The sequence below is a fragment of the Mobula birostris genome, chromosome 13 (genome assembly GCF_030028105.1).
Source record: "Mobula birostris isolate sMobBir1 chromosome 13, sMobBir1.hap1, whole genome shotgun sequence".
NCBI lineage: Eukaryota > Metazoa > Chordata > Chondrichthyes > Myliobatiformes > Myliobatidae > Mobula > Mobula birostris.
Genome location: NC_092382.1, coordinates 69,952,318 through 70,024,406, shown reverse-complemented (window position 1 = coordinate 70,024,406; position 72,089 = coordinate 69,952,318). Strand labels below are relative to the sequence as shown.

At 45.0% G+C, this 72,089-nt stretch overlaps 2 long non-coding RNA genes across 2 annotated transcripts; both read left to right on the top strand.

Annotated features, from left to right (window-relative positions):
• The first annotated feature begins 14,462 nt into the window (after positions 1 to 14,462).
• LOC140206949 (uncharacterized) lies at positions 14,463 to 26,292 on the top strand. Its single transcript, XR_011888437.1, has 3 exons — positions 14,463 to 14,511; positions 19,514 to 19,631; positions 26,176 to 26,292. It is a non-coding gene; the product is annotated as an uncharacterized lncRNA (long non-coding RNA).
• A 23,277-nt stretch (positions 26,293 to 49,569) lies between these two features.
• On the top strand, positions 49,570 to 59,718 carry LOC140206950 (uncharacterized). The gene is made up of 3 exons (XR_011888438.1): positions 49,570 to 49,595; positions 51,980 to 52,012; positions 59,311 to 59,718. It is a non-coding gene; the product is annotated as an uncharacterized lncRNA (long non-coding RNA).
• The last annotated feature ends 12,371 nt before the right edge of the window (positions 59,719 to 72,089 follow it).

Here is a 72,089-nt window from a genome sequence, read left to right as displayed (position 1 = left end):
TTGGAAAATTAATATCTCCCACAATCACAACCTTGTGTTTATTCCAAATATCTACTATCTCCTTACAAATCTGCTAGGATAAAAGCAGGTTGGAATTTTCCACTGAGTTTGGATGCACTAACAATCAGAGTCATGTGTTAATGGTGGAAGGTTTAAGGGCAACATGAAGCAGTTTGCAGTTGGAAGGCGGGGCTGAAGGGCCTGTTTCCATATTATACTGTTCTACAACTTGCTGACTCATTCATCATTGATTGATAACGCAGATATCTGGATTAATGTCCAAATAAATATCATAAGTTAAATTCTTCACAGCTGAATTCTCCCAAAATACTTTAACAGCGTGCTTATGTTGTGAAGTCCACTCAAACTGCCCACCTGTTGATCCCACACACTCCCTCTCGCCGATCATCCATAGCTATTGTAATACACAAAATGATGGAGGAACTCAGCAGGTCAGGCAAAGTCTATGGAATTGAATAAAAATTCGACTTTTCGAGCCGAGACGCTTCGGAGAAATTAGAAATGAAGAAGCAACATTGACTGATTAGCAAGGTTTTGGTTATTGTTCTGTGAGATACGCAGCTCAGTGTCTCTGTGCAGTCAGCTGCCTGGACACGCAAATTTCGTTCTGCTGAAATCAAATCCACCGTCACCCTTGTTCAGTTGTGAATACTGTGTCTTTAATACATTAAACCATTTCTACTAAAGTGAAGACCGATAGAACCTTTAACAGTCTAAAGAAGGTGACCAGGGGCCAGAAGCTGCATAGTTATTTTTAACCCTAATCCAATCATCCGCAGTTGTTTTAAAACATATTTTTTTTGCCACTTGAACAAATCAGACCGTATCATCCTTAACCTTTGCCACCTTTTAACTGATGTTCATGTGCGGCTGAGAGTGCGATGGGGAGTGTGGGTGAGGGGAAGGAAGAGGCAGAAGGAGATTGCATGGGTGAGCATGGAGAGGGGATGGGGCACGGTGTGTGTGAAAGGTGCAGATAGGGAAGCTGAAGCTGGATGAATATGTGGGCAAGAAGAGGGATCGAGAGTGTGCAGAGTGGAGAAAGAGAGGAGAGGGGTGAGATAAAGAGATATAGACAGTACAGACAGAGCGAAATTGTGAGACGGGGGAATAGGAGGTAGAGTGCACGGGCAGGTGGGAGGTATAGAGCGTGGGATGTTGGAAAGGCTCACAAATCAACCAGAGAATTATAGGCCACACTAATATTTTGAAGCAACGACTTATATTTCGTCTTCGAAACAAAAGAGTGCAAAAAGATTTACAAATAAATGACTCCGAATTGCTTTTACATATACGAAAAACAAAATGGGCCAATGACTCGGAATGTAAACCCGGCCCAATGTGATGACAAAAAAATAAAGCGTGAACGTTTCTCCTTTTCCGCCGTGTCAGCTGTGACATCAATCCACAAATAAGAACAAAAGCCCAGGGCGAATACTGTACCATCATGTTTCACTGTTATCTTAATCATTCGTTGTTAAATATCTCCTCTGAAATGTTTATCAGGTATAAGCAAGTCCCCATAACGTTATGTTGAAAGGAAATCCGGTCCACATCCCTTCAGACATACCCCCCTGTGCAGAGCGCTTTAAATATCATTGATAACAGCACATTTGTGATAGTGATTCTGCAGTACGTCAGTTGTGACGGTTTTATTCGCTACAAATGGTGAGCACTAAGAAGTAAACATATGGCCAATATTTTCTGACAAACAGTGACAGTGTGGTGGGTTATGACTGGGCACTATCACTGGCAGTGTGATGTGCTGACGAGCATTTTTATAAAGATGTGTGTCACGCCCTGGAAGAAGTCTTTATTGCTATTGTAGTGGTCTATATGGAGAAGCCGTGTTTATAGAAGATAGAACATAGAATAGTACAGACAGTACAGGCCATTCAGCCCGCAATGTTGTGCCGACCCTTAAACCCTGCTTCCTATATAACCCCACACCCCACCTTAAATTTCTCCATGTACCTGTCCAGTAGTCTCTTAAATTTCCCGAGAGTACCTGCCTCCAGCACTGACTCAGGCAGTGCATTCCGCGCACCAACCCTCTCTGAGTGAGAAATCTTCCTCTAATATCCCCCTTGAACTTCCAACCCCTTACTAGAAAGCCATGTCCTCTTGTATTGAGCAGTATTGCCCTAGGGAAGAGGTGCTGTCTGCCCACTCTATTTGCTCCCCTTAATATCTTGTACACCTCTATCATGTCTCCTCTCATCCTGTTTCTCTCCAAAGTGTAAAGCCCCAGCTCCCTTAATCTATGATCATAATCCATACTTTCTAAACCAGGCAGCATCCTGGTAAATCTCCTCTGTACCTTTCCCAGTTCTTCCACATCCTTCCTATAGTTAGACGACCAGAACTGGACACAGTACTCCAAGTGTGGCCTAATCAGAGTTTTACAGAGCTGCATCATTACCTCGGGACTCTCAAATGCTATCTCTCGACTTATGAAAGTTAATACCGCATAAGCTTTGTTAACTTCCCTATCTAACTGTAAGGCAACATTCATTTAGTTTATAGCTGGAGATTTCCGATGCGTCGGAATGTGAGCCGTCCAATGAGCGGGGTGTGCTTTTCTGTTGTGTACTGACGCCGTTGTGAGCCGGGGCCTTTTGTTCGGCGGCAGACGAAGAGAGAAGACGCAGGGGAGAACCAGTGTCCGGTGGGAGACCATTTGTTCGAAATGGATTGCGAGCGACGATCGTAAGGTGGTGAGAGCTTCCACGCAGACCGAAGACCAGCGCGTGAGTGACAGAAAAGTTCAAGATGCACTCCAACGTGTTCACATTTGACTGGTTAATTATAATACGCCCTTTTTCTTTCTTTATTTCATTTCTTTAATGACCCTTTAGTTAAGTAACATTAAGTAAATATGATTCCTTTAATCACATGCAGTGTGTTGACTGTTATTTGTTGGTACTGATATACAGCAGCGTAGCAAATTACACCGCACCCACACAAACCAGGGTTTGGGGTGTCAGAGCCTTCTCACGGGATTGACGGGAGCAGAGTGTGTATTTCGTAGACTTAAACAGACAAAGAAACAGGCTCGGTCAGCGATATTGTTATCGTTTTATGGGTCACGGTTTTATATGTAGTTTAAACTTTGTCCATCGTGAGACTCGAGTAGCAATGGAATTACCAGTATACTGAGAGAATGTTCAGAATAAGAAGTGGTATTCTCTGTGCGAGAGACCGGGTGACCGAATAAGCTGTAATAATTACATTGCAGTATTGATGGAACTGGACAAGCAATGACATTTTCTATGTTGTCGGTCGCATGTCAGAGAAAGCACTGATAACACCAGCGAGGTCTATGATGGCCCTGTAGGACAGTGACAGATTTTCTCATTGCTGTAATGGACCCATTGGAAGGAGGAAAATACGGCACTCATCTCCTCACGTCGCACAGAAATCATAAAAGCATCTGTCTCATATCTCTTGTGTTTCTCAATCTATGGTGAAGTATCATTATGCTCTTTGGAAACTTCCTTCTCATTTGAACAATATATTTGTATGAATTATTGTTATTTTAAACGAACATGAACCGCCATAACAGAAAAAGAACAGATATTTTTGCGAGTACTCGACAGACATCTCACCGCCACTACTACTCCACTGCCCCTCAGTGATCAGATTGGTTATTGTACCAGAGAAAGTGTCAGACCTGGTGTGAAAACACTCAGGGGATGCGCAATTCAAAAAAAAAACATTAATAACTCTTTAACGTTTACCTTTGACGCGTGAGGAGATGTGCAGAAGAATGGGAAAATATTGAATTTGGGGAGGGAAGGGACTATGCTATTGCGTAAGATCGTGAGATCATAAATTGGGAAGAGATGTACGGCGAAATGCACTAAATTAATATAGAGATTGTTAATGGAGAACTTGTATTGGGCTATGGGAGCAGACAGCTGAATGGCTCGGCCGAAGAGCATGGTTTTGTTCTGTCCTTTTAGACAATGCAGACAGCCTATTGGAGCCTGCTGCTGGATCTGGGCTGACTGACTGAAAACAGCAGTTGGAATCTAATGCAGGCAAGTGCAAGGTGTTGACCGTCGCTGGCCTAAGCAAGGTGGGTCTCACACAGGAAGAGGTAGGGAACTGAGGTGTGCGGGAAAACAAAGGGATGAGGGATTACATGTCCCTAATTCGTTGAAAGTAGCGTCACAGGTAGATATAGTCGTAACGAAAGTGTCTGCACACTGGCCTTCATAAGTCAAAGTATTGAGTGCAGGACTTGGGATGTTATGGTGAAGTCGTATAAGACACCAGTAAGGTCTAATATGGAATATTGTATGCAGTTTCGTTTGCCTACCTACAGGTAACGTGGAATTGTTGTTTAAAGATTACAGCCAAAATTTAAAACGGGCGATTGGAGTACATGGGCAAACAGGTCAGGTTCAATAGGCTTGGACTTCGTTACTGGAGATTTGCAGATTGCTTGTAGATTTGATGCAGGTATTCAAATGTGTGAGGGAATAGACAGGGTAAAATGGGTGGAGGGATGTGTGAGAGCGGGTTTAATGGGAGCGAGAGAGGGAATTGGGGAGAAGGGAGAGGAGGGAGTGAGTGGAGAAAGGTTGTGCAGAGGGGGGGTACGTATATATTCCCAAACCAAAAGCCGTGGATGAACCAAGAGGTACAACGTCTACTGAAGGCCAGATCTGTGGCGTTCATGTCCGGCCACCCAGGTCCGCACCGAAAAAGCACGTATGACTTTCAGAGGTAATTTAAAGGGCACAGAGGTACTTTCGAAATGGCTTCAGGCAACATCGGATGTACAGCAACTCTGGAAGGGTTTGTACGTCATTACTTCCTATAAAGCGAAACCCAACAGCATGAATGGCAGCGATGCTTCACTATCGGATGAACCCAACACCTCCTGTGCCGGCTTTGAAAGGATTAATGTAACTGCAGCTGTTAATATCCCCGATGGCACTGTGACCTCGGTCTCGGAGGTCCGTATTAGGCTGTATTTAAAGAGGGCAAAGCTTCGCAAGGAGGGAGACCCAACGGAATACCTGGAAATGTTAAGAAAACGTGTGCCAACTAACTGGCGAGAGCATTAAAGGATATTGTCCAACTTTCACTGCTGCGGGGTGGGGGATTTCCCACTTGCTCCGAAGGGGCAACAATTATACCAGTGCCTAAGAAGGGTAGTATGAACTGCTTTGATGTGTATCGCACAGAAGCACTCACATCTACAGTGAGGAAATAGCTTAAGAGTTTGTTTTTGACTGGACTGAACTCTTGCATGGGCAAGAACCTGAAGCCATTGCAATTTGCCTATCGTCACAATCGGTCAACAGCAGGTGGAATCTCAATGGCTCTTCACAAGGCCTTCTACTTGGACAATACAAACAATTATGACAGGAAGCTGTTCATCGACTACTGCTCAGCATTTAACACCATCATTCCCACAATCCTGACTGCTAACTTACAAAATCTGAGCGTCTGTACCTCCCGCTGAAATTGAATCCTCAACTTCCTAACTGGAAGACCACAATCTGTACGGATTGGTGATAATATCTCCTCCTCGTTAATGATCAACACTGGAGTACCTCAGGGGGCTGTGTGTGTTAACCCACTGCTGTACTCTCTCTGTACCCATGACTGTGTGTCTAGGCATAGTTCAAATAGACCTATCAATTTGCTGAGGATACAACCATGGTTGGTAGAATCTCTGATGGAGGTGAGTGTGCATACAGGAGCGAGATATACCAACTGGTGGCGTGCTGACGCGGCAACAACCTTGCACTCAGCATTAGGAGACCGAAAGTTCTGATTGCGGACATCCGGAATGGAAACACGAAGGAATGAAGACCAATCCTCATAGAGGGGTCAGAAGTAGACAGAATGAGTAGTTTCAAGTTCCTGGGTGTCAAGACGGCTCGGGACCTAAGCCGGCCCAGTACATCGATGTAGCTTAAACAAGGCAAGACAGCGACTTCGTCAGGTGGGTGACAGATTTGGTATATTAACCTTTGTATACTGTTCGGGTCAAATTTGACCGGTTTTGACATTAGACAGCAGTAAAAACACCCTAATTGACATTTTTAGCCGAAATTCGATGACTTTTCTTAAAGTGACCCAACATGCGCAAAAATGAAAATAATTTTTAAAAAATTAAACACGGGGAAATCTGCAGATGCTGGAAATTCAAGCAACACAAACAAAATGCTGGTGGAATGCAGCAGGCCAGGCAGCATCTCTAGGAAGAGGTACAGTCAACGTTTCGAGCCGAGACCTTCGTCAGGACTAACTGAAAGAAGAGATGGTAAGAAATTTGAAAGAGAGAGGGAAAGGGGGAGATCTTAAATGATAGGAGAAGACAGGAGGGGAGGGATAAAACTAGAAGCTGGAAAGTTGATTGGCAAAAGGCATACAAGGCTGGAGAAGGGAGAGGATCATGGGACCGGAGGCCTAGGGAAAAAGAAAGGGAGAGGGGAGCACAAGAAGAAGATGGAGAAAGGTCAAGGAGTTATTGTGAGGGGGACTGAGAGAGGAGGGGGAAGGGAGGAAAATAAGCAAATAAAGAGGCAAAGAAACAAATAAATAAATAAGGGATGTGGTAAGAGGAGGAGAAGGGGCATTAGCGGAAGTTAGAGAAGCCAATGTTCATGCCATCGGGTTGGAGGCTACCCAGACGGAATTTAAGGTGCTGTTCCTCCAACCTCTGTGTGATTTCAACTTGACAGTAGAGGAGGCCGTGGATAGACGTATCAGAATGGGAATGGGACCTGTAATTAAAATCTGTGGCCAGTGGGAAATCCTGCTTTCTCTGGCGGACAGAGCGCAGGTGTTTAGCGAAACAGTCTCCCAGTCTCTTCGGGACTCACTAATATATAGAAGACAGCACCGTGAGCACCGGACGCAGTATATCACCGTAACCGACTCACAGGTGAAGTGTCGACTTACAGGCGAATGACTGTCTGGGGCCCTGAATGGTCACCCGCAACGGGATCTCACGACCAAGCAGATCTTTCTCTCTTCCCCCTCCCTTTTCTGCTTTCTGCAGGGATTGCTCCCTACGCGACTCCCTTGCCCATTCTCCCCCCTCCATCCCTTCCTACCAATCTCCCTCCCTGCACTTATCCTTGTAAGCGGAACAAATGCAACACATGCCCTTACACCATCCTCCCGCACCATTCAGGGTCCCAGACGTGTATACCTATATTGACAAATACGGAGATATGTGTCTCAGGGATAGACAGAAAGGGAGAAAGAGACGAAAAAGAAAGAGAGATAGGGAGAGAGAGGGGAGTGGATACAGAGGGAGAGAGAACATAGATGATATAGTGAGAGCCTGGAGGAAGAGTGGGAGAGAGAAGACAGGTAACCTTGAGAGCGGAAGTCTGTGCATTAGGCAGAAAAAGCAAAGCGTGAAACGGAGAAAGAGAAGGGGAAATAACAAGCAACACACATCAAAGTTGCTGGTGAACGCAGCAGGCCAGGCGGCATCTCTACGATCCTCCCCCTCCTGTCTTCTCCTATCATTTTGAATCTCCCCCTCCCCCTCCAACTTTCAAATCTCTTACTCACTCTTCCTTCCGTTAGTTCTGACGAAGCGTCTCGGCCTGAAACGTCGACTGTACCTCTTCCTAGAGATGCTGCCTGGCCTGCTGCGTTCACCAGCAACTTTGATGTGTGTTGCTTGAATTTCCAGCATCTGCAGAATTCCTGTTGTTAGGGGAAATAGCAATATGTGGAGTGTAATCACTCTCTTATGTAGAGACTAGTGTTTTACTACAGAGACGGTGAGTGGTCCACATTGTCTCTGTGTTGACTTGCTGTATTAAGTGTGCGCTTGTCCGGAGCCTGTACATAACGAGAGATGACACGAGATATTGACATCCACAAGAGCCAATGCTTGAGAAGAAAAACAACTCATGAGTTTAAGGACTCCAATCGGAAATGTTACATCCTCTAGTGTAGCTACCTTGTGCAAACAGAAGCTCATTAATTCATCTGGACACACTGCATCAAGAACAACATCAAGAATGAGTCTAGAGAGCATCTGAAGCTGCCACCTACTTTGCCTACTGGGTAGTTAGTTGATGAAGCCCCTCGCTATTCTCCGCAAAGTTTCCAACTCAACATGAATCACACATGCAAATATAGGAAGCCATCTGCTAGCTCGGTGCTTTGATCACCCCCGCATTTATAAAGTTAGACGGAGCTGCATCTGGCTTGTTAGCAACCAAATGACCCTCAGTGTGTGTTCCAATAAGACTATAAGGCCCTAAGACATGGAAGCAGAATTCGTCCATTCGCCTGTCAACTCTGCTCCGTCAATCTATCATGCCTGATGCAAGATCCCACTCAGCTGCATAAATCTGCCTTCTCGCCATAACATTTCATGCCCTGACTAATGAGGAAACTATCAATGTTTCCTTTAAATATATCCACGGACTTGGCCTGCACATTTGTTTTTGGCAGAGCATTGCACAGATTCACAGCTCTCTGGCTAAGCAACATCATTCTTCCTTTTGCTCTAAAATGATTCCCTCAAACTTCAGGCTGTGTCCTCTTTTTCTGGAGACTCCTACCATGTGAAACATCGTTTCCACATCCACCTAAACTAGTACTTTCAACATTATGTACGTTTCCATGCGATCAATCTGCATTCTTCTAAATTCCGCTGATTACAGGCACAAAGGTGCAACACCCTCACATGTTCACCCTTCCTTCCCGGAATAATCCTCGTGATCCTCCTCTGTACTCTCCCCAATGAGAACACATCCCTTCTGGGATATGGGTGGCAGCGCTCCAAGTGCGGACTGACCTGTGTCTCACACGTCGTCAGCAATATCTCCTGTTTTTTTTTTTTTTTTTAATATTCTATTCCCCTTGAAATAAATAGAAGCATTACAATTGTTTTCTTTACCATAAACTCAATCAGTAACTTGACCTTCTCGGAGATTCGCAAGGGTTTCTTAAATCCCTTTGCACCTCTCATGTTTGAATTTTCTCTGAATTTAGATAACAGTCTGCACTTTTCTTCCTTAACCATTCGATACTTTTCGATCTCTCTCTCTCTCTATCCCTGTATCTATCTGTCCATCTATCTATATGCTGCCACAAAGCCAGTAGTTTTAACTCATATTGAATAACAGTGATAATAAACCGTATTCTGATTCTGATTGTTAATGTTTACTCCAATGGACAGAAGACTGTTCCTCCACAGGAAGTCTTCCTGCACTCTCTGAGACCAAAGCTACCCACAATACACCGGGTACATCAGCAAAAACAACACGTGAAATTGGAAAGGACATGCCCGGAAAAATAGAGCAGTGGCCTATAGACCTTAATCTACAGATTAAGTCAGCAATTGTTCCCCACTTGCATGGTGGTACAACTGCTCAATCTGGAATTAATCTCTCTTCATTTAATAATGACAGTTGTCTGCACCGCAGTGGACGTATTATATTTAACATTACGATATTCCATCTACACTTTCTCACCCAGTCTTTCAAGTGATCCATCACCCCTTATGGCCTCCCAAGACCTGCTTGGCACTCACAGCTACACACTGATGAGTATGGGCAGAAACCACGGGAATTGGGCATGTGCCCCTCCCCCGTTAAAGGACTTTCATTGTTGGGACCTGAGCACCACTGCCGTGATTTCCCACTGTTCACAGCTTGCCAGCGTGGCAATGATTACATCAATCCCACTCTACATTGTATGGATATTAACCGAGACTCCGCCTTTAATCTCAACAACATCTCCAACACGGTGTTATGTCTGATACTGAGTTCCTTTGGATGGGATGAAGACGAAGTGCGAGGCAAAGCGAAGGATGGGTCTCTATATACCAGACCAATATCGAGGGGTATGTGTAAGAGATTAGATTAGATTATGAGAACATAAAGTCCTCTTTAATTGTTATTTCGTCATGCATGCATTAAGAAATGATACAATGTTCCTCCAGAATGATATCACAGAAACACAAATCAAGACTGAAAAACTGACAAAAACCATGTAATTATAACATATTGTTACAACAGTGCAAAGCAATATCGTAACTGTATAAAGAACAGACCACGGGCACGGTAAAAAAAAAAGTCTCAAAGTCCCTCGAATGTCCCATCATCTCAGGCAGACGGTAGAAGGAAGAAAATAAAAACTCTCCCTCCAGCGCCGCAAACTTGCCGATGCAGCACCCTGGAAGCACCGGACCACAGCCGACTCTTGAGTCCGTCCGAAAACTTCGAGCCTCCGACCAGCCCTCCGACACAGAGCACCGAGCGCCATCTCTGCCGAGTGCTTCGAACTCAGCCCCGGCAACAGGCAATAGGCAAAGCCGAGGATCTGGGGCATTCCCCTCCGGAGATTCTCGATCGCACACTAGCAGCGGCAGCGAAGCAGGCATTTCAGAAGTTTCTCCGTGATTCTCACGTCTTTCTGATAGACAGAAGAGAGAGAGAGAGAGAGAGAGAGAGAGAGAGAGAGAGAGAGAGATACAGAAAGAGAGAGAGGGGCAGAGAGAGATACAGAAAGAGCGATTAGGTGACAGAAAGACAGAGAGAACAAGAGTGCATAGCTGAAATACTAAGAGTTTAAGAGGCTGCAGGAAGAATGAGCAAGGGAACAGATTATTGAGAGCGAGATTGGATTGTGTGCCTTAGACAGATACAGCAAAGCGTGAAACCGAGAGAGAAAGGGAAAGAACAGTAGATGCAGTATAGTCTCTTGACTCTCATACCTAGAGACCGCAGTTTCACTGCAGAGACAATGAGTAGTCCGCATTACATCTGTGTTGCAATGATGCACTAGGTGTGTGCTTGTCCGGAGCCTCTGTTTACTGAGAGATGACACTGGATATTGACATCCACAACAGCAAATCAGCAAGTACATGACAAGGAAATCAACTCCTGCATTGGCTGTTCTGGATAGCAACAGCCCGCATCATCTTGCCGTATATAGAGGCTCCGGACAGGTTCACACCCAGTACAGCAAGTCAGCAAGTTAACAAACGAGGTAAGTCTGTCTACTTATCGTTTTTGCAGCAGAACTTTAGTTTCTGGATATTAGGGACAGGGGATTATACTGCAAATATCGTTCTCTCTCTCTTTCTCTCTCTCTCTCTCCCTCTCTCTCTGTCCCTCTTTTTCTCTCTCTCTCTCCACTCTCCTCTCTCTCTCTCGCTTTCTCTCTCTCTCTCCCTCTCTCTCTCTCTCTCTCTCTCTCTCTCTCTCTCTCTCTCTCTCTCTGCTTGTCTCTCCCTGTCGATCTCACTCCCTTTTGTTTGACTGTATTTATCTCCTTCCCAGCCTCCTTAACGCACACACTCCCCACCTCTCTGTCTGCCTTACGGACCCTTTCCTGCTCTTCCTCCACCCCCTCCACCCCATACTGTTCCTCTTCGTTCAGTCTCTATCTCACTAATTCAGCTCTGCTCTCTCTCTCTCTCTTTTCCAATCTCTCCCTCTAGCCTTGTCTCTGTTTCTCACCCCCATCCCTCGGCCTCTGGAGAATTCTTACCCACCTCCCACCCTACCTGCCGGACCGTCTTCATTCCACTAAAATAAACTCGGTATTGGGCGGACAACAGTGTTAGAGATTTGGGTGGGATTAAAGGCCAAGACTCGGTGAATGATTACACAACAAACAATGGGATTAAATTCATCTCTGGCGGGTTGGCAGACTGGGAGTCTCGGGAAATGACGTTCAGTGGTGCTCTGATCGCAAAGACCAGGCCATTAACTGAGGCTCGTGAGGTGTGGTCACTGGTCCTATTTCCGTGATGTCTGACCACACTCTCCAAGGTGTAGCTATGAGTCAGTGGGTGACGATAGCAGATACATAAACATAAGCCCATCTGGCTTGGTGCCGAAAACTGAGTCATTACTAAATGAGCAGAGACCTGTTGACAGTGATGTCCAGAGTGTGTAGCTGTGCCAGCACGTCACAGACCATCCTGGAGTAACAAATCCCGAACTCACTGCTGGTCTTTATACCTAGGCAGCCTGATTACTGAAGTGAGCAAAGTTCATTCCAGTTGAACGCGCCATTGTTGCAGATACACCAGAGTACTGTTGACAGTTTTGGTCTTCCAAAGTGCAGGGACAATCCCCTGTGGAAGGATGCTGGTCTGTCCTTTTAAGGAGGAATTAACAATCAGAATCAGAATCAGGTTTATATTCTCTGAGATACTGCGTGATTGTGAAATTTGTGTTTTTGTGGCAGCAGCACAGTGCAAAGGCAGAAAGAATGGCAAAAAAATAAATAAAAATGGTTGGATAGATTTACATATAGATAGATAGACAGATAGACCGATATATAAACAGATAGATCGATTCATTCATTCATTCGTAGATTGAGATAAATGGACAGATAGATAGATAGATAGTCAGACAGTTAGTTATAGAGATTGAAGCGTATCCAATTGACAAGCACTCAGCAGGTTGGAGACAGGGAGCATATTTTCCTTGCTTCAAGTGTTTTGGATCAGGGTTCCAAACACACTCCGAATGATGTAAAATATCACGGACATATGGGCGATATGTTTTGCTTGTTGCAACAGTGCAACATGAAGACAGAAAGGTTGTAAATTAGAATAAATAAATATTTCGCTCGGGCACCAGCTGTAGGAAGAGGAAGTGGTGACAGTTTAGTTCCAGTGAGCTTCACTAGAACTGAGGAGAGAGAGGAAAGCAGTGAGCTTGGGCAATGGAGAATGTGGATCAGCTTTGTAGGAACAAAATAAATGTCTCATTTCCGCTGAGATTGGATCATCTCATGCGGCAGAGAAATTATTTTATCTCAAATACGGAGATTCAGGGAAAAAAAAAAACTTGCTATGAAGCCCATATAAAAGGGTATCTCCGTCCCGCAGTTTCTTTCCCAATAGCCCACCTCTTCCAGCACCCATCCTTTTCCGCCTCTCTCCGCCCCTTCTCTCGCCCTTCTTCATCCCCTTCCCCACAGTGCTGTGTGCCCTTATTTTTCTAGTGTGGAGGAGATTAACTAAGACGTTCGACCCGATGGGAATTATATCCCGTGTATCAGATATTTCAATAGAGCACAATATAGATCCAAGATGCGGGTGAGCGGTTCGGCAGGATTGTGTAGAGACCAGTTTTTAACTATATATATTTGCTGGGGGTTCTGGAACCTGGAATACGCTGCAGAGTGTGTTAGGTGGAACGGTGCGTGGATGTTGAGACCATCGTACTCCCTAGCATCAGGACCAACACACTGAAGTTGTGGCTTTGTAGCCTGGTATTAAGTACTAAAATGGTTTCAGTGTGTTAAAGGGTTGCTTGCTATACAACCAAGTGAACGGTCTTAATGCATTGGCAAATTCTGGGCAGTGACTGATTCTATTTCCCACAGTGTGATCATGCTGTCTCTATTTCTGCTGGTTGCCGCACTTGTCATCGAGGAGGGGTTGGGTGACAGGTAAGGTCTAAGCCAAGTTCCATTCCGTCCGCAACCCTACATCTGTCGGTCTGCCCGATTCCGTGTCCAGCTCCGCACCCTCCTCAGCCACGTCGCCGTCCCTGTCCCGGCTCTGTCCGTGTCCTGGTTGCCTCGCCTTCTTCCCCAATCCCACGTCCCTGCACCAGCTCCGCCTCTCCAAACCGCCCCGCGTAAATCCCTTTCTCTCTGCTACGTATCCCGGGACAAGAACGACAACAGGGTATAAGGATTGAACATTTGCGCCCAGTCACGTCAGTAACAGGAGACGCTTTGTAACATGCACTACAAGAGCTCCTAACGGAGCTCCTTTGATTAAAAAAAAAAGAAAATAAAACAATCGCAGTCAAAAGCCGAAAAAGGAGAATTACTCTCGCACGTCCGACGACCAACCAATTCAACACGTCATCGAGGGGCTGCATACGCCTTTGCCACATGATCGCAATCGACCTGATATAGTCCCACCACTCCTCAGCCGCGTTTCCCTCGGCGCGACCTCGTGTTTTCAGTCCCAATCTCTCCCAGCCGCATTCACTTTCTCAACTCAACACCTCTGTCCAGCTTCACTTGCTGTGTAGACTCTCTGGCATTCCATACGTCCACACTCACTAATCCTCTGTCCTAGCCCACCTTCCGCGCATCTCCCCTGAGGACTCCTTCTGCCCCATGCTGTCTACAGAGTCCCCTGTGGCATTCAAGCTCTGCCTACCTTACTGATAACCGCAGCATTTTCTATCGCTGCTGTACCCAGCGCCGCATCATACCTTTGCCCTGCTTTGCTCTCCAGCACAGCATACCTCACCAACCCAAACTCCTTCCCAACAACCCGCCTCCCACTTGTCCAGTGCACCCCTCTCTCAGTGTCGCTTCCTCTTACACTGGTGGTTTTTGGTCTGTGAGACTCCGTTGGCTCACTTCTGATGATCCATTGCCCTGTGAACTGTGTGGGATGACTGATTCCTGTGCTGCAACTGAGCTGTTTAATTCTCTCAATGTGTTTCTGCTTCCAGTCATTGTCTGGATTCGGATGTCCTGTGCACCACTGCGGATTATCAGGTAACGTGTTCGCGAACATCACTGTTCCCTCCCTCCTTCAGACCGAGCCACCGTCTCTCCTTCAGCCGGATCTGTTCATTTATCGGATAACCCATCTCATCTCCAGGCAGCCACCTAGTCGCCTATCATAGCTCAGCATCTTCATCTGTGTATCCAATTAGCAGCCGGCGACTTGCATAAACCACACTCTTCAGGAACAGCCATGAGCATGCTCCTTCTCGTCACGTTGCATCAGGACCTGGGGTGAATCACATACGATCTTTCGTCACTGGTTCGGAACCCTGGAAATCCTTACCCCTCATACAGTGGTATCTGTAGCAACAGAAGGACAACAGACAATTAACCCCCACTTTGGCCTGGGAGGGAATGTGTGAAGGGTAAAGCAACAATTATAGGAAGGTTGCGCATTCTTTGAAGCGGGTATAGAAGCGCTCTACTAGATTACTCTACCTGGTTAGAGGGGAATGAAAGCATACGGACAGTGAGAAGGGAAGGGATATTATTTCACTTAGCCATTTGATTACGAATTTAATAGACTAGACGCAATACGGTGATCCGAGGGACCTGTTCCTGTGCTCTGGTGTTCTATGTTCTATGTTCTATGCTATATAGAACCATAGAACTATAGAACACTACAGCACAGAAAAAAAGGTCATTCGTCCCTTTTAGTGGTGTGGCTTTGCTAGTCAGGAAAATGTCACAGCAGTGCTCAGGCAGGACAGATTAGAGGGCTTGTCTACCGAGGCCATATGGGTGGAACTGAGAAACAGGAAAGGTATGACCACGTTGATGGGATTGTATTCTAGACCACCCAATAGTCAGCGAGAGTTGGAGGAGCAAATCTGCACAGAGATAGCAGACAACGGCAGGAAACATAAAGTTGTGATAGTAGAGGATTTAAACTTTACACATATTGCTTGGGACTCCAACACTGGTAAAGGTCTAGACGGGTTCGAGTTTGTAAAATGTGTTCAGGATTTTTTTTTTTTCTAGTCAATATATAGAGGCAACAACTAGAGAGAATACAATATTAGATTTCCTATTAGGAAACGAGTTAGGACAGGTGACAGAAGTGTGTGTAGGGGAATACTTTGGTTCCAGTGATCATAACACAATTAGTTTCAACTTGATCATGGATAAAGGTAGATCTGGTCCTCGCGTTGAGGTTCTAAACTGGAAAAAGGCAAAATTTGAAGAAATGGGAAAGGATCTAAAAGGCGTGGATTGGGACAGGTTGTTCTCTGCCAAGGATGTGATTGGTAAGTGAGAGGCCTTCAAAGGTGAAATTTTGAGAGTGCAGAGTTTGTGTGCTCCTGTCTGGATTAAAGGCAAAGTGAATAAGTGTAAGGAACCTTGGTTCTCAAAGGATATCGGAACTCTGATAAAGATGAAGATGGAGATGTATGACATGTACAGGAAACAAGGAGGAAGTAAGGTGCTTGAGGAGTATAAAAAGTGCAAAAATAAACTTAAGAAATCAGGAGAGCTAAAAGAAGACATGAGATTGCCTTGGCAGTCAAAGTGAAGGATAATCCGAAGAGCTTTTACAGGTATACTAAGAATAAAAGGATAGTAAGGGATAAAATTGGTCCTCTTGAAGATCAGAGTGGTCGGCTATGTATGGAACCAAAAGAAATGGGGGAGATCTTAAGTCGGTTTTTGCGTCTGTATTTACTACGAACACTGGCATGAAGTCTATGGAATTGAGAGAATCAAGTAGTGAGATCATGGAATCTATTCAGATTGAAGAGGGGGAGATGCTTGATATCTTGAGTCAAATCAGAGTAGATAAATCCCCAGGACCTGACAGAGTATTCCCTCGGACCTTGAAGGAGACTAGTGTTGAAATTACAGGGGCCCTGGCAGATATATTTAAAATATTGGTATCTACCAGTGAGGTGCCGAAGGATTTGAGGATAGTTCATGTGGTTCCTCTGTTTAAAAAATGCTGTAAAGATAATCCGGGAAATTATAGGCCGGTAGTAGGTAAATTATTGGAAGGAGTACTAAGAGAAAGGATCTACAGGTATTTGGGTAGACAGGGACTTATCAGGGAGCGTCAACGTGGCTTTGTGCGTGGTAGGTCATGTTTAACAAATCTGTTGGAATTTTTCGAGGAGGTTACCAGGAAAGTGTATGTTGTCTACATGACCTTTGACGAGGTCCCGCATGGGAGGTTAGTTAGGAAGATACATTCGCTAGGTATACATGGAAATGTAGTAAATTGGATTAGACATTGACTCAATGGAAGAAGTCAGAGAGTGGTAGTGGAGGATTGCTTCTCTGAGTGGAGGCCTGTGACTAGTAGTGTGACTCAGGGATCAGTGCTGGGTCTATTGTTATTTATTATCTATATCAATGACCTGGATGATAATGGGGTAAATTGGGTCAGCAAATTCGCTGATGATACAAAGATTGGTGGTGTAGTGCACAGTGAGGAAGGTTTTCAAAACGTCCAGAGGGATTTAGGACAGCTGGAAAAATGGGCTGAAAAAATGGCAGATGGAGTTTAATACAGACAAGTGTGAGGTATTGCGCTTTGGAAGGACAAACCAATGTAGAACATACAAGGTAAGTGTTAGGGCAATGAGGAGTGCAGTAGAACAGAGGGATCTGGGAACACAGATACAAAATTCCCTAAAAGTGGCGTCATGGGTAGATAGGGTCGTAAAGAGAGCTTTTGGTACATTGGCCTTTATAAATCAAAGTATTGAGTATCAGAGTTGGAATGTTATAGTGAAGTTGCACAAGGCATTGGTGAGGCCGAATTTTGAGTATTGTGTGCACTTTTGGTTACCAAATTACAGGAAGGATATAAATAAGATTGAAAGAGTGCAGTGAAGGTTTACAAGGACGTTGCCAGGACTTGAGAAACAGAGTTACAGAGAAAGGTTGAATAGATAGAGGTATATAAAATTATGATGGGTATAGATAGAGTGAAGGCAAGCAGGTTTTTTTTCCACTGAGGCTAGGGGAGAATAAAAAAAAACACAGGACATGGGTTAAGGATGAAAGGGGAGAAGTTTAAAGAGAACATTAAGAGAGGCTTCTTCGCACAGAGAGTGGTGGGAGTGTGGAATGAGCTGCTAGATGAAGTGGTAAATGCGGACTCACTTTGAACATTTAAGAAAAACTTGGACAGGTGCATGGATGAGAGGTGCATGGAGGGATATGGTCCAGGTGCAGGTTAGTGGACCTAGGCAGAAAAAAATGGTTCGGCACAGCCAAGAAAGGCCAAAAGTCCTGTTTCTGTACTGTAATGTTTTATGGTTCTATGGTTCTAGTCTGTGCCGAAACTTCATTGCGCTGCTGCCATTGACCTGCATCCAATCCATAACCCTCCAGAGCTCTTCGATCCATGTATCTGTCCAAATTATTCTTCAAACTTAAGAGTGAGCCCGCATTTACCACGTCAGCTGGCAGCTCGTTCCACACTCCCACCACTCCCTGAGTGAAGACGTTCCCCCTAATGTTCTCTTAAAACCTTTCCCCTTTCACCCTAATGCCATGTCCTCTCGTATTTATCTCTCCTAATATAACTGGAAAGACCCTAATCGCATTTACTCTGTCTATACCCCTCATAATTTTGTAAACCTCTATTAAATCTCCCCTCATTCTTCTGCTCTCCAAGCAGTAAAGTCCTAACCTGTTCAATCTTTCCCTCTAACTCAACTCCTGAAGACCCGGCATATCCTAGTAAACCTGTTCTGCACTCTTTCAATCTTACTGATATCCTTCCTATTGTTAGGTGACCATAAATGCACAGAACACTCCAAACTTGGCCTCACCAATGTCTTATACAACCTCACCAAAACATCCTAACTCCTATATTCAATACTTTGACTTATGAATGACAGGATGCCAAAAGCCTTCTTTACTACCCTGTCAACCTGTGACGCCACTTTAAGGGAATCATGTACCTGAACTCCCAGATCGCTTTGTTCCTCCGCACTCCTCAGTGCCCTATCATTTACTGTGTATGTCCTACCTTGATTTGTGCTTCCAAAATGCAACACCTCACACTTGTCTGCATTAAATTCCATCTGCCATTTTCTGGCCCATTTTTGCTGTTGGTCCAGATCCCTCTGCAAGTTTGAAAGCCTTCCTCGCTGTCCACAACGCCTCGAATCTTAGAGTCACCAGCAAACTTGCTGATTCATTATAATCTAGATCACTGATATAGAAAACAAATAACAATGGTCTCAGCACAGATCCCTAAGGCACACCACTAGTTACAGGTCTCCAGTCTGCGAAGCGATCATCCACTTCCACTCTCTGTCTTCTCCCACACAGCCAATTTCGAATCCAAATTAAATATTGAAACATACAGTAAATCCGGCGTTTGCATCGGCGCCCAATATATTCTAATGTTGAGTGGCGGGCAGTTTGCAAGGATCGGCACACTTCTGCTGCCGCTTTCGGAGCTCCACAAATTTCTAAGCCTGACACGTACGTCCACGGAATGTACAAGGCCCACCGGAGCACCCGAACTAACCCACGCGATTACAGAGAGAACACCGATACTCTTTACAGCCGGGAGTGCAGTGATGGTCGTGTGCATAGAGCTATAAATCTCTACGCTAGTCGCTACATTACGCTACCGCCCTGCCGGAAGTCCCAGAAGAGACTGATGCAACACACACAAAATGGTGGTGGAACTCAGCAGGCCAGGCAGTATCTATCATAGATGCTGCCTGGCCTGCTGCGTTCCACCAGTATTTTGTGTGTGCTGCTTGAATTTCCAGCATATGCAGATTTTCTAGTGTTTGCGTTTTTAAAGGGCTGATGTCACAGGTGCGGAGTACCTGTTGTACCTGCTCAGAGTTACTTGTGGCACGTTGAGCCCTTCGCCTCGTCAGTGCCGTGTGGCTGTACTATTTACCTTGAGGTTATGGTGCCACTTCACTGTCTGCTAATCTTGCTTCCCACCCCTCTCCAAGCCCCACACCACAGTCCCAGACTTCCAACTCCGCACACTAACAATAGCATCGTATATCGACAGATCCGGCGTTACAAGGAATCGGTCTGGGTTGGAACACACGTGGATGCTAGCATCAGTCGCGTAGTTGACACTTTCATGCACATCCTAATCGACTATACAGTGCGGGGCAATTCCGCAGGTAGGTTGGGAGTGTGGGTGGGTTGGGATGTCAGGAAAGAAGTGGTGACTGTCACAACCCAGCTGTTTCGCAGCTGTCCGCTCTGCATCTTCACCATTGCAGGGCGACCCAGTCTATGTGGCAGCGAGCAGCTGCATACCGCTCCCCCTCGCGATGTGCCTGCACAGTCATGTGGAAGTCTTTATCAAGTAATCGATCAGTTGAAAACAGCGGCATTTTTTTTTCCAGAAGGTTAAGAGTGTTTGCAGTCCAAAGGCCTGAGCCATAATCCATGATGAATTCAGCTTTACTGGTAGCACCATATTCCAACAGAGTGTTTGTGAATGTGGAACGGTTATGGTAGATCAGCAAATCGGAGAGGATTGAAATCACAGCCGTGAATAAATTTCAGTTTAATAAAGAGAAAATTACAGTATCACCGAACATAAGAGTACAACGTGGCACAGACTCTCCGGGGCACGATGATGTCCTGACACTTTATCCAGCGTGAGATCAATTTAACCCTCTGTCCTGCGTAGCCTCCCTTTTAATTTCTCATCCGTGTGCCCATTTTGGAGTTTCTTCAATTCTCCGAAAGTATCTGTCTCATTCTACGCCCTTGGCCGCGCGTTCCACACACCCACCATTCTCCACGTACAGGAACCTGCATCATATTTCACATATATACCCCTCCAATAACCCTCCCATCTGCTCCCTAGTGCTAGTCCTTATTATGCTCGGCAAAAGTCCAAGTCGTTTTCGTCGTCGTTGTCGTCGTCTTCTTTTCTTCTTCTTCTCCTACTTCTTCTTCTTCATCTTCCTCTTCCTTCTCTTTCTTCTTCTTCTCTTCTTCTTCTTCTTCTTCCTCTTCCTTCTCTTACTTCTCTTCCTTCTCCTCCTCCTCCTTCTTCTTCTTCTCCTCCTCCTCTTCCTCTTCTTCTTCTTCTTCTCCTCCTCTTCCTCTTCTTCTTCTTCTCCTCTTCCTCTTCTTCTTCTTCTTCTCCTCCTCTTCCTCTTCTTCTTCTTCCTCTTCCTTCTCCTCCTACTTCTCCTTCTTCTTCTTCTTCTCCTCCTCTTCCTCTTCTTCTTCCTCTTCTTCTTCTTCTTCCTCTTCTTTTTCTTCTTTTTCTTCTCCTTCTTCTTCCTCTTCCTTCTTCTTCTTCTCCTCCTTCTTCTTCTTTTTCTTCTCCTTCTTCTTCCTCTTCCTTCTTCTTCTTCTCCTTCTTCTTCTTCTTCTCTTCTTCCTCTTCTTCTTCTTCTTCTCCTCTTCCTCTTCCTTCTCCTCCTTCTCCTCCTCCTTCTTCTTCTTCTTCTTCTCCTCCTCCTCTTCCTCTTCTTCTTCTCCTCCTCTTCCTCTTCTTCTTCTTCTTCCTCTTCCTTCTCTTCCTTCTCCTCCTTCTCCTCCTGCTTCTTCTTCTTCTCCTCCTCCTGTTCTTCTTCTTCTTCTCCTCCTCTTCTTCTTCTTCTTCTTCCTCTTCCTTCTCCTTCTTCTCCTTCCTTCTCCTTCTTCCCCTTCCTCTTCCTTCTTCTCCTTCTTCTTCTTCTCTTCTTCTTCTTCTCCTTCTTCTCCTTCTTCTCCTTCTCCTCTTCTTCTTCTTCTTCTCCTCCTCTTCCTCTTCTTCTTCTTCTTCTGCTTCTTCCTAGTTGCCCAAACAGGTTCACAGGTCACTGACAGGAGCACGGAGAAACCTTTATCCTGGGTTTTTACAACTACCTTTCAGCCATGATTCAGTGATGGCCACAACATCATAACTGACAATTAGCAACTATGGAACAATATCATCTACCTTGTTTCTTGTACTCCGTGAACTGAGATATAGCACTTTGAGTGCCGTATTTGTTATCGCTTTTGATTGTGCATTCCTAATGCACTGATGTTCACCCTGCTGACTGCAATTTTGGCTTTTCATCTGCTGCTCTTCCTAAGAGTCTGACAGCACGCTTAAATAAAAAACATCCGTCCTACCGTGAGTCCATTCATCAAGGTCCCACACGCTGTCAAATTAGATTAAATCCTCCCGAACAGTTCCATCAAATGGGACAACGAGAATATTGCCCCTCCCTGCGACATGTGCAACTTTTCACTTTTCTACAGGTCATTAATTCCCCAGATGAAATCCCAAATGTAAAAAATAGCGAGCCCAATAGACTCCCAATTGGAACACAACTGGGTGCCTGCATTCAACAAGAAACGGCTTACTTTAGTCCCACTCTTTGCGTCCGACCAAGTAGCTACTGTTCTATCCATGCTAGAATGTTTCCTGTAATACCACAGGCTCGTAGTTTGTTCACCAGCCTCATAAGTGGCATCTTGTCAAAGGGCTTCAGAAAATCTATGTACACTGCATCATCGAATTCTCCTTTGACTACTCTGCTTATTATTTTTCAATTATTTATGCAAATTGGCATAGGAACAAAAAGATCTGATCGCAGTTCAAGGATTAGTGTGGGAGCAGTGGGTTTGAATTCATGGGAAATTGACACCAGTATTGGGGAAGAATGGAGATGTGCCTATGGGACGGGCTCCAGCTGAAACGTGATGTGACCTGGATACATAATTAGGGCTGTGGACATGGCTTTAAACTAAATTGCAAGAGGGTGTGTTCAACAATTTGGATAAGTATGCATAAAGTAATAAAAAGAAAAGTGTCGATAAAATAAGTAAATGCAAAAGATAAAAAAGGGAAAAGTATGGAGTATCGAACAGTCAAGCACAAAAGAGCAAATGATTAAAATATCAGTGTCAGGGCAATTCATTGGAATTCCCGCAGTATTCGAAATAAGGTCAATGAACTTGCGGCACAGAACCAAGGGGTACTATTTAGTGTCTGTCACAGAGACTTGGTTGCAAGGTGATGAGGATAGGGTATTAAATATCCAAGTATATAAGGTAATACGGATGGATAGACAGAAAAGTACGGGAGGTGGGATAGCGCTCCTATTCAAAGATGAGTTCAGGGCTATAGTGAGAGGCGATGCAAGATTTGAGGAGCAGAATATTGAATCCATCTGGGAAGTGATTAAGAAAGGGAAAACATCACTCGTGGGAGTTGTCTGTCGGTCACCGAATAATAACATTACAGTGGCAGAGCAATAAACAGAGAAATATCTGAGGCATGTAAGAACGGACAGCAGTTATCATGGGGGTATTTTACTTGCACGTAGATTGAGCAAATGATTGGGCGAGGCAGTCCTGAGGAAGATTTCACAGAGTGCAACCTTAATGGTTTTCTTGCACAATACCACACAATGAAAAAAAAAAGAACAGAAAGAGTGTTACTCTTACTAACTCATCTTTCAATTAGTCCTGACGAAGGGTCTCTGCCTGAAACGTCGATTGTATCTCTTTCAATAGATGCTGCCTGGCCCGCTGCGTTCACCAGAATTTTTTTTATGCTTTGCTTGAAATTCTAGCATCTGTAGATTTCCTCGTGTTTGCAATAGAAAAAATGTTGTTTTTTTTTGATAATTTTATAAATCGGAAAAGGTTAGCTAAAGTGAATGGATGTCCCCTGGATATTGGGAAGGGGGAATTGATGTCGGGTAATCAGGAAATACCCGAGGCTTGGAATGAACATTCTGTGCCTGTCTTCACCGTTGAGCACACATCTAATATACCAAAGAGAGCTGTTATGGATGAGATAGGAGGTAAGGACCTCGATATAACCGATAGCAAGAAAGAGGTGGTGCTGAACAAACTTGATCAGGGTCCCTCGGAACTGAAAAAAATAGTAGAAGTTATAGTAGATGCTTACCAAAATGTACTGGACTCTGAGCAGCTCCCCGTAAAACGGAAGACGGCAAATGTCACGTCACCATTAAAAAAAAAGGATATAGGCAAAAGACATGTAACTATAGGCCAGTTAGATTAACATCCGTAGCTGTGAAAATGTTTGAAGCCATCATTAGCAAAGAAATAGCGAAACATCTGGAAACAGATGGATCCATCAGGCAGACACGGCATGGATTCAGGGAAGGTAGGCTTCGCTTGAGAAACTTACTGGAGTTATTTCATAATTTAACGAGCCCAGTGGATAGAGGGGGACAGATGGACGTTATTTACTAGGAGTTCCGGAAGGCGTTTAATAAGGTAAAACATGAAAGACATACATGGGATAAGGATGCATAGAGTTGGGGTGCTGTATTAGCATGGGTAGAGGATTGATTAACTCAGAGGAAAAGAGAGAGTCGGTATACGTAGATATTACTCTGTTTGGCAATCAGTTGTTTGCATTTTGCCGCAGGGGTCGGTGCTGGGTCTGCAACTGTTCAGGATGTACATTAGCGATCTGGAAGAGGGGAACGAGTGCAGTGTGTCTACGTATGTTGATAATACTACACTGAGAGGAAAATACAATTGTGCAGAAGATACGGAGAGTCTGCAGAGAGATATAGATAGCTTATGTGAGTCGGCAAGGGTCTGGCTGGCGGACTACAATTTTGCTAAATGCGAGGTCATCCAATTTGCAAGGGAAAATGGAAGAGCAGATTATTATTTAAATGTAAAAAAAAATGCAGCAAGCTGCTGTGCAGAGGGACTTAGGAGTGATCGGGCATGAATCAGAGAAGGTTGGAGTGCAGGTGAAACAGGCTATCAAGAAGGCAAAAGGAATGCTGGTCTTCATTGCAAGAGGGATTCAATTTAAGAGCTAGGAGGCCATTCTGCAACTGTACAGGGTATGATCAGCTTCACCTGCAGTACTGTGTGCAGGTTTAGTCTCCTTATTTGAGGAGGAATATACTGGAGTTGAGCGCCCTGCAGAGGAGATTCCACAGATTGAATCCAGAGATGAGAGGGGTGAGACGATGAGGCGAGATTGAGTTGCCTGGGACTCTACTAGCTGGAATTATGAAAGCGGCTAAATTAATCCTCTATAAGATAAACAACAGGAATTCTGCAGATGCTGGAAATTCAAGCAACACACATAAAAGTTGCTGGTGAACGCAGCAACTTTTATGTGTGTTGCTCTATAAGATAAAGGCGGGATGGTTGTTTGCACTGATAAGCGAGAGTACAACGAAGGGATATAGCCTCAAATTCGTCGGAATAATTTAGAACAGGATGAAGAGGAAATGTTTTTTCCCAGAAAGTGGAGAATCTGTGGAATTCTCAGCACAATGGAGGCGCGGAGTCTACCTCAGTAAATATTCTTTAAAACAAGTTTGGATAGATTTTTATATAGTAGGGGAATTAATTGTTATTGCAGAAAGACAGGTAGGTGGAGATGAGTCCATGAACTCATTGAATGGCGGAGCAGGCTCGACCATCAGAGGCCGACACCTGCTGCTATTTCTTATCTCTTTATGTTCAAAGAATCCAACAGATTTTTAGGCAAGATTTTCCATTGAGAAAACTATTTTCTGACTAAGGCGTTTTTTTTTTCATGTGCCTTAAAGTACCCAGAGACCTTATCCTTATTAATCGACTCCAACGTCTTGTCAAGCCCTGAGGTAAAAGTAATCACCTACAGATTCCTTTCTTAAGCCTCTCTCTCCCTTTTTGAAGAGTGGTTACGATTTGCCATTTTACAGTCTTCCGCAACCATTGCAAACTTTACTTATTCTAGTACTATATCATTACTAATTCCTCCACAATCTCTTCAGCCACCTTTTTCAGAACCCTAAAGTATGCACCATCTGGTCTAGACGATTTATCTACCTTCAGCATTTTCAGCTTCACCAAACCCTATTCTCTGTCAATGGCAACTTCACGCACCTCATGACGCCTGAGAAATGGAGCATCTAGCAAAGTGCTACTGTCTTCCACAGTGACAGTAGAGACTTTGTACATCTCCCATCAGCTATTTTTCACCATTGCAGTTCCTGAGTTCTATCCACAATGATTCAACACCTTCCGACCATATGTTACTCCTTTCAATTCTACTTGCATATATTCGCTGCCCCCTCTGCGTTTCTGTCTCTCCTCTGGATACAATCTGTAACTTGGACATTTAGTTCACAGTTGTCAACTTCTTCCAATCATGATTCATTATGTCCATAACATAAGACCAGAGGACCATAAAGCATCGGAGCAGAATTAGGCTATGTGGCCCATCGAATCTGCTCGGCTATTCAAGAATGGGTGATCCTTTCATTTGTCTCCTCCTCTACACCAGTTCCCGGCCTTCTCCCCATAACCTTTGACGTCATGTCCAGTCAAGAACTTATTAATCTCTTCCTTAAATACACCCCGTCAGCTGAGCTCCACAGTCTGCTGGTAACAAATTTCGCAGATCCGCCACCCTATAGTTAAAGAAATCTCTCCGACTCTCTGCTTTGAAAGCGCTCCCATCTAATGAGGTTGTGCCCTGTAATTCTAGACTCTCCCAACATGGGAAATATCTTTACAACGTCATTAGGACCAATCATCGTAAGTCTTACACAGTGAGCAGTACCACACTGAGGAACAAAGTCATCTGGCAACACGGTTCTTAATTTATTGAAGCTGGTGTCACAAGTTGATAGGGTGGAGTGCCTGAACTGTGCTACCGCTTTCTATTGAAATTCCTGTTTGAGATTCTAGTGAAAGGAATACATATTTACAACTTTCTTTATCACCCCCCAGGATATCTGATGCATGGCAATGGACTATTTCTCCTTTCACTCACCAGAGATGGAAATATTACAATGTACTTGATGCTTCCCGAAGAACATTGGGAAAATCCTCCAACACCAACGAACCCACAAGTGAGGACCATCTGCTAGCTGATCAGACGTTATATTGTGTCCGGCCCGCAGGCCGAGGGCGGAATGTGGTCGGGAACTAGATGAGGATGCTTTCACTGTAGGATGATGGTTAATTGATTGCATGTGTTTCCGCTACTGAAGTTAGGGACAAGATTGCGGTTCGAGGAAAGCTAGCGGCGGCCCAAGTGTGGGATAATCAATGTTTTCCAGTCCGGTGAGGAATTCTGCACCACATAACGCTTTTGCTATTCATTATTAAGGGAAAGGATTTTGGTTCAATGAAAGGCAAACGATAAAGGACGCCGAATTCAGCACCGTTACCTTATGGGGAAATTACACCTGACAAATCAGTTGGAATTCTTTAAACAGACAGGTTTAACAAAGGCGAGTCAGTGGCCAGACTAGGGTCAGTGGCTGTAGTGAACCAGAATGGTGGGGGCGTTGGGGGGTTCGGTCTCATCTGGAATATCCCGGGATGCCGAAGAGGCGAAAAGGAAACGTGTCGCCGTTCAGTAGAGTGGGATGTATGTGAAAGAAACCGGAGGGGATCTCTGATATAACCTTACATCTGACTGAATGGCAGTGCAGCGTCGATAGACGGGTGTGTATCGGAATTTTTCTGTTGCAATTTCTACGATGTTTTTATCTTGCAGGCATTTATAACTCGTTTACCGACAATGGACGTTTTTGTCAAAAAGATTCGTCGGGATTTCCTGAATCGGGCAAATTACTTCAATCGTACACTCACTGAGCAGAAAGCCAATTTCAACAACTCCTTCTTCTTCGTAGCTTTCTGCAACAGGTAGGTCACACACCGAGGCGTATAGTTGAGTATGTTGTGCAGCTAATGCATAACGGGGCACAGAACATTCTCTCCTCGCCGTTTGGCAGAAGGGAGGGTGAGCTTCTCAAATTTTCCTGGCAGAGTTCTGAACAATTGTGCTGACTTCAATTTTTGTGATTCGGTAATTCAAAGTACTTCCAAATGTCATCCTCAATAAACTCTTGTCAGTGACTAAGATAGGCGAAATGACATCTAATCTGTCGTCGATAACCAGAAGATATGGGAGCTTTTGTGTCATTCAGCGCTTCGGTTCTGTCCACCGATAATGACTGATCTATTATCTTTCTATCCTATTCCACTACCTTCTTCCTGTAAACTTTGATATCTTTGCTGAACAAGAGCCTATCAACCTTGACTTTATACTCGGCCTTTTCTCCTTGGAGCGACGGAGGATCAGAGGTGACCTGATAGAAGTGTGTAAGATGATGAGAGGCATTGATCGTGTGGATAGTCAGAGGCTTTTTCCCAGAGCTGAAATGGCTGCCACAAGAGGGGACAGGTTTACGGTGCTTGGGAGTAGGTACAGAGGAGACTTCAGGGGATAAGTTTTTTTTTTAACGCAGAGCGCAGTGAGTGCATGAAATGGGTTGGCGGCAACAGTGGTGGAGGTGGATACGAATCGGATGTTTTAAGAGACTTTTGGATAGGTACATGGAGCTTAGAAAAATAGAGGGCTACTGTTAACCCTGGTAACTTCTAAGGTAGGGACACGTTCTCCACAACTTTGTGGGCCGAAGGGCCTGTATTGCACTATAGGTTTTCTATGTTTCTATGTTAAATGTCCACGAGTACATGTACTCCATGTCCACCTATGGCAATGAATTCCTTGGATTTAACACCCTCTGGTTGAAGAAATGCTTCATCATATCTCGTCTAATTGGACACTCCTCTATTCTTAGGTTTTGCAATCTGGTCCACAATATCTCGGCCATTTAATACTCCGTGAGATCCCAGCTCATATTTCTAACCTCCTGTGAGTACAGGACTTGACCATCCAACACTTCTCTGAAGATATCACTTGCATTCCGACAGCATTCTAATGATCCTCCTCCTCACCCTCACCAGCTTCAGCTCACCCTGTTCTCTATATGGGGTCCACCCCTCAAAGCAATACGCTTAATGTGGTATGGCCAATGATTTATAAATCTTCAGCATTGCATCCTTGTTTTTACTTTCTAATCCTCTCTACATGAATGCTAACCCAGTATTTTCCATCCTTACTATCAACCGAATCTGCATGCTAACCTTTAGAGAATCCTACACGATAACACCAACATCTCTTTGCACATCTTATGAATGGATTTTGGCACCGTTAAGGAAGTGATTTGCGCCTTTAGTAATTCTACCAAAGTGCATCACCATCAATTTCCTGACACTAAATTCCATCTGACAAATCCTTGCCCAATTTCCCAATCTGTTTTCATACTTGTGAATTCTTCTGGCTTCCTCAAACGAGGCTCCCCCTCCACTAATGTTGGTATCGTATGCAAATGTGGAAGCAAAGCCAGCTATTCACTCATCCAAATCATTTACATATTACGTGTAACGACGCGATCCCAACACCACTTCCTGAGGAGCAGCACTATTAACCGCCAGCTAACCAGATAAGTCCCAGTTACTTTCTTTGTCTGCGGTCTCACGTAGGAGACAATATTCACCTTCAAGGATGGACCTTCTGATATTTCATTCTCCCGACCTTCCTCCAGTCCAGTCAGCCTCGGAATCTACATTCAGGCCTTTCAGATTCCCGATCTAACTTAAGTCCATTCAGCTTCCAACCTATGTTCGGCTTCCATATCAAACTTCAAACCCTTTCACCTCCCAATCTATCTTCAGTCATTTTGACCTCTCAATTTAACTTCAAACATTTCAGCTTCCCGATCTACCTTGAGGCCTGTCACAGATCAATCTACATATGCAGACTTTTCTGTCTCTCCATTTAACTTCAGATCTCTAAACTTCCGGATCGAACTTCGGACGTTTCAGGTTCTCTGAAGACCATAAGACGTACTAGCAGAACCGGGTTAATTGGCCCATCGAGTCTTCTTCACTATATCATCATGGAAAATCTTATATTCCTCACAGCCCCAATCTTCTGCCTTCTCCCCAGATTACTTCAGACCTTGATCAAAGAAGAAAGAATCCTTTGCAATCGATTCCGGCATCTTCCCATTCAATGAGGTCAGCTTAACTGGCATATAATTTCCTTTCTTCCTCTTGAGGAGTGGAGTGACATTTCCAATTCTGCAGTGCTCTGGACCCATTTGAGAATCTATTGTTTCTTGAAAGGTCACTGATAATGCGACAAACAATCTCTTTAGTGATGTCTTTCAGAACCTTGGCGTCAGATCCTGGTGCCTTGTCTACGCTCAGACCTTCTAAGTTTCCCAAGAACTTTCCCTCTGTTAATGGTAACTTCATACACTTCATGACTGCTGACATTTGGAACATCCAACGAAGACGGGTGAAAAATACAGTTTTCCCGCTATTTCCTTATCCCCAATAACTACCTCTAAGGCATCGTTATACAGCGGTCCAATATCCACTGTTGACTGTATTTTACACTTTATGTATCTGAAGAAACTTTTGCGATTCTCTTTAAGATGATTGGCTAGTACACTTTCGTATTCCATCTTTACAGTCTTAATGTGGTTATTAGATTTTTTTTGTTCTGTTGGTATAAGAAAGCTTCCCATTTGTCGAATTTCCCACTAATACTCTGTTTGGCTATTATGTTGGTTTTGCTTTCTCTTGGTAGTAACGGTTGTGTCATGTTGCTTTTAGACTACATCCTACTCTTGGGAATGCATATATCCTGTGCCGTCGGAACTACTTCCAGAAATTCCAGTCTTTCCTGCTCTGTCGTCCTCACTGTCAATGTTCTTTTCCAATCAATTCATGCCAACTCCCCTCTCTTGCCTCTGTACTTCTCTATACTCCTCTGTGTCGTGATACATCTGACTTTACCTTCTCTGTTTCAGATTTCAGGGAAAATACGATCATATTATGATCAATTGTTCCATAGGATTCCTTCACCTTAATCTCTCTAATTTAGTCCTATTCATTGCACAACTTCCAATCCAAAATAGCTGATCCCCTAGTCGGCTCAACCAGGAGCTGCTCTAATAATTCAAATTCTAAACATTCCACAAAATTCTCCTCTCGAACTCCAGCACCAACCGGATATTCCCAATCTACCTGCATTAAAAAAAAAACTCATTGAATATGCGCTTTTGGCATGATTTTTTTCTCTCTCGTTGTAATTTGTAGATTACATCCTTACGACAGCTTGGGGCTCTGTATACAACTCCAATGAAGTCTTTTCACCTTTGCTGTTCCTTTGCTCTATCCATAATGAGTAAACAGTTTCCGAACCTGTATCATATCTTTCTAATGATCTGATTTCCCCTGTTTACCAACACAGCATTGACAACCGCTCTGTCTTCCTGCCTATCTTTCGATATAATGTGTATCCTTTGGACATTATGTTCCCAGCTGCAATCTTTCTCCAGCCGCGATTCAGTGATGCCTGCAACATCATACTCGACAATCTGTAACCGTACTTCAAATTCATCTACCTTGTTGAGTAACACCTCAGTACTGTAGACACGCTTTTCAATTTTACATCGAGCTGATCCTGTTGACTGCATTTTTGCCCTATTATCATAATTTCCTTGCTAACAGTCTCACTACACACTGCTTCTGTTTGTAAACCAACTACTTCATGTTTGGCACTGTCACTTCGATTCACATCACCCTGCTAAACTAATTTAAACATATCCGTATTAACTTTTTTACCCTGCCCGTAAGGACTTTCGAATTCCTAAGGCTGAGGTGCAACCGTCCCTATTGTACGGGTCACGCCTTCCCCAGAAGAGATCCCAATGATCAATAACTTTAACCCCTGCCCGCTGCATCATTCCTCAGCCACACATTCACCTGCCAAATCAGTCTGTTCCTACTTTCACTGGCACGTGGTACAGGGAGCAAGAGATGATCACCCTTGAAGTCCTGTTTGTCAGCTTCCTACATAGCTGCCTAAAAACTCTCTTCATGACCTCTTCACCTTGTCTACCTATGTCATTGGTGTCGGTGTACAACAGGACTACTGGCTGCTAATCCAGTCCCGTGGGAATACCTTAGACTCGACACCAGACATCCCTAATTGTGACACCAGGAAGGGAAAATACCATTCGGATGACTCTAGCGCGACAGCAAAATATGGTTTCTGTTCTACTGAGTGATGAATCTCCCATCCACACTTTAGTCATAGAAACATAGAAACATCGATAACCTGCAGCAGAATACAGGCAATCTGGCCCCATAAAGTTGTGCCGAACATGTTCCTACCTCAGAAATTACTAGGCTTACCTATAGCCCCCATTTTAAGCTCCATTCCCTATCCAAAAGTCTCCTAAAAGACCCTATTGTATTCGTCTCCACCACCGTTGCCGGTAGCCCATTCCACGCATTCACCACTCTCTGGGTGAAAAACTTACCCCTGCCATCTCCTCTGTACCTACTCCCCAGCAGCTTAAACCTGTGTCGTCTTGTAGCAACCATTTCAGCCCTGGGAAAAAGCCTCTTACCATGCAGACGATCAATGCTCTCATCATTTTATACACCTCTGTCAAGTCACCTCTCATCCTCCGTTGATCCAAGGAGAAAAGGCCGAGTTCACTCAACCTATTCTCATAAGGCATGCTCCCCAATCCAGGCAACATTCTTGTGTATCTCCTCTGCACCCTTTCTATGGCTTCAATATCCTTCCTGTAGTGAGGCGACCAGAACTGAGCACAATACTCCAAATGGGGTCTGACCAGTGTCTTATAACACTACCTCTCGTCTCCTAATTTCAATTCTACGATTGATGAAGGCCAATACACCGTACGCATTATTAACCACAGAGTCAACCTGCGCAGCTCCTTTGAGCGTCCTATAGACTCGGACCCCAGGGAACCTCTGATCCTCCACACAGCCTAGAGCCTTACCATTAAAGCTACATTCTGCCATCATATTTGACCTACCAAAATGACCCATTTCACACTTATCTGAGTTGAACTCCGGACGCCACATCGCAGCCCAGTTTTGTATCCTATTAATGTCCCGCTGCAACCTCAGATAGCCCTCCACACTATCAACAACACATCCAAGGTTTGTGTCATCTGCAAACTTACGAACCCATCCCTCCACTTCCTCATCTGGGTCATTCATAAAATTCACAAAGAGTAAGGGTCCCAGAACAGATCCTTGAGGCACCGAATTCCATGCAGAACATGACCCATCTACAACCACCTTTTGTCTTCTTTGGGCAAGCCAGTTCTGGAATGACAAAGCAATGTCCCCTTAGATCTTATGCCTCCTTACTTTCTCAGTAAACCTTGCATGTGGTACCTTATCAAATGTCTTGGTGAAATCCATATACACTACATCTACTGCCCTTCCTTCATCAATGTGTTCAGTCACATCCTCAAAAATATTCAATGAGGCTCGTAAGGCACGACCTGCCTATGACAAAGCAATGCTGACTATTTCTAATCATATTATGCCTCTCCAAATGTTCGTAAATCCTGACTCTCAGGATTTTCTCGATCAACGTGTCAACCACTGAAGTAACATTCAATGGTCAGTAATTTCCCGGGCTATCCCTACTCAATTTCTTCAATAAGAGGAAAACATCGTAAACCTCCGATCTTCCGGAACCTCTCCCATCCCCATTTATGATGCAAAGATCATCGCTAGAGGATCAACAATCTTCTCTCTCGCTACCCACGGTAGCCTTGGGTACATCTCATCCGGTCCGCGGGACTTATCCAACTTGATGCTTTCCAAAAGCGCTAGTACACCCGTCTCCTTAATATCTACATGCCCGATCTTATCAGCCCGCTGCAAATCATCCCTACTATCGTCAAGATCCTTTTTCCTTGGTGAATACTGAAGCAAAGTATTCATTAAGTGCCCTCCGGTTCCATGCACACTTTACCACTCTCACATTTGATTGGTTCTGTTATCTCATATGTTATCCTCTTGCTCTTCGCATACTTGCAGAATGACTTGGGGTTTTCCACAATCCTGTCCGCCAAAGCACTCTCATGGCCCCTTCTGGGTCTCCCAATTTCTTTCTTAAGCTCCTTCCTGCTAGCCTTATAATCTTCTAGATCTTTACCATTAGCTATTTCTTTGAACCTTTCGTAAGCTCTTCTTTTCTTCTTGACGAGATTAACAACAGCCTTTATACACCACGGTTTCTGAACACTACCACCCTTTCCCTCTCTCATTGGAACGTACCTATGCAGAACCCCACGCAGATATCCCCTGAACATTTTCTACATTTCTTCCGCACGTTTCCCTGAGAATATCTGTTTCCAATTTATGCTTCCAAGTTCCTGCCCGATAGCCTCATGTTTTCCTTTATTTCAATTAAACGTTTCCCTAACGTGTGTTTTCCTTTCCCTCTCCAATACTACGGTAAACTAGGTACAATTGTGATTACTATCTACAAAATGGTCAACCACTGGGAGACCTGACACTTGACCAGGTTCATTTCTCAATACCAGATCAAGCACGGCCTCTCCTCTTGTAGGCTTAGAGACCTAATTTGTCAAGAAACCTTCCTGAACACAACTAACAAACTCCAAACCATCCAATCCCCTCACTGTCGGTAGATGCCAATCAATATTTGGGAACTTAAGATCTCCCACCACAACAACCCTGTTATTATTACTCCTTCTCAGAATCTATCCCCTACCTGCTCCACGATGTCCCTGCGACTATTGGGTCGTCTATAAAAAACATCCAGTTGTCACAATGGGGGGCGTTGGGAACGAGGGTGGACTCAAATGCAAGAAACATCTTGAGAGGTTAGCAGGCTGGATCTTGGCTCTTGAGTCTAGCAGGTCGGGACTAAGGGTGTGGGTTAGGACTCGGAATCACAGACCACCAGGGCCAGGACTTGACATGAGACTCGGATGCTGCCAGGGCCAGGACTTGATTTGGTACTTGGAAGCCACCAGGGCAAGGACTTGGTACTTGTATGCCGCCAGGGACAGGACTTGACTTGCTACTTGGATGCCGCGAGGACCAGGACTTGACTTGGTGCTTGGATGCCGCGAGGACCAGGACTTGACTTGGTGCTTGGATGCCGCCTGTGCCAGGACTTGGTGCTTGGATGCCGCCAGGGCCATGACGTGGTACTTGGAGCCTCTGGGTAGTGGCGAGCTCCAGACTCGGCCCGGGAACAGAAGACAGCGGCTCTTGATTCTCTCCGGCGGGTTAAGGGACTGATCCGCCTCGGTGAGGAAACTTTGCAGGCTCGCTTTGGCGAGGTAACTTGACAGGGTTGCTCCGGTGAGGAAAGGCGACTTACTGGCACTCGCTTCGGGCGGAGACTAAGCTTGCTCCGGCCAGATGACGTTGGCGCGCCGTACCTTTAGTGACTTTGCAAACGCTCTCGCACGAACGGCAGAAAGCCGGAGACTATAAACTGCCGGTTCAGCCGAGAGTAAATTGCCTTGTATCACCAAGCCTGAGGGACACGGGAAAACTGGGAACCAAAGGGAAACAGGGAGTCAGCGGTCCGGATTGTAACGTAAACAAAGTAAATTTAAAGGGACCCCGATCCGGACCATGACATCAGTAGAGTTATTGACCCCTTACAATTCATAACTTCCAACCACAGAGACTCCGTTGTCAATCTCTCCCTGAATTCCCCCTTTTCTGCAACCGTGAATCTATCTCTGATCAATATTTTCACGCCTCTACCTCTTTTGCCTCTCTCCCTGTCCTTTCTGAAACATCTAAAGCCTGGCACTTGAAGTAACCATTCTTGCTCCTGAACCGTCCAAGTCTCTATAATAGCCACAACATCATAGCTCCAAGTGCTGATCAATGCTCTCAGCTCATCCGCTTTATTCATAATCCTCCTAGCAGTAAAATAGACACATCTCAAACCATCGGTCTGAGCGTGTTCCTTCTCTATCACCGGCCTATCCTCCCTTTCACACACTCTCCAAGCTTTCTCTATTGGTGAGCCAACCTCCCTTTTATTCATCCCTTTAGTTCTGTTCCCACCCACCAGCAATTCTAACTTAAACTGTCCCCAGTAGCCTTAGCAAACCGCCCCTCCAGGATATTAGTTCCCTAGGGGAGAACAACCACTGTTGTGCTACACGCAAACTTGTTGATGCGCTTAGTTCTCCAAACCGGTAGCTTCGATCGATCACGTCGTCTTCTGGGCCTTCTCCAATGAATCCCACTTTCTGAGTGGTTGCTCCTAAAATCAGATAAAAAGCCTGAAAAAAAAAAGACAGACTTCCCTCAAAATCTGAATCGCCACCGGATTAAATAAAAACTCTTTTGCTGCACCCCTGTCCTCAGGAAAAAATGGCTGGAAAATATGTTCATTTTTAATCTTTTGCCTGTCCCTGACTGAAAAGTATCACTGCTTACGCACTACCGCTTGCTGATTGGTCGCTCCTCGATTCTGAAAACATAAACAACTGACGAGAAACTCTACAATCAAAGTCTCAGTCGCACTGATGAAAAGCTATCTCTATTCACGCACTGGATTGTGCAGGGATTGCAGCCCTGGGGGTTCGGTTTGCCAGCTTTATATCGAGCTCCCTAGAAACTCTCTCTGGACCTCCTCACCTTGTCATTGTTGCTCACGCTTGCCCTCGGGGATCCCTTGCACCCGAGCTGAGACATCTCTGCCGAATGAGTTGTGGATCATTAACTGCTGCTCCAGTTCCGTCAAACTTTCCCTCAGAAGCTGCAGCTCGGTGCACCGGGGCAGACTTGATTATCCTGGTGTTTCTAATTTCCCGCATCGCAAACACAGAACACTGCCCATGTAGTAATTCTCGCCAACAGAATGGAGAAATAGGAACACAATGATAAAGTTGTCAGATGCTTTGCCCTCGCCTGAGCCTGGGGATCTTAGACTGGCGCTATTTAAAGCCGAGCACGCTCAAAGGATCTGTCGTGACACCTGAATTTGAATTTTCTGCCTTTTCTAATGAATCCACCTCTGTTGATTGAAAGGCCACACAATACATTCCCCTTGAAAATTGGTCAACTTTCTGGTGCCTTCTGCAGTGAAAACGGATGCAAAGTATTTATTGCGATCATCGATCATTTCCCTGAATCATATTCAAACCTCTCCAGCATTATGTTCAATTTGAACATTTTGTCCCTTCTCCCCTATCGCTTATTGTTTCCTTATCCACAAAAGAGTTTTTCCAGGGTTATTTTTCTTTGTCCGTCTAAATCGCACAAAGTGAGGTGCTGAGATCTCACGTGATCATTCACGGCCAGCTCTTCAACCCAGTTCATGTGCTCAGCCTTTTGCCCTGTTTAATAATTACCCGAGTTCTGGCATATCTCCGAGCTCCTCTCTCTGCACCAGCTCCAAACTCGCCTCTCTGCACCCTGCCCGTCGTAGTGTTGCGTCGCTGAGCATCCTGCTTTGCTGGCACGTCCTCTAATTCTTTGTTTTCCTCACATTCTTCAAACTCATTTATTTTCAAACTGACATGTTCGGAAGTTTTTAAAGCGAATCACACCAGTAGGACGCTCACGCAGGATCGGGAAACGAACGAAATAATGGTTTGACGAGCCGGGATATAATTATTTCTATTTTTGAACACAGGTACGACGTAAAAGCAAGTCGTTCATCTGAGGAAGCGTCTCATTCCGGGTAAGTGGATATTGAAGATTGTGACTCTGCGCGGGGCGATAAGTGAGCCAAAAGAGCTGCTGTATTGGGTTGGTGCTCAAGCTGACGGAAGGGTTGGGAGTGCTCCAGTAATACCATGTGACCTTAGCTCGTTTAGCAGCCTCATGTGCGGCACCTTGTGAAAGGCCTTCTGAAAATCTAAGAAAGCAACAGCAATTGACTTTCTCAGATTTAGTAGAGTTGTTGAAAGTGGTGTGAAACAACATGGCAGTGTAACGGAAAGCAAGATGTATTGCTGAGCATGATCCCGCGGGTTTATATACAGATGATGGGTTTAACGGGCATGTAATGGAGGAGAAGTTAATGATTGGGTAGAAATGTAGACAGAACAAAGAGTTAAATTCTGCCACAAAGGCAAAATTCAAAAGGACTAAAACTGCTGTACTGAAGGTGCTGTACGTATTGCACGTTGCAATCAAAATAAGGTGGACGAACTCGTGGCGCAATTAGGGATGTAATATGTAAGTCGTGGTGGAAAAAGAGCATAGCTAGGAGCTTAACATCAAATGATATACTGTGTACTGAAAGGAAGGTATCGGCGATGTTGTGGATCTGTTGCTTTCAGACGGTGTTACATCATTATAAAGAGGTGACATAGGGTCAAAGTGTGTTGAACCGTTGTAGCTGGAGTGAAGAAACTGAAACTGGGAAAAAATATTGTGGGAATCATATATAGGTCTCAAATTAGTAGCCAAGATGTGTGCTTCAGATTGCAAAATGAGCTAGAAAAGGTATGTAAGAATTGTAATGACACTTTTGTAATGCAGGACTGCAATCTGCAAGGGCATTGTGGAAAAGAAAAAGATTGGTGTCGGATTGCAACACAGGGAATTTGTTGATCGCCTACAAGATGGCTTTTTCGCGCGGCCTGTACTCAAGTTTAGTCGGGGAAAGACAATCTTGGATTGGTTGTTCTGTGATAACACAGGTCGCATTCGGGAGCTTAATGTAAAGCACCTTTAGGAGGCAGTGAACATAATATGATTAAATTAATTCTGCAATTTGAGAGGAAGTAGCATGACTCACATGAATCAATATCGCAATACAGGGGCAGGAGGAAAGACTTTGCCGAGGTGGATTGGAGGAGGATACTGGCGGGGTTGACAACAGAGCAGTTGTCTGAATTACTGGGAATAATTCACAAGGCGCAGGATAGATATGTGCCGCAGAGGAAAGTGTTCTCAAGCGGCAGAGATAGGCAACCGTGGCTGACAAACGGCGGTAAGGATTGTATTAAAAAAAGGAAGCACATATAAGGTAGCGAAAGTGAGCGGGAAGTTGGATGTTTGGTAAGTTTCTTTTTTAAATATCCAGCAAAAGGCAACTAAAAAGTGATGAGAAGGGAAAAGATGAAATTTGACTGCAGAATAGCCGATAATATATTGTAGGATATCAAAAGCTCTTTTTTTTCAATTATCTTGAGTAAAAGGGAGCTGAGAGTTGGTAGTGGGCCACTGGAAAATTATGCTGGTGATGTAGAAATGGAAGGCAAACCAATGGCAGACGGACTGAATTTGGGTTTACATCCGCTTCATTGACGAAGACACCAGCAATGTTCCAGTGGTCCGTGAGCGCCAAGGAGCAGGCATGAGTGCTATAGCTATTGCAAGGGGAAACTGCCAGACAAACCCAAAGAACACAATATGGGTAAGTTCTTGCGCATTTTCATGCGAAAGTTGATCTTTCCCTGATTAGTGAGAGCATCAAAGGATATTGAGAAGGCTGGTTTATGGGGTGAGTGTGGTCCGGGATCAGCCGTTATGGAATGGTGGATCAGACTCCGTGAGATGAATGGCCAAAGTTTGCTCATGTGTCTTATATCTCTACCGAATGAGTTGTGGATCATTAACTGCTGCTCCAGTTCCGTCAAACTTTCCCTCAGAAGCTGCAGCTCGGTGCACCGGGGCAGACTTGATTATCCTGGTGTTTCTAATTTCCCGCATCGCAAACACAGAACACTGCCCATGTAGTAATTCTCGCCAACAGAATGGAGAAATAGGAACACAATGATAAAGTTGTCAGATGCTTTGCCCTCGCCTGAGCCTGGGGATCTTAGACTGGCGCTATTTAAAGCCGAGCACGCTCAAAGGATCTGTCGTGACACCTGAATTTGAATTTTCTGCCTTTTCTAATGAATCCACCTTTGTTGATTGAAAGGCCACACAATACATTCCCCTTGAAAATTGGTCAACTTACTGGTGCCTTCTGCAGTGAAAACGGATGCAAAGTATTTATTGCGATCATCGATCATTTCCCTGAATCATATTCAAACCTCTCCAGCATTATGTTCAATTTGAATGTTTTGTCCCTTCTCCCCTATCGCTTATTGTTTCCTTATCCACAAAAGAGTTTTTCCAGGGTTATTTTTCTTTGTCCGTCTAAATCGCACAAAGTGAGGTGCTGAGATCTCACGTGATCATTCACAGCCAGCTCTTCAACCCAGTTCATGTGCTCAGCCTTTTGCCCTGTTTAATAATCATCTGAGTTCTGGAATATCTCCGAGCTCCTCTCTCTGCACCAGCTCCGAACTCGCCTCTCTGCACCCTGCCCGTCGTAGTGTTGCGTCGCTGAGCATCCTGCTTTGCTGGCACGTCCTCTAATTCTTTGTTTTCCTCACATTCTTCAAACTCATTTATTTTCAAACTGACATGCTCGAAAGTTTTTAAAGCGAATCACACCAGTAGGACGCTCACGCAGGATCGGGAAACGAACGAAATAATGGTTTGATGAGCCGGGATATAATTATTTCTATTTTTGAACACAGGTACCGTATAAACTCAATGCATTCATCTCAGGAATCGTCTCATTCCGGGTAAGTGGATATTGAAGATTGTGACTGTGCGCGGGGCGATAAGTGAGCCAAAAGAGCTGCTGCATTGGGTTGGTGCTCAAGCTGACGGAAGGGTTGGGAGTGCTCCAGTAATACCATGTGACCTTAGCTCGTTTAGCAGCCTCATGTGCGGCACCTTGTGAAAGGCCTTCTGAAAATCTAAGAAAGCAACAGCAATTGACTTTCTCAGATTTAGTAGAGCTGTTGAAAGTGGTGTGAAACAACATGCCAATGTAACGGAAAGCAAGATGTATTGTTGAGCATGATCCCGCGGGTTTATATACAGGTGATGGGTTTAACGGGCATCTAATGGAGGAGAAGTTAATGATTGGGTAGAAATGTAGACAGAACAATGAGTTAAATTCTGCCACAGAGGCAAAATTCAAAAGGACTAAAACTGCTGAACTGAAGGTGCTGTACGTATTACACGTTGCAATCAAAATAAGGTGGACGAACTCGTGGTGCAGTTAGGGATGTAATATGTAAGTCGTGGTGGAAAAAGAGCATAGCTAGGAGCTTAACATCAAATGATATACTGTGTACTGAAAGGAAGGCATCGGCGATGTTGTGGATCTGTTGCTTTCAGACGGTGTTACATCATTATAAAGAGGTGACATAGGGTCAAAGTGTGTTGAACCGTTGTAGCTGGAGTGAAGAAACTGAAACTGGGAAAAAATATTGTGGGAATCATATATAGGCCTCAAATTAGTAGCCAAGATGTGTGCTTCAGATTGCAAAATGAGCTAGAAAAGATATGTAAGAATTGTAATGACACATTTGTAATGCAGGACTGCAATCTGCAAGGGGATTGTGGAAAAGAAAAAGATTGGTGTCGGATTGCAACACAGGGAATTTGTTGATCGCCTACAAGATGGCTTTTTCGCGCGGCCTGTGCTCAAGTTTAGTCGGGGAAAGACAATCTTGGATTGGTTGTTCTGTAATAACACAGGTCGCATTCGGGAGCTTAATGTAAAGCACCTTTAGGAGGCAGTGAACATAATATGATTAAATTAATTCTGCAATTTGAGAGGGAGTAGCATGACTCACATGAATCAATATCGCAATACAGGGGCAGGAGGAAAGACTTAGCCGAGGTGGATTGGAGGAGGATACTGGCGGGGTTGACAACAGAGCAGTTGTCTGAATTACTGGGAATAATTCACAAGGCGCAGGATAGATATGTGCCGCAGAGGAAAGTGTTCTCAAGCGGCAGAGATAGGCAACCGTGGCTGACAAACGGCAGTAAGGATTGTATTAAAAAAAGGAAGCACATATAAGGTAGCGAAAGTGAGCGGGAAGTTGAATGTTTGGTAAGTTTCTTTTTTAAATATCCAGCAAAAGGCAACTAAAAAGTGATGAGAAGGGAAAAGATGAAATTTGACTGCAGAGTAGCCGATAATATATTGTAGGATATCAAAAGTTCTTTTTTTTTTCAATTATCTTGAGTAAAAGGGAGTTGAGAGTTGGTAGTGGGCCACTGGAAAATTATGCTGGTGATGTAGAAATGGAAGGCAAATCAATGGCAGACGGACTGAATTTGGGTTTACATCCGCTTCATTGACGAAGACACCAGCAATGTTCCAGTGGTCCGTGAGCGCCAAGGAGCAGGCATGAGTGCTATAGCTATTGCAACGGGAAACTGCCATACAAACCCAAAGAACACAATATGGGTAAGTCCTTGCGCATTTTCATGCGAAAGTTGATCTTTCCCTGATTAGTGAGAGCATCAAAGGATATTGAGAAGGCCGGTTTATGGGGTGAGTGTGGTCCGGGATCAGCCGTTATGGAATGGTGGATCAGACTCGGTGAAATGAATGGCCAAAGTTTGCTCATGTGTCTTATATCTCTACCGAATGAGTTGTGGATCATTAACTGCTGCTCCAGTTCCGTCAAACTTTCCCTCAGAAGCTGCAGCTCGGTGCACCGGGGCAGACTTGATTATCCTGGTGTTTCTAATTTCCCGCATCGCAAACACAGAACACTGCCCATGTAGTAATTCTCGCCAACAGAATGGAGAAATAGGAACACAATGATAAAGTTGTCAGATGCTTTGCCCTCGCCTGAGCCTGGGGATCTTAGATTGGCGCTATTTAAAGCCGAGCACGCTCAAAGGATCTGTCATGACACCTGAATTTGAATTTTCTGCCTTTTCTAATGAATCCACCTCTGTTGATTCAAAGGCCACACAATACATTCCCCTTGAAAATTGGTCAACTTACTGGTGCCTTCTGCAGTGAAAACGGATGCAAAGTATTTATTGCGATCATCGATCATTTCCCTGAATCATATTCAAACCTCTCCAGCATTATGTTCAATTTGAACGTTTTGTCCCTTCTCCCCTATCGCTTATTGTTTCCTTATCCACAAAAGAGTTTTTCCAGGGTTATTTTTCTTTGTCCGTCTAAATCGCACAAAGTGAGGTGCTGAGATCTCACGTGATCATTCACGGCCAGCTCTTCATCCCAGTTCATGTGCTCATACTTTTGCCCTGTTTAATAATCATCCGAGTTCTGGAATATCTCCGAGCTCCTCTCTCTGCACCAGCTCCGAACTCGCCTCTCTGCACCCTGCCCGTCGTAGTGTTGCGTCGCTGAGCATCCTGCTTTGCTGGCACGTCCTCTCATTCTTTGTTTTCCTCACATTCTTCAAACTCATTTATTTTCAAACTGACATGCTCGAAAGTTTTTAAAGCGAATCACACCAGTAGGACGCTCACGCAGGATCGGGAAACGAACGAAATAATGGTTTGATGAGCCGGGATATAATCATTTCTATTTTTGAACACAGGTACCGCGTAAAAGCAAGTCGTTCATCTGAGGAAGTGTCTCGTTACAGGTAAGTGGATATTGAAGATTGTGACTGTGCGCGGGGCGATAAGTGAGCCAAAAGAGCTGCTGTATTGGGTGGGTGCTCAAGCTGACGGAAGGGTTGGGAGTGCTCCAGTAATACCATGTGACCTTAGCTCGTTTAGCAGCCTCATGTGCGGCACCTTGTGAAAGGCCTTCTGAAAATCTAAGACAGCAACAGCAATTGACTTTCCCAGATTTAGGAGAGCTGTCGAAAGTGGTGTGAAACAACATGGCAGTGTAACGGAAAGCAAGATGTATTGTTGAGCATGATCCCGCGGGTTTATATACAGATGATGGGTTTAACGGGCATGTAATGGAGGAGAAGTTAATGATTGGGTAGAAATGTAGACAGAACAAAGAGTTAAATTCTGCCACAGTGGCAAAATTCAAAAGGACTAAAACTGCTGAACTGAAGGTGCTGTACGTATTGCACGTTGCAATCAAAATAAGGTGGACGAACTCGTGGCGCAATTAGGGATGTAGTATGTAAGTCGTGGTGGAAAAAGAGCATAGCTAGGAGCTTAACATCAAATGATATACTGTGTACTGAAAGGAAGGTATCGGCGATGTTGTGGATCTGTTGCTTTCAGACGGTGTTACATCATTATAAAGAGGTGACATAGCGTCAAAGTGTGTTGAACCGTTGTAGCTGGAGTAAAAAAACTGAAACTGGGAAAAAATATTGTGGGAATCATATATAGGCCTCAAGTTAGTAGCCAAGATGTGTGCTTCAGATTGCAAAATGAGCTAGGAAAGGTATGTAAGAATTGTAATGACACATTTGGAATGCAGGACTGCAATCTGCAAGGGTATTGTGGAAGAAAAAAGATTGGTGTCGGATTGCAACACAGGGAATTTGTTGATCGCCTACAAGATGGCTTTTTCGCGTGGCCTGTGCTCAAGTTTAGTTGGGGAAAGACAATCTTGGATTGGTTGTTCTGGAAAAACACAGGTCGCATTCGGGAGCTTAATGTAAATCACCTTTAGGAGGCAGTGACCATAATATGATTAAATTAATTCTGCAATTTGAGAGGGAGTAGCATGACTCACATGAATCAATATCGCAATACAGGGGCAGGAGGAAAGACTTTGCCGAGGTGGATTGGAGGAGGATACTGGCGGGGTTGACAACAGAGCAGTTGTCTGAATTACTGGGAATAATTCACAAGGCGCAGGATAGATATGTGCCGCAGAGGAAAGTGTTCTCAAGCGGCAGAGATAGGCAACCGTGGCTGACAAACGGCGGTAAGGATTGTATTAAAAAAAGGAAGCACATATAAGGTAGCAAAAGTGAGCGGGAAGTTGGATGTTTGGTAAGTTTCTTTTTTAAATATCCAGCAAAAGGGAACTAAAAAGTGATGAGAAGGGAAAAGATGAAATTTGACTGCAGAATAGCCGATAATATATTGTAGGATATCAAAAGTTCTTTTTTTTTCAATTATCTTGAGTAAAAGGGAGCTGAGAGTTGGTAGTGGGCCACTGGAAAATTATGCTGGTGATGTAGAAATGGAAGGCAAATCAATGGCAGACGGACTGAATTTGGGTTTACATCCACTTCATTGACGAAGACACCAGCAATGTTCCAGTGGTCCGTGAGCGCCAAGGAGCAGGCATGAGTGCTATAGCTATTGCAACGGGAAACTGCCAGACAAACCCTAAGAACCCAATATGGGTAAGTTCTTGCGCATTTTCATGCGAATGTTGATCTTTCCCTGATTAGTGAGAGCATCAAAGGATATTGAGAAGGCCGGTTTATGGGGTGAGTAAGGTCCAGGATCAGCCGTTATGGAATGGTGGATCAGACTCGGTGAGATGAATGGCCAAAGTTTGCTCATGTGTCTTATATGTTTATGCTTTTCTTGTCTTATGATCAAGCCTTCCTTTATTTCCTCAAAAAATATTAACAGATTTTTCAGTCATTATTCCCCTGAAGGAAACTATGCTGAATTGAGCCTAACACATAACGTGAGTCCAAGTACATCAAAAGCGCACTCGTAATAGCAGCATCCAACATTTTACCAACGACTGAAATAAGGGTCACAAGCCTGTAACTTTCAGAATGTATCGCCTCACCACCTCCGCTGTTAATATGGTGATTTTAAAATGGTTTCGTTACCACTTCCAATGCCCTTTTCCTTCTCGCAACTTATGTCCTTTGCCGCACGTCGCCTCTCTCTGGAGCTACAAATCACCCCTCCACCACCTTCATTCCCCAATGGCTTTATTTCTCTTTCACCAATCAACTTCCCAGCTCTGCACTTCACTCTTCCCCCTTGTTTCACTTATCACATTGTGTTTCTGTCCTTCACTCCCCGCAACACACCTTTTCCATCTAGTGCTCAGTTTTTTTTTCCTCCAGTGCTGCCGAAGTGTTTCAGCCTGAAGCTTCGAGAGCACGTTTTTTGGTATAGATGCTGCCTCCTCTCCTGAATTCGTCCAGTATTCTGTGTGTTTCTTGGATTCCAAAACCTTCCTCTTGTTCACAAGATTCTCTTTGATACTTAATTCTTGATTTCCCGTCTGTTATGGAACAATAGCGGGAATGGCTGCACGGCAGTGTTTCGTACGGTATGTGCGAGATGGAAACTCTGGGAGATCCCCAGTCTCCCGGTGCACATCTGCACCAGGAGAACCGAGCTGCAGATCCGCAGTGTCATAAGGAACTGGAGCTGCGGGTCTATGACCTTTGACTCAAACTTGAGAATGGGAAGCTGATAGCTAGGATCTATAGGCAGTTTATCACCCTGAGGTTGCAGGAGAAAGGCAACTAGGAGACTGTCAGGAGAAGGAAAGGAAGTGTCGTCGCTTCCCCTAATGAACAGTATACCAACTTGGATGCTGTTGAGAGCATGGACGAGCAGCACTGACCGGCCCTTGGCGCTGTATTTGGTGCTGTGGCTCAGAGAATAAGAGAGCTGAGGAGACTGCAGTGGTGATAGGAGAATCCATAGTCGGAGGAACAGAGACAAGATTGTTTGGGCGCGATAGCCAGACTCGGATGGTATGTTTCCTCCCTGCTGACAGGATCAGAGATGTTTCTGATCAAGTCCAAGACATTCTGCGGGGTGAAGGTCAGCATTCTGGCACCAATAACGTAGTTATAACAAGTGAGGAGGTCCTGAAGAGAGAATTGAGGGAGCTGGATAAAAAGCTGAAAAAATGACCTGCAGGATAGTAATAGCGTGATTAATGTCTCGATATCGCCAGTGGGGGAAGAATACGATGACTTGACAGGTGAATGCGTGGCTGCGGAATTGGCGTAGGAGTCAGTGCTTCAGATTTATGAACGGTTTCAGCTAATTTGGCAAAGAAATGGCAGCCAAAGTGCGAGTGCCGAACATGAGGTATTTGGTTTCCAGACAGAGACAGTATGCAGTGAGACTGCGAGCACGGAGCGCTCTGACGATGCGACAGAATGGCAGTTGGCAACGTGAGTTGCAATGCACAAACGTTTGTAAAAGGGTGAGTTCCGTATTGAAGGTGATATACGGAATAGGTGAGATGGTCTTGTGTCACAGTTGACGCGTATGACGTTATGGCATCACTAAATCTTTTTTGGAAAGATGACAGCTTGGAGCTTACCATCCAAGACACAGGTTGTATCGAAACGACAGACAGGTAGGCACAGAGGGTGGCATACCTCTGCTGATAAAAACTCAAATCGACTAATTAGAAAGGGTTACCAAAGGGTCTGAATGTTTTGATTCGTTGTGGGTAAATCTAAGGAACAGCAAGGGTAAAAAAAAAAAAAGCTGATATACAGACTGGCAAGCCCTTTTGATACAAACTGCCTTTTGGGCGGTAAGGATATGGTCTACAAAGGAAAACGGGATAAAAATGCATGCAAAACATGGAATGTTAGAATAGTCATAGGGGATTTCAATATGCAGATAGATTGGGAAAATCATTTTGGTGCAGGATCCTAGAGTGGACATTTCTAGAATGGCTACAAGATTTCTCTTTAGATTAGAGAGTTTAAGGTAATAGCCGTCATGGGGAAAGTGATCATACTATAATAGAATTTACACTGGCATTTGAGACGGAGAAGCTAGAGTCAAATGTATGATCATTACAGTGGAGTAAAGGGAATTGCAGCGGCATGAGAAAGCAGTTTACTAAAATTAATTGGAAAAGACCACTGGGACAGCTGGAGACACAGAATCAATGCTGGAATTTCTGGAAACAATCAGGAAGGCGTGAATGTATACAACCACAAGTGGAAGAAGCCTTATAAAGGAAATGCGTCATAACGTTGGCTGAAAAGAGATGTCAAAACTAGCACAAAAGCAATTAGTGCGAAGTTAGAGGATGGGGAAGCCCTTTTAAAAAAACAACTGAAGAGAAATAAAAAGTTATTAAAAAGGAAAATATGGAATGCGTAGCAAACTACTAAATAATATTAAAGACGATGGCAAACGTTTGTTCAGATACATAATGTGTACAAGAGAGATGTGAGTGGATATCGGACTGTTGGGAAATGATACTGGAGAGCTAGTAATAGGAGACAATGAAATGGCGGACGAACTGAATATATATTTTGCATCAAACGTTACTATGGAAACTCGAGCAGATAGAGAGTCTCTGTGGGCAGAAATGTCAGAAGTTGCCATTTCAAGGGAGAAAGTTCTTGGAAACTGAAAGGTCTAATGTGGATGTCTCCTGGACAGGATGGCATACATTCCAGGCTTCTGAGAAGGTGACTGAAGAGATGGTAGAGGCATTAGTTGGGATGTTTCAAGAAAGAAATCCTGGCACTGTTGCGAAGGAATGGAAAATTGCAAATGTCATGCCCCTCGTCAAGAAGCAGGAGAGGCACAACTAACGAAATTGTAGGAAAGTTCGTTAGACATCAGTGGTTGGTAAAATGTTGGAGTAAGTTGATAAGGATGTGGTTTGGCGTTTTGGAGGCGCATGTAAAATAGTCACTTGTCAGCATGGTTTCCTCAACGGAACCTCTTGCCTGAAAATCTGTTGGAATAATTTGGGAAACTAACAAGCAGGATAGAAAAACGGTATGTTGTGTACATGAATCTTCAGAAAGTACCGCTCGTGAGGTTGCATAATAATGTAAGAGTCCATGGTATTACAAAAACTACACTAGCATTGATTTGCAGAAGGCAAATTGTGGGAAAGAAGGGAGACTTTTCTGTTTGGCTGCCGGTGACTAGGGTTGCCCTCAGGGATCTGGGTTGGGACAGCTTCTTTCTTACGTTACATGTCAATGATTTTGGATGAGGAAACTGTCATTTTCTTTCGTGGAAAATTTGCAGATGATACGAAAATAGGTGAAGTTTCAGAAAGTTTGGAGGAGGTGAGACCCCACAGACAGACCTAGACAGAGTAGGGAAATGCACAAAGAAGTGGCAGATGGAGTACTTATCAGAAGGTTGATAGTCAGGCAATTGGCAGAAGAAATAAAAGGGCAGATTATCTTCCAAGCGCAGAAACAAACCAAAAATCTGAGGAGCACATGATTTCGGGTGCCCTCGGGCAAGAATGTGAAGTTAAGTTTCCCGGCTGAATCGGTGGTGAGGAAGGCAAATACGATGTTAGGCATCTATTTCCAGAGGAGTAGAATAAAAGAAAGGAAAGACGTATTATTAAGGCTTTATAAAGCAGAGATGAGGACTCACTTAGAGATTATGTACAGTTTCGGGCCCCTTTTCTAAGAAAGGATGTGCTGACATTTTTGAAAATTCAGAGGATGTATGAGGTTCAGGAAAATAAGTCCAGGATTGGAAGGATTATCATATGAAGAACATTGGATGGCTCTCGGCCTCTACTGTCTAGAATTCAAGCCCATGCAACGCTGAATGGCTTTGATAGGGAAACTCTGGAAGGCTTGCATCCCATTGTGCGGGAATCTGAGGCCAGAGCCAACAGGAGAATAGAGGGATGTCCTTTAGAAAGGGGATGTGGCGGAATGTCTTCAGCTAGACAATTGTAAATATGTGGAAATTGTTGCCACGGGCAGCTGTGGGGCCAAGTTATTTAGTATATTTTAGGCACAGCTTGATTGAACCCTGATTAGTCAGGACATGAAAGGATACTTGAGAAGGCAGGAGATTGTGACTGAGAGGGGAAAAAAATGGATCAGCTATGATAAAATAGTGCAGCAGACTTCATGTGCCAAATAGCCGCATCCTTCTCCTATGTCTTATGATCCTAAGCTCTTCTGATTTTATGGTATTGGCGACCAATGTACCAGATACAACAAAGTATTGGAAGGCAAAATGGAAAATAAGAAATAATAATAATAGCTGAATAAGCAATAAATATCAATATCGAGAATATGAGGTGGAGAGTCACTTTCAATTGGTCCAATATGCCCTGAAATCTCTCGTTTGTTCTCCTTATACCTTAAAATATGGTCTTCTTGGAAATGTTGTGCTCCCCTTGTCTGCACACGTCGCGCAGCTATAGTCTCGCCTGGTTATTAGAGCCAACACTCCCAGTCCCTGCAGATACTATACGGGAAATGTGCTCACACTTTTGTCCTGTTTTATGAGAACAAGGAGATCTGACCCAGGATATCCTTCCCCCACTCTGCCCAAAACATTGACGCCTTCGTTTCCCGTGCTGTTATGTTCACTAACTCTGGAAAATAATCCAATGAAATACAGAGATGTCCGGGGTAACTTGTCTACTTATTGTTCTATTCGTGAGGTACTCACATATAACGTATTGCCATAATGGCGTATGCCATTCAGGTACCTCCTATATATAACTCACAATGAATTATGGAAATAAAGAAAACGTAATAACAATATATGCAAAGTGTTACGAAAATGCTTACAATCTGTTCGGCCTCACACATCCGACAGTCCCTCACGTCACTTTAGTGCTGAGTGTCGGTAACATATGGACCCTCTGTACCGTCCCACTTAAAATAGCACCTCAACCCATAGTGCGCACAAAGAGAAGGCTGAGTGAACATTGCACCGTTTCTCAGAGAGTTTCTCACATAACCAACTTTTGTATCTTCTTCATATTCTTCAAATAGGAGATGGTTCTGGATAAAACAAGTCAATATCGGCTGGTAAGTGGAATTCGAAAGCTGTGTTTGTCTGCAGGCGTTAAATGAACCAGGCCCGTCGCAACATTGGGTGTGCTTTCATGCTGCCGGAAGGGTGGGAGGGAGAGAACAAAGAATATAGAAGAATACTGCATTGGAACAGGCCCTTCGGTCAACAATATTGTGCCGAACTGGAAAGTAAATGAACCAAACCCCCCGCCAAACGAATCTCTCTTACTTACACAATGCCCATATTCTTCCGTCTTCCTCACAATCACAGGGTTTCCTATCTTACCATCTCCTAAAACCTCTGATGTATTTGCCTGTACCACCACGCCAGACAGCACAGTCCAAACATTCACCACTCTCTGGATTAAAAGTTACCCCTCACATCGCCTTCGAACATACCCTCTCTCATCTACAATCCATGACCTCTGTTATTAGATATATATACCCTGGGAAAAAGAAACTGCCTGTGTACTCTAACTGCGCCTCTCACAATTCCCAGTCAGCTTCCTTCGCTCCAAAGCAAACAAAACTTGTCGTGTCTAATGTTAGCACATGGCTTCTAAACCAGGCAGCATCCTGGTAATCCTCTTCTGCTCTCTACCCAAACCCTCAACATCCTTCCTACGGTGGCATGACTAGAATTATATGCAATACTCTAGATTTTCATAAATTTATAACATAACCTATTGCCATTTGTACTAAATATCTTAACTAATAAAAGCAAACATTGCATAAGCTTCCTTAACCGCCTTATCGACCTTTGTAACTGTTTCTGAGGTGCTATGCACTTGGACTTCAAGATCTCTCTATGCAGCAAAATAATTAAGGGTTTTTTTTTCAATAGCAGAGTACTTGCTCTTCGCATTTGCCCGACCAAGGTGCAACATTCCAAATTCATCGGGGTTAAACTCCTTCTACCATTTTTCTGTCTATATCTGCAACTGATCTATGTTGCGCTGTACGTTTTGCAAGTTTTTTCTAAACTATCCACAACTCCACAAATCTAGGTAGCATCCGAAAACTTACTAACAAATCTGTCGACATTTGCATCCCGCTTATTTATTCACATCATGAACAGAAGGGGTCTCAGCCCAGATCCCTGCTGAGCTTCACTAATTAGAACTCCAGATTCAAAAAGGCCCTTCAGCAACTAATTCTCTCTTGTAAGAAACTAACGTGAGACTCACGTGTAAATAGTTTCCAGCATTTCTCTTTTTTCCCCTTTTCATGTAGATGTAAAATGTTAGCTAGTATTCAGTCCTCTAGGATCTCTCACGTGGCTAGGGAGGAGATATTTGCCAAGGACCGTGCAATTCCTTCTCTTTCTTCCTTCTCTAACCTGTGGAAATTCCATCAGGTCCTGGAGACTTATCCACCTGAAAATTCATTCGGAGGCTCAACACTTCCTTCTCCTACTTCACCTCTAAACACCTAACATATTTGTACACTGAGCTCCGATCTGTTGCTCCTCCATGTCTTTTACCTTGATAAATACGGAAGCAAAATACTCAGTGAATACGTCACTTACATTTTCCGCATTGAAGCAAACATAGCCTTCCCTAGCTCCCCAAAGTGAAATGATTATACACTGTCCATAGTTAGTCATTTGCTGTTGATGTTTCTATTGAATACTGCTTAATTAAATTCACTTTAATCCTGCTTGCCAGGGACTTTTCACGTCCCCTTTTGGTTTTCCTCGTTCGCATTTTTCGTTCTTTACTGGCTTCGTTATACTCTCGATTTCCACCGTTTGATCCGAATTTAGGGAGCTTTACATACGTTTGCTTTTTCACTCCAGCACCTCCTCTCGCTGGAGTGTGCACGTTTGGATTTAATAAAGCATCCTGGATACATTTAATACATTCTCCCCGTCTATTACTCTTGCACTGAGAATGTACATTTTTGTATCGGGGAAGTTGAAGATCCCCATGAGATCAAACTTGTAATTTTACACATGTTGTTATTCACATTACATGGCTGTTCATTAATGTTCTAGCAGCTATTGCAGAGCCTGTAGTGTAAACCAGTCAGTGTGATCGTACGCTTTCTATTCCAGAAGCCTCCGTCGTCACGCTACTCCTCCAAGAACTGATAAAGTGTGACTGCTGCATTGTGTGAGAGGGGAGATAAGCTGGGCCAGTGCCCCAGCGAACCGCAGTAGGGCTCCACGGTTTGGAGCAAACGGAGGAAAGGGGTTTGGTGGAAAATTTGAACTTGATGTTGAAGCTGGACGGTCAACGTGTCCAAAGGGAAGGTAGTTTGATGTCCCGGTGCTGCCTCTGAGCATATCGGGAAGGGATCAGTGTTGAGTGTCAGTGAGATGTGGATTGTGGGTGACAATTAACTGCACGATGTCGGAGCAGTAATTATTTTTCTTATTTTTCCACCCTCTCCATCAGGGTATCATATTACTTCAGCTCGAAGCAGTCAGGGTAAGTGGCATCCGAATGCTCTGTCCGTGATTGCGTTAGTTAATGAACCAGAGACGTTACGGTACCAGCCTTGTGCTCATGCACGGTCGGGCGGGGAGCGAAGCGGCGAGAAAGAGAAGAAACTCTCTTCACTTTGCTCTTTCAAGGGAAGGAACGGTTTTGAACAGCTTCCTTCGGCTCCTGTAATGTCTCCACGACCCCGGTGTGGTCACTGATCTCTGTCCCTACCCTGAGCTCCTGAAACATTGCCCAGGCATGATTCTCCCTATTATAAACTGTGCGGACCATCCTAGTTTATCCTGTACATAGATAAGAATACACTGAACAGTGCAGGTTTTTGTAGCCCCTTTGGTCCTTGATGTTTTAGCGCCTCTAAACTTGTTCTCCGACAAAGCCGTCTATTGCTCCGTTATCCGTGTGCTAAGAAAATCTCTGAATTGATCCTAATGCATGTGTCTATACTACCACCATTGATACTGCGTTTCACACACTCACTACTATGCGTAAAAACACACTTTTGGCAGCCCCTATACATGACCAAAAAATCGCTTTAAAATTCCCTCCCCTTTTCAGATGTTTCCAATCTGGGGTGTAGCACAATTTCCCAGTGTGGTTTAACTCGAGTTTTATAGAGCTGCAACATTACCTCGCGGCTATTGAACTCGTTCCCCGGGCGGTTTATCCTAAACCATCCATAGACACTCTGAACCATTCTATTTAATGGCGCGGAAACATTAAGGGATAATGGACGTCAACGTTGAAAGTGCTTCTGCTCTTCAATATGTTCAATTACAGTAAACTGTCATTAACCATGGATTCTGCAATCAAATACGGCCTTTCAAAGTGTAATTCTTCACTCTTCCCATACTCAACTTGACCTGCCATTTCTCAACCCAGCTCTGCATCTATCAATGCCCAGTTTGTAACTTGAGATAACCCACCACATGATCCATCACAGCATCCATGTTTTGCCTGTTTACTATGTCTATCCATTTCCTCATCCAACTCATTTGTAAAATTCAGAAAATCCAGGAGTCACAGAACAGATCGCTACGGATCACAGCATCTCATTGACCTCCAGGTGCAATAATCTCCAACTGCTCGCCCACTGTCTCTTGGGCACGCCAGTCCTACCTACACAGACAAGATTCTCTGGATCCCCTATCACATGACTTTCTGAGTGGTCCAACAATGAGGAATCTTATTAAACATCTTAATAAAATTCATGTATACACCATCCTCCTACAAACCATTAACGTGGTTTGCAGCATCAGAAAGAATTCAATCACATTTTTGAGACATGACCTGCACCTGGCAAGACCATGCTGACCATCTCTAATCAGACTCTATTTCTTCAAATGCCTGTATATACTGCCTGGATATCTACTGGAGCATTTTACACACAATGGCATAAGCTTTACTGTTCTATGATTCCCGCCATTATCCCCATTAGATTCTTTGAACAAAAAATAAACATTTACTCCTTGAAATCCGCCGGTACGACTGAAGAGGGCAGTAGGACGCAAAGTCCATCGCCAAAAGCGCCTAAAGACCTTACTGCTCTTCCCTTAGAAAACTGGAGTAAATATCCCCCGGCACCAGAGACTTAACTATCCTCAGGTTCTTGAAAGGATTCAGCTCATAAGACCAGAAGATACAGGAGCAGATTCGGCCCATCGAGTCTGCTCCGCCATTCAATCATGGCCTGATCCAATTCTTCCAGTCATCCCCTTTCGCCCGGTTTCACCCCATACCCTTTGACGCCCTGGTTAATCAAGAACCTATCTATCACTGCCTTAAATACTCCCAACGACTTCGCCTCCACAGTCGCTGGTGGCGACAAATTCCACAGATTTACCACCCTCTGCTGACTGAAGTAATTTGTCCGCATCTCAGTTCTCAAAGGACGTCCTTCAATCCTGAAATCCTGCCCTATTTTCCTGGAGTCCCTTACCATGGGAAATAACTTTGCCATATCTTTTCACGCCTTTTAAAATTCGGAATGTTTCTCCGAGATCCCACCTCATTCTCCTGAGCTCAAGGGAATACAGCCGAAGAGCTGCCAGACGTTCCTCATGCGGTAACCCTTTCATTCCTGGAATCATTCTTGTGCAGCTTCTCTGAACCTTCTCCAATGTCAGAATATATTTCTAAAATAATGAGTCCAAAACTGCCCAAAATACTCCAAGTGTGGTCTCACGAGTGCCTTGTAGAGCCTCAACATCACATCCCTGCTCTTATATTCCAAGTGAAGTGAGGTACAATAATAGCAGGGGTGTTGTGGTGGGAAATTTTAATTTCCCAGATATTGATTGGCATCTTCCTAGAGTGAAGGATTTAGATGGAATGGAGTGGTGCGTTGAGGAAGGGTTCTTGACACAATATGTAGATAAGCCTACCAGAGGAGAGGTTGTACTTATTCAGGTATTGGGAAATGAAACTGGTCAGTTGTCAAGTATCACAGTGGAAGTGCATTTTGGAGCTAGTTATCACAATTCTCTCTCCTTTGCCACAGCATTGTGGAGGGATAGGAACAGACAAGTTAGGGAAAGGTTTGATTGGACAAGGCGAAATATGAGGCTATCAGGCAGGAAAATGGAAGCATAAATTGTAAAAAAAAAAAAAAAGTTCTCAGGGAAACGTACGGAAGAATTCTGGAAAATGTTCAAGGGATATTTTCGTGGGGTCCTACAGCGGTACGTTTCAATGAGACAGGGAAAGGATGGTAGGATACAGGAACCGTGGTGTACAAAGACAGTTATACTTAAAGGAGAACTTGCGAAAGGTTCAAAAACTAGACCGTGATTGAGATCTAGAAAATTATAAGGCTAGCAGGAATGAGCTTAAGAATGAAATTCGGAGAGACGGAAAGAGCCATGACAAGGCCTTGTGGGAAAGGATTAAGGAAAACCCCAAGGCACTGAACAAGTATGTGAAGAGCAAGAAGATAAGTCGTGAGATAATAGGACTAATCAAGTGTGACAGTGGAAACACTTGTATGAAACAGGAGGAGACAGTTGAGGTACTTAATGAATACTTTGCTTCACTACGGAAAAGGATCTTGACGATTGTAGCGATGACTTGCAGCCGACTGAAAAGCTTGAGCATGTTGATGTTAAGGAAGACGATGTACTGGAACTTTTGGAAAGATCAAGTTGGATAAGTCACCGGGACCCGAAGGAATGCACCCCAGGCTACTGTGGGAAGCGAGGGAGGAGATTGATGAGCCTCTGGGGATGATCTTTGCATCATCAATGACAGCGAGAGAGGTTTCGGAGGATTGGAGAGCTGCGGGTGTTGTTCCCTTATTCAAGAAAGGGAGGTGAGATAGCCCAGGAGATTATAGACCAGTGAGTCTTACATTAGTGGTTGGTAAACTTATAGGGAAGATCCTGAGAGGCAGGATTTATGAACATTTGGAGAGGCATAATATGATTAGGAGTAGCCAGCATGCCGTTGTCAGCATGTCGTTGCCTTACGAGCCTGATTGAATGTTTTGAGGATGTTATTAAACCCATTGATGAAGGTATGACCGTAGCTGTAGTGTGTATGGATTTCAGCAAGGCATTTTAATAGGGTATCCCATGCAAAGCTTATTGAGAAAGTAGGTAGACATGAGATCCAAGGGGATTTTTCTTTATGAATCCAGAACTGGCTTACCCACAGAAGAGAAAGAGTGGTTGTAGACGGGCCATATTCTCCATGGAAGTCGTTGAACAGTGGTTTGCCTCAGGGACCCCTACTCTTCGTGATTTTTATAAATGACCTGGATGCGGAAGTGGAGGGATGGGTTAGTAAATTTGCTGATGACACGAATGTTGGGGTTGTTGTGGATCTTGTAGAGGGCTGTCACAGCGGGACCCTGATAGGATTCAAAACTGGGCTGAGAATTGGCAGATGGAGTTCAACCCAGATAAGTGTGAGGTGGTATATTTTGGTAGGTTAATAATGATGGCAGAATATTGCATTGACGGTAAGACTCTTGGCAATGTGAAGGATTCGAGGGATCTTGGGTTCCAAGTCCATAAGACACTCAAAGCTGCTACGTTGGTTGACTGTGCGGTTGAGAAGGCATACAATGTATTGGCCGTGTGTTTAAGTGCCGAGAGGTAATGTTGCAGCTATATAGGACCCTGGTCAGACTCCACTTGGAGTACTGTGCTCAATTCTGGTAGCCACACTACAGGAAGGACCTGGAAACTATAGAAAGGATGCAGAGGAATTTTATAATGAGGTTGCCTTCATTGGGAGCATGCCTGATGAGAATCAATTGAATAAACTGGGGCCTTTTCTCATTGGAGCGACAGAGGATGAGAGATGACCATATAGAGGTGTACAGGGTAATGAGGGGCATTGGTCATGTGGATAGTCAGAGGCTGTTTCCCAGTAGTGAAGTGGCTAGTACGAGAGGACATAGTTTTAGGGTGTTTTTAAGTAGGGACAGAGGAGATGTCAGGGGTATTTTTTTATGCAGAGAGTGGCGAGTGTGTGGAATAGGCAGCCGGCGGCGGTGGTGGAGAGGGAACCGATAGGGTCTTTTAAAAGGCTCCTGGATAGGTACATGGGGCTTCGAAAAAATACAGAGCTATGGGTAAGCCTGGGAGGTTCTAAGGTAAGGACATGTTGGGCACAGCTTTGTGGGCCGAAGGACCTATATCGTGCTGCAGGTTTTCTATGATTCTGTGTTTCTGTGCCTCGAGAAATGAATGCCAACATAGCAATCGCCTTGATTAACAACCGACTCAACCTGGAGGTTAACCTTTAGGGTGTCCTGCACAAGAGGTCCCAATTCCCTTGCAGCTCTGCATTTTGAATTCTTTCCCGATCAAAATAATAGTCTGTCCGTTTATTTCTTCCACCAAAGTGCAAGTCCATAAACTTTCGAACATTGTATTTCATTTGCCAATACTTTGCCAATTCCCCTAAACTACCTACATCTCTCTGTAGGCTCTCTGTTTCCTCAACACTGCCCGCTCCTCCACCTATCCTGGTATCATTGGCAAATTTGGCCATAAATCCATTAATACTGTAGTCAAAATCATTAACGTGCATCGTAAAAAGTAACGGTCCCAACAGTGACAACTGTGGAGCTCCATTGGTAACCCGTAGCCAACCAAAATACGATCCTCTCATTCCACTCTCTGTTTTCTGTCGATCAGACTAGTAACCAAGCTAGTAACTTCCCTGTAGTTCCATTGGCTCTTTTCTTGCTAAACAGACTCATGTGCGGCACATTGTCAAAGTCCTTTTGAACATCCAAGTACACCACGTCTACTGCATCTCCTTTGTCTACGCTGCTTTTAATTTCCTCAAAGAATTGCAGTATGTTTGTCAGGCAGGATTTTCCTTTCAGGAAACCGTGCTGGCTTTACCTTTCTTGTCATGTGCCTTCACGTACTCCGTAATCTCATCCCGGACAATCAATTCCAACAACTTCCCAACCACTGATGTCATGCTAACACGTCTATAGTTTCCTTTCTGCTGCCTCCCACCCTTCCTGTATAAAGGAGTAACATTTGCAATCTTCCAGACATCCGCTACCATGCCAGGATCTATCGATTCTTGAAAGATCATCGTTAATGCCTCCGTATTCTCTCCAGCTACTTCTTTCAGAACACGGGTGTGCAATCCGTCAGGTCCAGGAGATTTATCCACCCTCAGACCATTAAACTTCCTGAGCACCTTTTCAGTCGTAATTTTCACAGCACGTGCTTCACTTCCCTGACACTCGTGAATGTTCGGTACACTGCTGACTCTTCCATTGTGAACACTGATGCAAAATACGCGTTCAGTTCCTCTGCCATCTCTACATCTCTCATTGCAGTATCTCCGGCGTCATTTTGTATTGATCCTATTTCTGCCCTCGACTCTCTTTTACACTTAACGTACAATAAACAGCTTTTGGTATCTCCTTTGATATTAGTCTCCAGCTTCCTCTTGTAATTCATCTTTTCCTTCTTAATGACCTTCGTAGTTTACTTCCGCAAGTTTTTTAAAGCTTCCCAATGCTCGATCTTCCCACTAGCTGCGGCTTTATTTTATGGCCCGTCTTTTGCCTTTACATCGGCTCTGACTCTACTTGCCAGCCGCGGTCCTGCCCTTCTTCTTCTTGAAATTTCTTCTTCTTTGTCTTTCCTTCAAATGTCCCTTTCCAGTCAACTTCGGCCAGTTTCCCTTCCATGCCATTGCAATATCCTTTATTCCATTGAAATTCCACACATTAGATTTTATTTTCCCTCTCAAATATCAATATGAACTCGATCATATTGCGATCACTGTTCCCTAATGGTTCCTTAACCTTGTGCTCTCTTACCACCTCCAATCATTGCATAACACCCAATCCAGCACAGCCGATCCGCTAGTTGGCTCAGCAACAGACGGTTTCTAAAATGCTATCCCTTAAACATTCTACACATTCTCTCTCGAGGTTCAGTACTGACCCAGTTTTCCCAATCCATTTTCATGTTAAAATCCCCAACGATTATCATGACATTGCCTTTCTGACATGAGTCTTCTATCTCCTGCTGTAATTTGTAAACCACATTCCGGCTGCTGTTTGGAGGCCTGTATACAACTGCCATTAATGTCCTTTTACCCTTGCTATTTCTTAACTCAACCCATGGAGACTCTACGCCTTCCAATCCTATGTCACCTCTTTCCAATGATTTAATATTATTTCTTATACACAGAGCTACAGCACCCCCTCTGCCTACTAACCTATCTTTCCGATATACCTTATATCCTTGGAGGTTCAGATCCCGATGGCAGCCATCCCTTAGCCAAGTTTCAGAGATAACCTCAACGTCATATTGGCCAATCTGCAGCTGAATTGTCAGATCGTCCATTCTATGCACTTATCCTACACAACATTGACCTGTTCAAGCATATCAGCCTGTTATAGTTGTGCTCACATTTGTCAAGATCTTTCTGAATCATGAATACTGAGAGAAATATTCATTAAGGACCTTTCCTACCTCTCCGACACCAGGCTCTGTTATTCCTGATCAGTCCTGTCGTGACACATGTCATCCTTCAGGTCCCCACATCCGTGGAAAACACCTTGGATATTTAGTCTCCTTGCTGGCGATATTGTTACCCTGTCTGATCGTAGATCCCATGCTCTCTAACGGTAGGAATGCGTTTCTCAGCGCATCTGTGCCGCCGGCTCTCCACACTCAGCCGGCCAAGCACTGCCGATTTTTGGGGCCGGTTCTCTGCTGATGAGGACGATCCCGTCAATAAAGGGACAGCGGTTGCACTCAGGAAGTTTCCCCTCACCTTTCTCTTACACCTTTCAGTGAGGAGATCTGGTTCGTTGCCACTGGCAGAGCGGATTGCCCACGCATGTGAGGACGACGGAAATCGCTTTGGATCCCCCCACCTTGCTTCGTATCAATCACCGCTTTCGGCACGCACTCCGCTAATAACGCATTCCCATACCGTTATTCAGTAATCAAAGCACTGGCCTATTCACCCAGCCTGGCCTCGGCACCCGATAACCAACACGTGACCGATCATCACCGACCCCCACAGTAACCACAATGTGGCTGGCTGAGGAGCCCAGTTCTAGGACTTCCGGTCTCCTGTGCTCTGATTATGGGAAGGGGTTAAAGTTTTCCGGTGTTCACACTCTCTGGTATCGGTACTGACTATACACTATCCCGCTGATCGCTGTCCCGCCGTCGTATAACCGTTAATCCATCCAGCTGCATGACTCAATAAAACTGACGCTGTTTGCATTAAACTGGTCTCTGTCTCTTGCTAAAAGCTCGCTGCCTTCGATACCGGCGGGCCATTAGGAAGGTCTGTGCAGCCCCACCGGACGCATAGAGCAGCCTGCTCCCAGAGCAGACAATGCAATGGCCTGAAACAGCCCATCCCAATTCCCTCCCAATGCCGAGTCACTCTGAGGCAACTGCAAGCTGCTGGTGAAGCCGCCTGGTGTGTGAGGGTGAGGAAATGGTGCGGCACACCGACGCAGGGACTGTCACCAGTGGGATTACTCTCTTGGGTCCGATAGGCAAAACGAACTCCCGTCGGTTTGATATCACTTGGCGTGGAAGTACTCTGGTCTGAAGCGATGGCTGAGCTGGGCAGACTGCAGGTGGGTGTTAGCCGGGTGACGGACCGGGTCTCCCCCACTCCGGGCAGACGGTTTTCCTACGCTTCTCCCCCTCCAATCCCAGGGCTGTAAATCACCGCGGGGCGCGTCACTGAACCCCTATCGCTCGGAGACAGTAACACCAGGGATGGAAGACATGGCAGTCGGGTGTGTGGGAATCAGGGACATTAATGGTCACGGTGGGGAGTGGAGCATTCACTGCAGGACAAGCAGAAGGATGCCGAGTGTGAGGGTGGGAGGAGGGATAAATGACTGGTCGGTGGAGAGAAACGTTTGACACCAAAGTAAGGGTCGTTGAGGGTGGGTAGAGGGTGGCATTTCTGGAGGTGACTCGTGCGGATAGATGGCTTTCAGAGAGAACGGCCATCGAGCTTTCGGGGGACGGGGGAAGGGGCGTGGAGGAGAACGGATTCAGCAGTAGGCTTAATATCACAGTGCTATGTTTGGAATTTGTTTTACGGCAGTCGTTCAGTAAAATAAATACTGAAATGTCTTTCTAAAATAAGTGTTTTAAGGTAAATATGTAGTTCTTAAACAGAGGGTAAATATTAAGGTAGTGTAGAGGGGTACATTGTCCATTTAGAAATCTGGTGCTGGAGGAAAATAAACTTCCTGAAACTTGGTGTGTGGGGCCTCAGACACCGTCAATTCTTCATTGACGGCAGCAATGAGAAGAGGGCATGTCCAGGATTGAATATCTTTAATGATGGATGCCCCATTTCTAATCATCTATTTTCGAAGATGCCTTCGATGTCTGAGAGGCTGGTTCCCGTGATGCACTTGGCTGAGATTTCTGCGGGTTTTTATTAATATATATTTTCTGTGGAAATGATGGAAGTTCCGCCGGGTGATAATTGAAAGTTCAGGGAAGAGTTGCGGTTTTGGGAGGTTCGCCGCCCGTTAACACATGAGGGGCGCGGAAGCAAACACAGACTGTAACCCTCAGTACACCGATTTCCCGACCAGTGGATGTCCTGTTTTTCCGTTTTCATCTCGCAACCTAACATTTCTCTTCAGTACCACTTTATCTTTTCTATCGATGTCATTGGTACTGATAGGTACCAAGACACCTAGCTGCCTACTGTTCCACGTCAGAATATTATGGTTCTGATCTGAGACATCCCTGATCCTGGCAGCTGAGAGTCAACATATCATCCAGGAGTCTCTATCGCGCCTACAGAATCTCGACTCTGCTCCTCGGACTTTTCAATCTCCTTCAAACCCTGTAGTCCTCTTCAATACTCTTCGTTTGTGAGCAGCAGCCGCAGATTCAGTGCCAGAAACCGGGCCACAGCGACCCCCGCCCCTTTCTTGTAGGCAGTCATCAACGGTATTTACAGTGTCTTAATAGAGAGGGGAAAGGGCACAGAAAACTCCGCACTGGCTCCCGTTTCCTTTCCTTCTGCTGACAAAAACCCAGTTGCCTCCCTCCTGCAATCTAGAGACGCCGGCCTCCCTGCAGCTCCTATCTGTCCACAGTCGCTTTTGTGAGCCAAAATTCATCGAGCGACAGCGCCAGTTGCTTAATGTGTTCACGGGGGAGCCACAGCTCGATGTTTCTGATGCTAATTTGGTTATCCGGAAGACCATATCTGAAGCACGGAACAAAAGTCCGCCACTGGAGACATTCTCTCTGCGCCACTGTACCCTCATGGGCGAGGAATGAAAAATTAGGGAGAAAAAGAGAAATCGATTAGATAATTAGTTCACCTAAACCTGATCTCGCGGAGCCTGGTGATCCAAAGCCACTCCAAACACTGGCCCACTCGCAACAATGCCCTTTCCCAGAATGGCCGCCCCGCAAAATTATGCTATTTTAACTCAACGTTTCTAATGAATCCCGCTCAACTATTGGCCTCAGTCCAACTCCGAAAAGTTCTGTCTTTTAAAACTTGAGAGCGGACCTGATAGAAAAGATCACAGTCAAAATCTGAAATGCTCCCGCGAAGTTCCACCTTTTAAATCATGAACGCGCACCTGATTGTAATGACAACTCAAAGTTTTCACACCGTTTCGTAAAATCACCAACTTCAGCTTCTCCACTACCACATTACCTTGTTCTCGACGTCAGTCAGGGTTGGGAGGTGCTGTTCCGCACAGCATGTCTGGATAGAGAGATAGATGGAGATAGATAGGTAGATAGATAGATAGATAGACAGACAGACAGATAGATAGATAGATAGATAGATAGATAGATAGATAGATAGATAGACAGTCAGATAGATAGATAGGTAGATAGATAGATAGATAGACAGTCAGATAGATAGATAGATAGGTAGATAGATAGATAGATAGATAGGTGGATACGTACATAAGCCGACAGAACCGCGTGTCAGGATTGCAGTGAGGCACTCTGGGATATTGCGGGCAAAGCGAGGCGAGAGGAGCGGTGGCCCCTCAATATTCCTGGATGCCATACGACCATAAGGCCATGTGATGTAGAGGCAGAATTTGGCCATTCCGTCCAGCGAGACGACTTCGCAATTTGTTTCCCGCTGATCCATTACCCTTTCAGCCTCAGACTCGTGCCTTCTCCCCATCATCCTTTATATGTTTATAAACTCTTGTCTTGAATATTCTCAATTTCCAGCCGCCTGTGGCAACGCAGTCTAGAGGTTCATTTCTCTGCCTATATACAATCCTCTTCTTCTGCATTCTAAATGGTTGGCCCTGTGCTCTGAGGTTTCGTCTTCAGGTCCGAAATTCCCCCAGCGCGGGAACGTCCTCGCCAGATAAACTCCATCGAGCCCTTTTAGCATCCGACAGGTCTAATGGCTCCATGTATTATCAGAGAATGTACATCCTGAAATTCTTGCTCTTCGCATACATCCTCGAAACAGAAGAAAACCCTGGAAAAATAATGAACCACGAAAAATATCACCAGCCCCATCTCCCGCCCCCACCCCCTCACTTGCTCCTTCAGGAAGCATCAGGGCTGACCACCCAACAAACAAACAAGTAACAGCAAACCCCACGAAGAGTGACGGAGGTCAACAAACCTATTAATCACCTGGTAATATCGGCATGTCTCATGTTCTCAATCTTACAAACAGAGAGAGGTTTCACCCCTTTCCACAGAGAGAGAAGAATAAAACAAACGTCACGTATCAGGATTTTCTGAGGATTTGATGGCCAGCGTTAGAGAGAATAATTCAATAGATTTAGTCTCAACATTTTCATATGATATAATCTGACCCTTCTGAATCATTTTTTTAAACTTAAATTATATGATTAGAGGAGTGAAGTTGACGGCATTACTGAACGTGTCTGATACAAGATATTGGTCTAGCCCCGTTTTGTTCTTTTTTGGGTTTTTTTTCTGTTTTTTTCTTTTGGGGATTTTTTTGTTCATATATATTTTTTTTCTTTTTATTTCTTTTTTTAATGACTAATTTCATTATGAGTTTTGAAGTCTTTTATATCTATGTTACTTAAAATCCGTTTTGTATTTGCTGATTAAGATTATTCCAATAAATTTGTACCAACTTTGTTATTAAGTTTATAATTTTGAAAATTAATAAAAATATTTTAAAAGATTTAGTCTCATCCAAACTGAGGCTTTTCTTCCTCGGGTAAGGTGGCACTGAAACAAGTAATCATAGACTAATGGAAAAAGTTGAAATATTTAAGCGGAACATGAGAGGAAACATCTTCACGGAGGGGTCAGTGGGAGTCTGGAATGAGCTGTAAGAAACAGTAGTAAATGCAAGTTGAATATCAACATTCAGAAGACCCGCTGATGGGTACATGGATGCGAATGGAATGAAAGCGGCGGTTCTTGTGCAGGCAAATGGGACTGGGCCAGGCAATATGCTGTCACAAATCAGAAGAGTGAGGCGGTCTACTTACGTGTGTGGTGTTCGATAGCTCTACGTCCTAACCCAAAGCGTCCTTTCCAGTATCTTTCCAACCCCTGACGTGAGACTCACTCGTCTATATTTTCCTGCATTATCAATTCCACGTCTTAATATTTATCACAGCTTTTCTGGGGTCTTGTTTGTGGCTGCAGAGAACGCAAATATACTGGTCTAGACCGCAGTAATCTCAACTCCTGCTTCTCGGAATAATATGCAGTAGAGCCCAGTGGGCCCTGAGAAATTACCCAGCTCACTGCTCTTTAGCACTATCTCTTCATTGGCCCCGAGCTTCCAAAACGAATCAGTTTTGGTAAGTACAGCATAGGAAACGTTTCTTCACAGACTTTTACAGCAGGGAAAAGACCCTTCAGCGTGTATGCCATTACGATCTAGATGTGCATTCAAACTAATTCATGTCCCAGAAGTGCTAGGTCAAAGGCAGGCAGATGTGACTAATTTAAATGGACAGCAGTACGGTATGGAACGGTTGCGCCGAAGAGTCTGTGTCAACGCTGTAAAGGAAAGTTTCATCCGAACAGTGACTCTATTTCTCTCAATAGATCCTGGCTGACCTGCCAAGTTTCTTCAACAGTGTCATTAATTTCTACTTAGTATTCTGTGTAAAGGATCTTTTGTGCTGTAAGACTGCAGAGAAGATTCATCATGAATGTGGGGGCTTGTTCCATAATACGATAAGACCATAGGACTTGGATGTAGAATTATGCCATTCAGCTCATCTAGTCTGCTCCGCTGATCCTAGATCCCACACTGAATCCCTTACACCTTGCCATATCTTTGGATGCCCTAACCGATCAAGTAATGATCAACTTCTTGATTATACACAAAAATATAGACGGAAACTGTGCCTCCGACGAAGTCTGGGGCAGAGCGTTCCACAGATACACTACCCTCCGACTAACAAAATTCCTCCTTCCCTCTCACAAATAAAGACGATGGAAATTCAAGTAAAAAGTGCTGGTAGATCTCAACATCGGTAAAAGTACAGTTGACGTCTTGGGACGAGACCAGTCAGCAGGACTGGAGAAAAAAAGGTGAGGTGTAGATTTAAAAAGGGAAACACAGGGTTATAGATGAACCCGTGAGAGGAAGGGTTGAAATAAATAGCTGCGGAAGCTGATTGGTGAAAGAGGTCCGGAGCTGGAGAAGTCTGGCAGGTGAGAATAGAAGAGCATGGAAGAAAGAAAATCAGGTTGAAGCCCCAAAGGGAAGCGATTGGCGGGCAAGGAGATAAGGAGAGAGACGGAAAAGGGGATGGGGCTTGGTGAAGGTAGGTGGGAGTGCCATTACCGGAAGTTTGGGAAATCGTCTTCATGCAATCAGCTCGGAGGCTGCCCCGACGGAATATAAGGTGTTGTTCCTCCAACCTGAGTATAGCCTCGTGGCGATAGTCGAGGAAGCCACGGATTGACATATTGGAATGGGAATGGGAAGTGGCATGAAACTAGGTGACCAATAGCAGATATCGCTTCTTCTAGGACCATGTTGTAATAGAGTATCTTGTGAGCATGATGTAATGGTCCTGTGATGGTGTGGTGATGTAATTCTCCCGCCAGTGTGAGGTCACATGATGCAATTTTCCCGCCGGTGTGAAGTCACGTGATGGCCTGTTCCAACAGGTATAAACCGGGAAAGCCTTGCTGTGACGCAAGAGTTTTGCGTTGGTTGGTTCGTCGGTGTTTAGTTTGGCTGCGTATTCGTCTCATGACGCAGTTTCACTTCAGAACGGAGCTTTACTTCATATTTTAAGATGGAAAGGTTGCTGCTGGCAGTTTCACCAATCGCTGCCAGTCTTTGTTTGTAGCATCTTTGATTCGTCTTTACAGTCCAGTATTGGAGAGTGAAAACCTTACCAATGTACGGGAACCCGAACGACTGGGGAAAGTTGCTGTCGTTCGGTAGTTTTATAAAGGATCGACCTTATTGAATCTTCGTTCAACAATAGTGGCCTACATCTGAGATAACATCTGCAAGAGCAGAAAAGTTTGGTGCAGTGTTCACCTTCCAGAGAAGAAGGTCAGTTCCTTTAAACCGTTTTATTTTCCTTCGTTGCGAATCCTTCGTACAAGGCATATTTCTGCTGGGATCAGCAGTAACATCACGTATTCGAGGAATTCTGTACTTCAGGGAGGCCTCTCCTAATTGACTGTATAAATCACTCGAACTTTCCAATTTGCCACTTTAAGACTGTGTTCGCATTTACCACTATAAGAACTATTCCAAGGTTTGGCGGTTTGTTAAATTGCCGTAGAGCAGTTTACTTCCGGTTAAATTAGTCTTTTTTTTTACTTTTCACTATTTTTGATCAGTCTTTAATAAATGTTTATATTTGTTTATAAAAACCTGTCTCAATTCCATATCCATTGTTGTCGCCCACGTAACACTGGTCATACCTCCTCTTACTTTCCCGATTCTGCTTGGCGGCCGCCGCCCCAGCCTATTTCGTCAGCCCTTTTCAGCTCTCTCCTCATATCAGACATATACTTCAGATAAGACTTCGGCTGCACCTCACCCGCGTCAATCCCGAAAAAGAGGTCAATGGGCAGCCTCGCCTCACGCCCAACCATCAGATAACAGGGCGAATACCCAGTAGCTTTATTGCTTGTACAGTTGTAACAGTGAAACAAATGCCCAATATGTTGACTCCTTCATTTCTTTTTGCTGACCTCCAGAGTCCCGAGTATGTCTAACAAGGTCTGATTAAACCTCTCCGCCTGGGGACCGGCCTGCGGATGATAAGGCGTGGTCCTCGATTCCTCAACTCCCAGCATGCCCAGTAACTCATAGATGAGCTTACTCTCAAAGTCCCGTCCCTGATCACTGTGTATCCGCCGGGGAAGGCCATAATGCAAGAAATACTCACCCATAACGCTTTTCCCACCATAGTCGCCCTCTGGTCCTTGGTCGGAAGAGCTGAGTATATCTGGTGTGGTGGTCCGTGATGACTAAGACATTCGCCGTGTTGCTGGCATCGGGTTCTATAGACAGAAAATCCATACACACCAGGTTCAAGGGCCCTGCACTCTGCAAGAGTGAGAAAGGAAGAGCCTTCACTGGCAGTGTTTTCCGGCGTATGCAGCGAATACACGACTTGCAGTACTCTTAAAACTCCGACTTCATTCGACGCAAGTAACACCTGTCCTTGAGTAACCCATAGGTCTCCATCCTCAAATGTCTGGACTCATCGCGCAGTAACTTCAAGGCAATCTTCTGATACTTCTCAGGGAGGACCAACTGCCAACACCGAGGTCGGTCCGGGGATGACGTTACCTGGTATAAAATTTGTTTCCTCAACTTCAACCGAGGCCACTCCCTCAGTAACGGAGGCACTGAAACGTGTTTCTTCTTCACCGCCCAGGCCATATCCCCCTTATCTACCGCGTATCAAACGATGCCAATGCCCGGACCATCTCGCTGAGCAGCAGCCACTTCCCCCGGACTCAATTCCAGCAGCTGCTTGGTCTTCAGAGCAGTCAGGTCACAGTAAACAGGGGGTAGGGCGCCGTCAGAAGCCCCCAGTGGGTCCACTGCGCGAACCGGCATCTCCTTTTCGTCGGCCTTCACAGTCATAGCGAACTGAAGCATGGCCTTCACCGCAGGGTCAGTAACGCTCTCCCACTCCTGGTCACTCTCCAGTTCCTGATGCACCCGTCGGGACAAAGCGTCGGCATCGACGTTCTGGCTCCCCGGCCGGTAGTTCAGGCTGAAATCATAAGACGACAAGGCCGCCAACCACCGATGGCCTGCAGCATCCAATTCGCGGACGTCAGGATGTAAAGTGACCATGTGACAACAGTCCGTCTTCATCTCAAACTTGGCCTCGTAGAGACAGTCACTCAGCTTATCGACCATGCCCATTTCAACGGTAGGAACTCCAAATTGTGGGTGGTATAGTTCCTCTCGGAGGGCGACAAGCTCCGGATGACAAACGCTACAGGCCTCAACCGGCTACGCTGATCTTGATACAAGACGGTCCCTAATCCCTCTCGGCTGGCATCGGTGTGTAGTACATAAACTAACCGGGGTTCCACAAAAGCCAGCACCGGCGCCTGGGTCAGCAACTCTTTCAGCAATTTAAAAGCCTCCTTACATTTTGCATCCCACCTCTGTCCGAAAGGTTCCGCTCGGTAGAGATAATCTCCGGTCTGCATTCCCCTTTTCCTTTTCTGCCCCAAGGGAGGGTAACCAGGCCGAAGCTGGTTCAAGGGGTGACTCACTTTGGCGTAGCCCTTCACGAATCTCCGGCTACGTTGTCATCGCTTCTATCTTAGCCGGGTATTAACTACTCCATCTTGCGAGATTATGTGCCCAACATAGCTAACATACGTCTTGCAGAACTGGCACTTGTCCAGGGAGAGTTTTAACCCTTCCTCATTCAGTCGGCTTAGCACCTTCAGTAGCCTCGCTTTATGCTCTTCCAAGGTGTATCTAAATACTATCAAGTCATCCAAGTACACCAACACATCAAACAAATTCATATCCCCCACCTTCTTCCACATGACCCTCTGGAAAGTGACAGGGGCTCCTGATATGTCCTGGGGTATTCTTTCAAACTGGGAAACTCCCAGAGGGCATATAAATGCCGTCTTCTCTTTATCGGCATCGCTCATCGGGATCTGGTAGTACCCACTCCTCAAATCCAGAACACTGAACCACTTCGCTCCACTGGGACAGGTCAGCACATCTTCGACGCTCGGGACTGTATACTGGTCGGGGACAGTGCGCCGGTTTAGGGTCCTATTGTCCACACACATGCGTCCATTTCCGTTCTTCTTCCGGGCCATTACTATTGGAGATGCATAAGGGCTTCGTGATTCAGAGATGATCCCTGCTTCCTTCAACTTACGCAGGTGCTGGCGCACATTTTCCACATCGGCAGGGGACAATCGCCGCGACCTCTCTCTGATCGGCGTGTCCTCAGTCACCCGGATGGTGCGGTGAGTGCTCTTGAAACAACCCACATCGAAATCGCCAAGGGAAAAAACATCTTCCAGCTGCAACATCTTCTCCACCAGCCTCTTCTTCCAACCCGGCGGCACCGGCGAGTTCCCAAAGTTAAAAGTCTCAGCAGTCAGCTTCTCTGTTTTCCAATCGTATCCCTCCAGCAGGCCTCAAGCGGGCGCTCGATATTACAGTTACCGGGAACAAATGTGCCAGCAGCAACCCTCTCTTAAAGGAGATTTCTCTCGTTGTGCTGTTCTGACAATCACAGAAATCCTGTTCGCCTGTACCACCGAGAGCCTCTGCACTTCGGGCCTCACCAGCACCCCAGCCGGAAATCTTTCCTCCCCCTCGAGGTCCACTAAAAGGCCTCACCATCAAGCACACAGGGTAATCTGGGGGTTCCCATCACCCTCGCTACTTCCCCGGGCCTTATTGCCTTAGGCTTCGACTGGGTAGACCACACAGTCCCTCGCTTACGTTCAGTATCCGGCCCAGGGTGGCTCCGCACTGCCACAAAAGCAGCTCGAAACATTGGGTGCACAGACCGGGTCTCGAAAAAGTTCTCACCTGCCCTTTCCTGGCAGGCCCCCATGAGCCTCCGCACCACAGGGGTGTTGGTCCCCACAAGAATTGAAGCACCTCCCCCACCCCCCCGTCTCAACCGGGTCCGGACAAACCAGCACTAACGTCTCCCGAACTTCGGACAACCCCACATCGGCTACTGAAAACTCCAGTCTCTCTGACAAATACGCGTCATACGGATAATCACCAGCACTGACGCGCCAGTTCTCCAGTGCACTGAATGGGGTCACGGACAAATGCTTTAAACACTGGTTGTAAAACCAACGGTATAGTAACGCGACCTGCGACCCCGTATAGCGGCACGCTGGATCGGGGACCCATTACTCCTTCTGGAATCGGGTCTTTCGCTTTCGGGGTTCCTTGGTACATCGTGTTCCCCCGGAGATACCAGACCGTTCCGTCACTGGGTCTGCTCTAAATTTCCCGACACCTCTCCCTGCTTGGATGCCCGGGGACTCCCCCTCGGAGGGATTCCCTGCTGCCCACATTTCTGCCGGAAGTGACGCTCTTCCCCACAGTTATAGCGCACTCCGTGCCGCTCACATTCTCTCCAAAAATGTCCCTCTTTACCGCAGTTATAGCACACGCTAACGGCCACCCCTCTTCTCGCGGACCCCCCCACCACTCGCAGCCTTCTGACACAGGGAGAACTCTACACTCAAAAAAATATATTTAAAAAAAAACATAATAAAAGTCTAAGACTTGGAGACGATAAATGCATAAAATTCCAACAGAAACAAGGAACAGTCAAGCTTATTACATCATCCTGTAGTAGTTAAACTCATTCCGATTACTTACACAAGGATAATCAAGTGGAAATCATCATTCACGAAAATCTTGCTTTAAAACATAATCTTTTACTCCTCTTCCAGCATTAATCTTGGTTATATCCTGACCACGCAAGAGGATATAACGCTGCCTTCACAAACTTCAAGACTACTCTCACTGACGAATACGGAAGTAAAGTCATCATTAAGGACTTGCCCCACCTCGCCGACTCCAGCGCATGTTTTATCTTCTATCCCTGACCCGAACTACCCTCACTCTCTTCATCCTCTTCACAACGTCTTGGGGGTTTTCATAATCCTACTCGCCAAGACCTGGCCTTCTGATGACGGAGAGGGAAGTAGGAGTTAACAGAGAGGGGAAGGGAGGAGATGGTCACGAAGACGGGCTGGCAGGAGGCAGAGCAAGGATACGGTTTGGGAAGGTGTGGGTTCAACGAGACTGGAATGGAGGGTTTAGCGAGACAGGAAGGGTTGAATGTTTCCGAAGGACTTTAGAATCGTGGAAATGCAAATCCCAGAAAGCCCTCGAGACACTCAAGGTACGTAAGCTTTTTCTTCGACTCACATTTCCCACCTTCCCTCATCCCATTCTCTCTCAATCCCCAGTGTCTATCACTCTCTCCAGTCTTTCCATCTCTCGTCTTCCTGTTTCCCCCAGATATTTCCGCTCTATCCCGCCTCTAAAACAATCTTTCCCTACACTCACAAACAAGAGGAAAGCTGCAGATGCTGGAAATCAGAATAACACACACAAAATTCTGCATGAACTCAGCATGCCAGGCAGCACCTATGGAGAAGAGTACAGTGGTTGTTTCGGACCGACATCCTTCGGAAGGAGTGGGGGAAAAGCTGAGGAGTAGATTTAAAAGGTGGGGGATGTGAGAGAGAAATACCAGTTGATAGGTAAACCCTGGAGGGGTAGGGATGAAGTAAGAAGCTGGGATGTTGATTGTTGAAATAAGTTGGAGGCCCTCAGCAATTCTTTACCTTACAACCCCTCCCCACTTTTTGCTTTCCGCAGGGATCGCTCCCAACACGACTCCCTTGTCCATCCGCCCCTTCCCCTAATCTCCTCTGGCCACTTATCCTTGCAAGCGGATCAAGCACTACACCTGTCCATACATCTCCTCCCTCACTACCATTCAGGGCCTGAAACAGTACCTCCAGGTGAGGCAACATTTCGATTCTGTTGGATTCAGTTACTGTGTCCGTTGCGCCCGGTGTGGCCTCCTGCATATCGGTGACATATAACATAGTCTGGGAGACTGCTTTGTTTAGTATCTACGCTCTCGTCGCCAGATCAAGCGTGGTCTCTCAGTGGCCACCCATTTTAATTCGTCGTCCCATTCCCATCCCGATATGTCCATCTATGGCCTCCTCCACTGTTGGGATGAGGCCACACTTAGGCTGAAGGAACAAAACCTTGTATTGCGTTTGGATAGTCTCCAATCTGATCGCATGAACATCAATTTCTCAAACTTCTGGCAATGCCCACGGCCGGCTTTCACCGTTCTCCATCCCCTTTCTTTAGGTCAGAGGAAATGTCAGGGGTAAGTTTTATATATATATATATATGTACTGAGAGTGGTGAGTGCGTGGAATGGGCTGCCGACAACCGTGCTGGAGGCAGAAGCGATGGCGCCTTTTAAGAGACTCCTGGATGGAGCTTGGAAAAAATAGAGGGTTATAGGTAAGCCTAGGTAGTTCTAAAGTAAGGACCTGTTCTGCACAGCTTTGTGTACCGAAGGGCCTGTATTGTGCTGTTG